This window comes from Olea europaea, chromosome 20 (genome assembly GCF_002742605.1).
Source record: "Olea europaea var. sylvestris chromosome 20, O_europaea_v1, whole genome shotgun sequence".
Lineage (NCBI taxonomy): Eukaryota > Viridiplantae > Streptophyta > Magnoliopsida > Lamiales > Oleaceae > Olea > Olea europaea.
Window position 1 is genome coordinate 18,813,481 of NC_036256.1, and position 56,001 is coordinate 18,869,481.

At 36.7% G+C, this 56,001-nt stretch overlaps 2 protein-coding genes across 3 annotated transcripts in view; both read left to right on the top strand.

Moving 5' to 3' along the window:
• Window positions 1-2,945, top strand: part of LOC111369904 (zinc finger CCCH domain-containing protein 14-like) — a 4,272-nt gene extending 1,327 nt beyond the window's left edge. The window contains exon 3 of the mRNA XM_022991615.1: window positions 1,878-2,945. Within this exon, the coding sequence (XP_022847383.1) occupies window positions 1,878-2,628 (751 nt within the window). The 3' untranslated portion in view covers window positions 2,629-2,945. The remainder of the gene's footprint in view (window positions 1-1,877) is intronic.
• Window positions 2,946-23,631: 20,686 nt separating this feature from the next.
• LOC111369905 (callose synthase 3-like) lies at window positions 23,632-53,700 on the top strand. Of its 2 annotated transcripts, none has more exons than XM_022991616.1 (43): window positions 23,632-23,663; window positions 24,227-24,458; window positions 25,925-26,025; window positions 26,554-26,678; window positions 26,805-26,898; window positions 27,035-27,145; window positions 27,239-27,355; window positions 27,516-27,608; window positions 28,588-28,679; window positions 29,060-29,186; window positions 30,932-31,069; window positions 31,179-31,255; window positions 31,331-31,424; window positions 33,098-33,217; window positions 33,318-33,435; window positions 35,644-35,981; window positions 36,073-36,125; window positions 36,200-36,260; window positions 36,703-36,784; window positions 36,902-36,951; window positions 37,082-37,168; window positions 37,923-38,060; window positions 38,189-38,283; window positions 38,367-38,451; window positions 38,987-39,147; window positions 39,242-39,365; window positions 39,490-39,590; window positions 39,678-39,789; window positions 39,873-40,024; window positions 40,817-40,926; window positions 41,001-41,126; window positions 42,124-42,192; window positions 42,313-42,499; window positions 42,571-42,724; window positions 43,047-43,166; window positions 43,240-43,358; window positions 43,434-43,517; window positions 50,391-50,503; window positions 50,591-50,820; window positions 50,901-51,698; window positions 51,805-51,855; window positions 52,517-52,702; window positions 53,132-53,700. In XM_022991616.1, the coding sequence occupies exons 2-43, from the start codon at window positions 24,266-24,268 to the stop codon at window positions 53,378-53,380; spliced, it is 5,835 nt and encodes a 1,944-aa protein (XP_022847384.1). In that variant the 5' UTR covers window positions 23,632-23,663; window positions 24,227-24,265; the 3' UTR covers window positions 53,381-53,700. The 2 variants fall into 2 exon arrangements, with proteins under 2 accessions (XP_022847384.1, XP_022847385.1); XM_022991617.1 differs by lacking the exon at window positions 23,632-23,663 and adding an exon at window positions 23,736-23,863 and having other exon boundaries at window positions 53,132-53,563.
• The last annotated feature ends 2,301 nt before the right edge of the window (window positions 53,701-56,001 follow it).

The window sequence follows — 56,001 nt, forward strand, 5'->3', positions numbered from 1 at the left end:
TGGTGAATGACTTGTTAGATTAATTAATGGATTGTATTGAATTAAGTAATGCCTGTTTCTGGGTAGTATATTCCAGTCTGAACAGTGGTATGGAGTATGGGCTTCAGAGGTTTCAAACTTTCTCAATGATTTAGTCAGGGATCTTTCTTGTGTGGTAAATCTTAGTACTAATAATGTGAAAAAAAAGGAGCTTATGCATTGCTTGTGATTAGCCTCTTCAGGTTACCAAAAGTTTGTGCTTGCTAACACTGTAGGTTTCTTACATGCTTGAATTGGTTATTGCACTTTTTCTATTGTATAAATTCTCGTTTGCATTTGTTTATTTTTATTATTTTTCATGCTCGATCTTTGTACTCAATTCATTCTTGAAAAAAATTTATTACTTCGAACTTGCATATAGCTTAACTGCATCCTACGGCTCCATAATGTTCATACTATTAGTGAATATCTTTGTCCTGAGTTCATAGTATTGATGAAGATAACATCTCAAATATTTCAAGCGAGCAAATGGGACTTCCCTTTGCACTTCTGCATGGTTGGTCGCTTATTCTCCCTTGGTTATCCTAATTGATTTAAAAAAAAAAATTCAATGAATTTTAATTTTCAATATGTTGCTGCACATTTCACATGTCAGGGAGGCGTGGTTAGTTGTACGTTTTAACAGGTTATTGTTTACTGAGGTCCAAGCCGAAGAATATCGTGCTTCTTTTGCACATTTAAATTCTTTGAAACCATAAAACAGATTTCTAGGACCCCCTATGGACTTCTCAGAATGGCTTCCTAAGCTCTTATTAACCTGCTAAAGCCTGTAATTCCTCATAACAATCACTTTTTACCTTCTAATTTCATTAAAACTGCTTATGAGTTTCTGTTTCTCTTTCTTCTGGTGTAAATGATTTTTAAATGGCAGTTCGTGGAAGAGTGAATGCTATTGGTACACCTCAGGGCCATTGAGGGCATTGGGATGTAATGAATGTGTAAGATAGTCAGAGGTTCCGTGAACATAAATCAGAGGTTCCATGAGCATTAATTCTGAAACTTCTTTTTCTTTCCTGGGAGCTTTTGAAAATTTGTTTAACATTGGAGTTATTAGTTTTCAGTGGTTGGGTTATGGATGGACAGGTTATTATTTTGTTTATGAACTGTATGAAGTGCATGTAATGGTAATATCGTTTGGCTTTATGCTTGTTGATAGTGTTGCATGTAAGAATCATTGAGAGTCTATTATAATTGGGTTGAGAATCTGTTGAATAAGAAATAGATGGGATGTCCTGTGAGTGGGTTCTGTGTGTTGAGCAGTTTCTGTTAGCCATTCTCTATTTTACTTCAGCAATTCTTGGTTTGATAGGCATTAGTTCCTGGAATTGTATTAAATTATTCTAGTTGAGTTTGATAGAGGATCGGTCAACTTTTTTTTTAGTTTTTAAAATCGTTCTTAGAAATTTCTTGTGGAACTTTAAAGGGTAACTTTTTTCAATTGTATTATAATTTCTAATTAAGGAACAGTTGGAAGAGAGCTCTTCGTAAAAGAGGATAATGAGTGTTGGAGTCTGGGTTGGTTTGTAAACTGCAGAGAGTTAATTTTCTGATTTCGGTGGTCAAAATAGCACTATTCTCAAATTAGAATTGAAGATGCTTCAGGATGAATCTGTACTGCTTTGGCAGTTTACCAAAATTGCACCAATAGGTGCAACCCTCGGCATTTGGCATTTGGTGTAAAAAACAGATGAACTTATCACATTGTTGAGTTGGATCATCTGAGCTATGTTATCCTTCGTGTTGTCATTTCGAAATTTGCTGTTATGCAAGATAATTCTGTATTTGTTTGCAAGTACTATTTTGCGTTCCTCCTATTTACCTGATTTATCTGTAAACAGTCCCTCTGGCTGTCCATTTGGGGAGGGATGTCACTTCTTGCATTATGTCCCTGGAGGCATTAAAGCTGTCACTCAGATGCTCGGCAGCAATCCAGCCCTTCCAGCAGCTGCCAGAAGCCCGGCAGTCCCATCATCTTTTCCCGATGGATCATCCCCTCTGGCTGTGAAAACTCGTTTATGCAACAGATACAACTCAGCCGAAGGATGCAAGTTTGGTGACAAATGTCATTTTGCACATGGTGAGTGGGAGCTTGGGAAGCCATCCATTGCATCATATGAGGATCCTCGAGCTATGTCAGGGAGATATGCTGGTGACCGTTTGGAGCCAACTCCATCAAACCTTGGAGCTGCTGCCAGCTTTGGAGCCTCTGCCACAGCTAAAATCAGTGTTGATGCTTCCCTTGCAGGAGCCATCATAGGAAAAGGTGGGGTGAACTCAAAGCAGATCTGCCGGTTGACAGGTGCTAAACTTGCTGTAAGAGATCATGAGTCTGATGCTAATTTGAGGAACATTGAACTTGAGGGTACATTTGATCAGATCAAAGAGGCTAGTCAAATGGTACGTGAACTTATAGTTAGTGTTAGTTCGAATTTGGGACCACCCAAAAGGAATCCTGTGATGCAAGGTCAAGCTCCTGCCAGCAACTTCAAGACAAAACTTTGTGAAAACTTTGCCAAAGGATCCTGTACTTTTGGAGAACGGTGCCACTTTGCACATGGAGAAGAAGAATTGCGCAAGTCAGGGATATGAACTTTTCTGTGATCTTTCTTATCGTTCTCTCGTTCTTTGATCTTGCGATGTCGTCTGTGCTGTCCATCTTCTTGACATCAGTGAAATAGATAGATTAAAATCGTAATTTAAGATTTTGGGTTTTAAATATGTCAACACATTTGATTTTTGTTGTTGGAATTCACTTGTTTTTGTGATTTGGTTTACTTGTTTTATTGCTCTCGTGTAAGTTTCTGGAGGCTGCTTCGTTTTGACCCCCCATGGTTCAATCCAGAGGCACTAACTCAAAATCTGTATTCGGTGTACTCTCTCTAGTAATAATTTGGAGCTTTACTGAATTTGTGGTGTCTAGAAGCTGTTGTCTTACACTTTTCACATCTTGAGACAGGATTATTTGCTATACACAACATTTTTAAAGATCATAAATTAACTTGGTACGATTGAAAAAATTGATTTATGTACATTAAGTGATTTGCAAATGGTAAATATGAGAACAACGATCAACGAATGAACCAAGATTGTTTGCCTAACTTTCATTATTATATGATTGTGATCTCATATTTCGAACTCAGTTTCTACAATATTTTTGAGTATGTGTATTGGTCAATTTAACATTTGCTAGACTTTTAAAAAATACTGACACGAGTATGATTATTCTGTGGCCACAGTCCCCCTGCACTAATTGTGGGGCTGTGTCATGTGAGGGTGAGGGGCTGTAAGGTTTTACAGCCCTGAACCATCATTTTTCGAAATTGATATGGTCATTACATTTGTACTTTTCACATCCTTGACAGTTTCTTTTGTATAAATAAATTTTTCAACAATCATATTATAATTTTGCAGGATGAAGATTTGACGTATGTACATCTAGTGGTTTAATTATGGTAACTAACATGATGAATCAAGACCTTTAGTCTATCTTTTACTATTCTAGGAGTTTGAGCTCAATTTTATGAACTCCTCTTTATAATATTTTTTATGTATGTGCATTAATCAAATAAGCTCCTCTTTATAATATTTTTTAATGTATGTGCATTAATCAAATAAGCCTTTATAAAGCGTTTTTGAGTCGTAAGGACATAATGATCAATATTCTAGTACTGAGACAATAATGAAATCATTACGATAATTACATACAAAATCTGCACTTTTCATGTATTGGACAACATTATTTGCTATATATAATATTTTTAGCGATCAGTCGTTAATTTGGTATGATAAAAAAATTGATATACTATAGTAAAAAACCCGGAATCAACAACCCATGAAAACATTGAACAACTTTGCATGGGTTTATGAAATTGGTTGTGACTCGCAGGACTTACCTTTCCAATGGTATTAGCATTTATGATCTTATAATTTCTAATATTCTATGAAGTTCAATTTTTCAGTTCAAATTTCTGAAGTCTTATTTTCGACGACTTTTTGAAAATTAACATAAGTTCACGTAGAAAGTAGCTCTATTTTACATTTTTTTTTTTAATTAAAAGTAGGCTCGTAAGGATGTCCAATTATATAAAGATTAATAATCTGGAAATTTTCTGGCCAACTTTGTGGCTTCTGCCAGAGTTAAAATCAGCCATTATCAGAAAGGTGAACTGAACTCAAAGCAAATCTGTTCGTTGGCATGAGCTAAACTCGCTGTAAGAGATCACGGGTTTGATGCTAATTGAAGGAACATTGAACTCGAGTGTATATTGATCAAATCAAATAGGTGAGTCAATTTGTTGTACTTCGAGACCACCAAAAAGGAATCCTATAATGGCGAGTCAAGCTCCCACTGACAAAATTTTCACCTATGGATTGTGTGCATTCGGAGAAAGATGTCACTGTGTACGAGGAAAAGAAGCATTGCTTAAGCCTCGGGTATGAAATATTTCTATTTTCTCTCATTGTTTTTAGTGATGGTAACGGGGAGGTCGGGATGGGGAGAACAATTCCCATTGCCCGTTAGGTATGTTTGTTTCTGTTGACACGCTAAAAGTGCAGCCCATTTCAAATAGTCCAAAGAATGAAACCCAACTGGGCAATTTAGGATGAAGGCCCAAATAGGATTATTAATAAATGCAGTGGAAGCCCACGAACGCGGTAACACCATCGCCCAAACTTACAAGACGCCCAAGATCTGAGCGAATGAAGTGCCGTCGCCCAGAGTTATAACCCCGTTCTCGCCCAAACCTTCGAATCGCCCAAGATCTTAGCAAACATAAGGTATTATGGTTATCCAAAAGTACAGTTATTGGGTAATTTTATCACGTTCCACGATTCAAGAAGTTCAGTTGAAGACGGTTGAACGACAAAGAGTAGTGGCAGCATTTAGAGACGGCATTTCCACGATAAGATTGGCCACCATGAAGAAAGTGGGCAGTTATAAAGCAATTGAGCAGTTTCTAAGCGGTTGCTCACAAAGAGAGCATCAAGGGAATATAAAAGGGAGAAAAGACATAGAGTAAAGGACCCCTAATCAAACACTCTCAAACAGAGAATATGTAATTTCAATTCCTTAGTTTAGACTTAAAACATTTCTTTTCAATACTCGTGTGCTTGCGCCCCTTGGAGGCATTTTGTTTAAAGTTCCAATTATAAAGTCATCGCCAGTAAAACACCCCTTTTTGAGACTTTGTCTCAAGAGGTTTGTTCCTTACACAATCGTTTAATCCCTTTTTAATTGTTAGCGACTATCCACGCGAAACAATTTGGCACGCCCAGTGGAACATTGGTGTTTGGTGTTGAAGATACAAAAGGTAAAACAATATGCCTCAGAAATTCGATAAGGAAACAGCAAGCCAGGGAGGAGTCCAGTCTGTAATCGAACGATATGAGGAGCAGCATAACTCTTCACGAACAGATGGACAAGATCAGAGCAATCACAGTCATTACGAACCAATGACAGAGTTGAGTCCTCGAACCATGCATGCATTACTCGGAGAACTCACACAAGATGTCGTTGAACGGTTAAATCTACGAAGTATTCATAATATGGAAAGATTTACTCAGAATTGGAATGCACATTATGACAACATGGCCAAACAACTGAATGCTTTAAACGAAATAATGAATAAGTTGGTAGGCCAAATTTGTCAGCCAGTTGTGCCTCTTACAAACACTTTCAAACTAGGACAATTGTGGGACATAAGCCCCCAGTCCTAAGTTTAAATCAAGGGGTAGAACCACCTTTGATCCCTCTACTTCAAACCAGGGGGTGGTGCAATACCAAACAGAATAGTGTCATTGGAACATCTAACTTGGGGGGTAATCCAAATATAAGAGATAATGTCCTAAATAATGGGCAGAATACCCCACGTGTTAATCAGGGAATAAATGTTCAGGCTAATGATAACAATGACCCAAATCATGGTAACTTTGTTGCCAATCAAAGACCAAACATCAGGCCTCAAGCAAATCAACCGGTCAACCAACCTGTAGGAATTTCATATGACCCCAACGTCATATTGAGGAATCAGATTATGGAAATCGTACAGGATCAGATAGCTTTTGGAGTACGTCCTGTTATTAAGCCGACTTACACAAAGCCATATCCTGATTGGGTAGGCCAAGCATATCTGTGGCCTAGAGGGTATAAAGTGCCAGAATTCTCACTGTTTACCGGTTTAGGAGAGGTGTCTACTCTAGAACACATAGGGCGATTCACACTGCAAAGTGGTGACGTAACTGATTACCATAAAATGAGGTTGTTCCCTAGTTCATTAACAGGAGTAGCCTTCTCCTGTTACATCAATTTGCCAGCAAACTCTGTTCAAATATGGCAACAATTGGAGCAATTGTTCCACGCTCAGTTTTATAAGACTGAGTCTGAAGTTACTTTGGCCGATTTGGCAAATCTACGTCAAATGCCAAACGAATGGGCAGAAGGTTTCATTCAAAGGTTCAAAACAGCAAGAAGTAAATGTTTTGTACCTTTGCCCGAGAAGGAGTTTGTCAAAATCGCTCAAAGTTGTCTAAGCTTTAATCTGAAGAAGAAATTCCAAAACAAGGAATTTCTTGATTTTTTTCAATTGAGCGCGAACGTGATTAGGTATGAACGATTAATAAGAGAGGAAGAACAAATGAAAAATTCCAGCAAAGGGACTTATTATAGAGACCCAAATTTTGATGTTCATATCATTAACGACGAGTATTACGATCAAACCGAAATGTGTTTGGCCGAATTAGTTAAAGGAGACACATATACTTGTCCTATAATGGCTAAGCCTAGACCGTCAGGCAAAGATGAGCCTATAAAAGATGAAAACATAAAGGCTAGAACGTTCTCGTTCGATGTAACCAAAGATGACCTTATATTTGATAAATTATATGAGGATAAGCAGATAAAGTTGAGCGATAAGTATAAATTGCCAAGCCCTGAACAAATTAAGGGTAAAAAATATTGTAAATGGCATAATGCATAGTCACATTTGACTAACAACTGTTTGGTTTTTCGCCATGTGTTACAGGATGCCATTGAAAAAGGATGAATTACGTTCGAGGATAAGAGGAAGATGGCAGTGGATGAAAATCCTTTTCCACAGCCATTTGGAGTGAACATGGTGACGTCTGGTTTCAAAAGCAAGTTGCCAAAATCAAGTTGGTTATAGATGATGGAGAAGAAGAAGTTGGACCACATCCCAGTGTTTTTGAACGTATCAAAGGGAATGAGCCCAAAAAGGACGAAGAAGTCCTATGTGCAAGATGCAAAAAAGAAGTGAGTGCAAATGCAGAGAAACCAGGGATATGGCAGTGTTCGCAAAATTATTTCTTCTCGATTTTAAAACACACCGCAAGTGTACGGTTCGTTAACAAGTAGTAAAATGGACTATGAGTCCAAGTATCATTCTCACGAGGATTGAATTAGCTCTAATTAAACTAATGTGACCTTAACCGAATCTAATTGAATGAAAATTTGGTTTAAATGTGAAAACCCTAATTTTGAGAGAAATCCCCAATTTGAAACCCTAATTTCAAAATTGGAAACCCTAATTTCGAAATTTCACTAATCTAATGAAATAAACACGCAACTGAAATGTAAATATGAAATTTTAGAACTATTGTATTGAAATGAATTGAAATGAAATCATTAAGAACTTGAATCCCCAATTGACTATTAAAAACCCTAATTTCACAAATTCAACGAATCGATGGAACAAAATGCCAATTCAATGTTCCTAAATTATCCAATACACTCTCTCGATATATATTGAATCTACTCTTACACACCACCAGCCTATATTTCTATGGATGATGCAATGTACAAGAATGCATGACTTTTTATGAACATATTCATGAATTGCATAAAGCATAGAGGTAAGTTTCCATCCCCTATCGGACTCTATGTCAATTTATATTCTATCGAATTTATTCCCCTTCTTTCGAATGCAAAGAACAAATCATCTATAATCACATAATAATTGGCCAAATAATTATGGAAGCATTCAAATCATATAAATCAAACATTTGTCCAATCGAAACTATTGTTGAATTAATGAAATAACGGAAATTTAAATCATCAAAAGGTTCATCAAATTCCTAATGAACAAAAACCCTAGCCTATAATCATCATTACAAAATCAAGAAATTGAAAAACGAAATTAAAAGATAATAAGAATACACCCGTATGGAATTTCTTCAATCCGTGTGTATAATCTTCAATCCCGTCTCGAGCCCGTGTGAAATTGAATCCAAAATCAAGTTTCTTGCCTCCAATTTTGGTCTCTCCCTTCTCCCTGGTCGTTCCTCCTCTTCATATGATCAATTTGGGTATTTATATCGCGTCCAAATTAAGTAGGAAAGGAGTTTCAACCAAAACGAAAAACTACGCCCGAAATTTCAAAAACATACTATGCGACCGCATAGATTATTTTTTTTCTCTCATTTAATTCCCTGAAACCTTCTATGCGACCGCATAGAAGGTTACATTATGCGGTCGCATAGAAGTAGCCATCTATGTGGTTTGTGCAATTTGGTCCCTGAACTTCTTTGTTGCTTCTCTTGACTTCTTTCTTCGATTTCTTCATCTTTTCAACAATTCTTATCTTCCAATTGATGATTGACACTTTCAAATATTATGCCACTCATTCGGCACATCTTTTGAGTATTTGCACTTTAGTCCTCCAACTTTCAATTATCTTCATTTTAGTCCATCTTCCATTCTTTCTTCCTCCACTTGTTTTGCTTTGTCATTGAGCTCATACTTGGCATGTTTTTATTCTCGTTTTGCATTTAGCTCAACTTCTCAATATTTGCACCTTTGGTCCTCGAACTATCAAATTGTTGCGTTTTGGTCCTTCTTCGGCTCTTTTCTCCTGAATTCCACAATTTCCATTGAATTACCTACAATGCATGAATTTAACTGGATTAAGTCACAATTCAACCATTTTATCCGTGTTTAAGTCATGTTTATTAACCAAATAAGTGTGTAAAAACACACTTATCAGGCGGCATCACCATCGCCCTAGTTTTTTCCCAAACGCTAAAGGCAGGGTACGTAGTTCTATAAGGGACTGCCTTTTGAGAGGCAGTTCATGCTAGTAAATAATGGAAGAACATTCAGACCGTAACCTCGCCAACCAAATGTATGGCATTCATTCCAGTATAAGGCTGGAAGGGTGATACCTTTCAACGAGATGACTAGAACCCAACAAAGGCGTTTTCAACGGAACTATGGGCGAATGATGAGGCAACAACAGGGAATGCTGCGTCCTAAGGCACCTAGACTACTCGAGGCGGCCAATCAAAATATTCTCAAAGACAGTGAAGAGACCGGTACATGCGAACCTGTGGAAGAATTGCCTAAGACTTCTTCTGGGAGGTCGAAGTTTGAGCGAGACAGAAGGGATGGAAAAGACCCAGATCAGCCCCTTACTATTCAGTTTGGTACGTTGCATCCTGTTGTGGCTACTAATAATTATTTACTAGCCAACGAGTTCAAGAATAAAGAGAAGGGAGAAGAAGAAAAGGAGGATAACGAAGAGGAAGCATGCATGCTGGAATATGAAGAAGGCCAAACTTCTAGAGAGATCTAGAATGGTGAAGAAGATGATGGTATGACAGACATTGAAGAGAAAATCGATTTGGAGGCAGAAAGAAGAAGAAAAGGAGTATCGTACAATACTCTGTTGAAGTAATTACATCGAGAGGGAGTTCGTGAACTAGATTTATTGGGAGAACCATCTGGGCGTTCTTTCGATTTTTACGTGCTGTACAGGACACCCAAAAGAAAGAAGAGAGTGCCTCGCTCTGAAAAGTATGGATCACCTCCAAGAATAATGCCTCCTTCCACAAGTTGGGTAACTGAAGAAGAAGCATTAGAAAAACAGTAAAAAGGAAAGTCAGGAGACAGAGGTTCAGTGCGATATGCTGTACGTTGACTTATCACAAAAGGGTAACTCGACAGAGGACAAGCAGGAAGTGGAAATAGAGGCTGCCAAAAAGGTTACTTTTAAGCAACCAGCCATGAAATGACCAAACACTTGAGGCCATTGTACATTAAAGCTCTAGTTAACGGCGTACCTGTGGCAAAAGTGCTTGTCGATAATGGAGCAGCTATAAACACCATTCCATCTAGGATGATGAGGAAATTCGCAAAGACAGAAGGTGATATGATTCCAACGGAAGTCATCCTGACAAGTTTAAATGGAGGAGCAACTTCAGCTAAAGGGGTTATACCATTGGACATAACTATAAGAACAACTACTAGGACCACAGTTTTCTTTGTAATAGATGGTCCCACTAGTTACAATGTATTATTAGGAAGAGATTGAATACACGGAAGTCGCTGTATACCTTCATCGCTTCATCAGTGCCTAGTTTTTTGGAATGACAAGAGCGAAGCAGAGGTGGTGCAGGCTGATCATAGGCCTTTTGTCACAGAAGCAAACTCAGTGGAAAGGTTCATGTACGAAGGAAATCATGGGCCTGTCAGAGTAGCCCAAGATAGAGAAGAAACTCAGATTGTCGCGCAGAGTGAAGAGCCATTTTCGGTGGATGCACTCACTGAAATGTCTAGTCAGATGAGGCCAAACATAATGGCCCTGGAGGAGCCAATAATTGGCAAAAGAATAATCAAGGAGTTTTAAATGAGTTGTAAACAACAAAAACAAATGGCCGATATTCAGGCCTTCAAAGCCAAATTAATGGCTTTCAATAAAGAACGAGGACAAAACGAAAGAAGCAGCCGCCTTGAAAGCATTGAGAGACAAATTGGCAGTGTTCGACTTGGAATAAAGTATTGGCCGAGAAGTCAACAAGGTGGATTGTTTAGAAGAAGAAGTGCCTACAAGGGAACTGGACGACGAAGTGATAAGGATCGCCAAGCCTAGATACGCACAAGCACAAGACCCCCTAATTAAAGTGAATATTGGCAATGAAAGAGAAGATCGCCCCAACGTTCATTAGTCAAATGCTCAATCAAGAGGTTAGTGATAGATTAATCGCTTTATTAAAGGAGTACAAAGATTGTTTTGCTTGGAAATATGAACATATGCCTGGTTTAGATAGAGATTTGGTAGAACATATATTACCAACCAAGCCTAATTTTAAACCCCTTAGGCAACCTCCTAGACGTTTCGCTCCTAATGTACTCTCTGAAATTAAGGAAGAGATAGAGCGATTATTAAAAGCAGGCTTTATAAGAACGGCCAGATATGTTGAATGGTTATCCAATATCGTGCTGATATTAAAAAAGAATGGTAAACTAAGGGTGTGCATAGATTTTAGGAATCTAAACATAGCCACACCTAAAGATGAGTATCCAATGCCCACGGTAGATTCTTTAGTAGACTCGACTGCCGGACATGTAATGTATTCCTTCATGGATGGGTATTCAGGATACAATCAAATTTATATAGTTGAAGAAGATATACACAACACTGCCTTTAGATGTCTGGGTCTCTAGGATGTTTTGAATAGGTAGTTATGCCTTTCGGCCTGAAAAATACAGGAGCAACTTATTAAATGGCAATGAATTTGATTTTTCATGATATCATAGGCAAGTTTGTTGAGGTATATGTAGATGATATAGTGGTCAAATCCCTTAAAGAAGATAACCATTTTGAACAATTAAAATGTTTATTTGAGCGAATGAAGCAATATAAACTAAAGTTGGATCCCTTGAAATGTGCATTTGGTGTTAATGCAGGGAATTTTCTTGGTTTCTTAGTACACAAAAGGGGGATTGAACTTGATAAAAATAAAGCATAGACCATTTTAGATGTCAAACCATCTAGCAATAAAAAAGAATTGCAAAGGTTTCTAGGTCAAGTAAACTTCTTAAGACGCTTTATTTCTAACTGTACAGGGTGAACTAAAGCTTTTTCGCCGCTTTTAAAGTTGAAAAATCAGGACGAATTCGTCTGGAAAGAAGAGCATCAAAAGGCTTTTGAAAGCCTAAAGACATATTTATCAAGTCCACCAGTGTTGGTGTCACCAATCCAAGGATGGCCAATGAAAGTGTATGTATCGACTGAAGAATAATCAATAGCTGGAATGGTCGCGCAGGAAGACCAATTTGGTGAAGAAAGGGCGATTTACTACTTGAGTAAACGATTAACAAAATGTGAATGTAATTATTTTGCCATTGAAAAATTATGTCTTGCATTGTATTTCACATGTACAAAATTAAGGGCTTATTTACGGCCCGTAACCGTTTATTTAATTTCTAAAGTAACTTTGGTTAAGTATATGTTCTCTCGCTCTATTTTGCACCAAAGGGTAGGCCTTTGGACATTAGCCTTATTAGAATTCGAAGTACAATACATACCCCAAAAGGCAGTCAAAAATCAGGCTTTGACTAATTTTCTGGCCGATCATCCATGCCTTGATATGCCTGAAGAAATTGAGTTAGAAATCAATTCATTCGAATTAAAACCTTGGGTTTTATATTTCGATGGATCGAAAACCTCTAAAAGTGCAGGAGTAAGGGTAATATTGATAAATCCTTTAGGGATTTGTTACAAGTTCGTATTTACTTTGGACGGAATGTGCACGAACAATCAGGCCGAATACGAAGCCTTAATTGTGGGCCTAGAATTAATAATAGATATGGGGATAAAGAATGTGATCGTCAGAGGCGATTCTCAATTGGTAATTCACCAATTGATTGGTGATTTTAAATGTCAAAGTGATTCCATTATAAATCAATATGAAATCGCCCAAGAGTTGTTGGAAGAATTCGACCAAATAGAGTTTCAATGTGTTAATAGGATATATAATGGCGTAGCAAACGAATTGCCCCAAATGGCCTCAGGGTACTCAAAGGTTTTAAATTGGAAGTCTACTTGTGAGTATGGAACAATATTGCCCGTGATCCAAAGAAGGGCGAAAACGATTCAAATTCATTGTATACAAGATGGAGATGCTATAAATTGGAGGACAGAGATTAAAGAATTCCTTAAAGAACCTAATAAAGGAGATAGTAGAAAAATAAAGTTGCGTTTGCTAAACTATGCACTGATAGATGAAGAGTTGTTTAAGAAGCGCTCTGATGGTATATTGCTAAAATGTGTAAGTTTGCAAGAAGCCAGGACGATCATGGCTGAAGTGCACGAAGGAATATGTGGAGCTCATCAAGCTGGACAAATGATTAATTATTAGGAATGGATATTCTGGCCAAAGATGGGAGAATCATGCATTCAGTATGCAAAGAGTTGTCTAGCATGCTAAAAGCATGGTCCAATATAAAGGGCGCCAGCACGAGAGATGGCCCCTATTATCAAACCTTGGCCGTTTAAGGGTTGGGCGATAGACCTGATAGGGAAGATTTATCCCCCATCGTCCAAGCAACATATCTTTGTTATAGTTGCAACTAATTATTTCACTAAGTGGGTAGAAGCGATATCTTTAAAGGAGATGACCCAAAAGAATGTCATAGAATTTATCCGTGACCACATCATTTATAAATTTGGAATTCCACAAACTTTGATGGTAGATCACGGAACATCTTTAAATGTGGATCAAGTGAATAAATTCTTGGGCAAGTTTGGAATTAAATTAGTGAACTCCACACCATATTACGCTCAATCCAACGGACAAGAAAAATCTTCTAATAAGATTCTAAAAAATATCATAAGAAAAATGATAGATGAAAATGTCAGAAATTGGCACGAATGTCTAAACAAGGCCTTATGGGCTTATAGGACGTCGCCTCGGTCAAGTACAAAAATTACTCCTTTCCAACTTACTTATGGACAAGAGGTCGTTTTGCCTATGAAAATCGACGTGCAATCAATCAAAGTGTGTTTGCAACATAAGTTAAGTGGTGATGAGTATACCGAATCACTAGTTCAAAACTTATTAGAGTTGGACGAATTAAAGTTGGACGTCCTAGATAGATTGCAAGTTCAAAAATGAAGAATGGCTAAATTTTATAATAAAAAAGTTATAGCCAAGTCGTTCAGCCTGGGCGAATTGGTTTGGTAAACAGTACTCCCTTTGGATAGTAAAAATCCAAAATATGGCAAGTGGTCGCCCAGTTGGGAAGGACCATATAAAGTAAATAATGTGTTGCCTAATGGAGCCTATCATTTGGAAGATTTAGACGGCACCAAGCACATGAGGTTCATTAATGGCAATATTTAAAAAAATATGTTCCTTCCTTATGGAAAAATGAACAAATAAAAGCGTAATCAAATCGCATTGAACTATCGTAGAGTAAAAAGGGTCAGAGTGAAATACGTTCAAATAAATTCCTTTATTATCAAACGTTCATTACAAAGTTGCAAAATACAAATGCTAAATGCTCTATAAACTACAATTAAGAGCAAACTAATCTCTCGGTCGATCACCGAGTAAGAGGGTGTACTGGCCTTGATTGCCATCCTGATCTCACTGCTGTAAAGGCAAGCAGAGAGGTCGAGAAGTACTCTCAGCAAGTAGAAAGGAAGAAGAAGCGCCCTCACATCGCCTTTCTAAATGCATCGCTGCAATGATGGGCAAGGAGGTTGAGAAGCACTCTCAGCAAGCAAGGTGGCTTGCAGGCGTCCTTAAAAATTATCTTCCATCATCGAACTCCTTGTAAGGAATATGGAGACGATGGGAAGAACTTCGCTGGCCAAAGAATATTTCATATATCTCCCATACCGAATGTGACATCAAGAAAGATGGCAAAATGGACGGATCAAATGATCCATTTCCATGGAAGACGAAGGTTTTGGATCGATTGTCAAAATGCCAAACAATGGCAGCAAATTGGTTTTGAAGAAGAAAATGGAAGTGAAAATGACAAGTGTGGAATATAAATGCATTTATAGAGGCGTGAAGGTGAAGAGATAGAATATAAACAGCCACATTCGTGCCTAGTAACTAAAATCAAATGGCCCGAAATCTTGGGAAAAGAGACAGAAATACCAAGAAAAAATGTGCGTGAATCTTAATATAAAGTAGTTAAATGTTTGGGGGGTTGACGATTAAAGACAACATCAATAAATACACAAGAAGACAAGTTAATCGTTCATTAATGATAATGGTTGCTGGTATGTTTAGAATTCAGTACGAGGTTACAGGGGGAAATTATAAAAAAAAAAAGTTAAGGTATTAGATGTCTTAATTACAAATCGCCCCAGACTGAACGAATCATTTCCCTAAGTCTCCCCTAATTCTCGCTCTGCTCAGAAGAAGTGACATTCAATTCAGCCACAAAATCATCATCAACCTCTAGCTTCTTGTACTGCTCGACCAAAGACTTGGTTCGCTCAATTCCTTGGAAGGCATTGCGTTTTTTGGCAGCCATACTTGCCTTGCAGTCGTCCATCTTTGCTTGAAGCTCCTTCATCTGTGCAGCCAAACTGGTCATCAAAGAGTCTTCAATCATGACTTCAGAAGAGATTTCTTTCAATTCGTCCTCGGCTTTGTTGATCTCCAGAAGCAAAGATTCTCTTTCAAATACAGCACAAAGATATTGAGTACTTTTGGCCTTCAGTTCAACATTTTAGGCCAGCAAGGAGAGAACCTCGGAATGGACAGCTTTCAACGTCGCTTTAGAATCAGCAGAAAGATTGAGCGATGGAAGTGTTAGTGCTTGCTCCAACTTCGCACTCTAATGCTCAAGCTTATCCTTATGTTTGGTAGCACTAGCCTGATCGATGTTCATATCCATAAAGGACACATACTCAAGTATCGACTGTTTGAGGAACTTCATATCCTCCTCTGAAGAAACAGAAGGACGACTGGTTGAAGCAGGGCGAGACGTCTTGACTTGCCCCCAGGAAGTGAACAAACACTGGATGGAACGCACAATCTTATCAGCATCCTACAAAGAAAGTTGCCAACATTGAAGGTTTTCACTACAATGAACAAAGTGGAAGTAAAAGTGAAGCAGAGATTACCTCATCAACAATCTTGAGAGGTGGCATATCCCCAACCAAATCTACTACCTGTGGTTCCACCACTTGTGAGGACTTTCCCTTGTCTGAGCGAGAAGACTTTGCCACAACAGGCAAATCCATGGGAGTATCTGCAGAACTCAAAAAGCAACAAATCAAAAATCAATAGCACAAGCAAAGGTAAAACATCAAAAAAATGTATTACCTTCTGATTCGACGTTTGGGGGGCTGACGCCCTGGAAAGAAGATGACTCATCCATTGGTTGTGATGAGGATTCCGGAACTGAAAATTTCTCTTTAAGTGTAGTCCCTTTATCAGCTGGTTTGGATGAAGCAGCCTCAGCAGAGGATGATGGAGCAGGAGCTGCCAACACCAAAGCCTTCAAAGGAGAGGCTGAGCTTTTCTGAGAAATCCGAATAAACCATCAGCACATAAAAAAGTTTCAAGTATAGAAAGGTATGCTTGTGAGTAAACTAATTTAATTACCTTTCTCCTGACAATGAGAAGAGTGTCATCATCATCATCATCCTCCAAAATGGGAGATGCTGAGGTTGGCCGTTTGCAGCTTGGGGCACTCTTAGCTGCAGTAGGCTTGGCAGGAAGAGAAGTAGATGGACGAACAGACTGTTTAACATGAGCGAAAGAGGAGGGACTCCTAATGGACACAGGGATGACTAAAACAGGAGAAGTGGAAGAAATGTCCGGCTGATCCAGTGAATGGAAAGCGCGATTGGCATCAGTTGCAAACAATCTGCGCTGCACTGACGGCCAGAATTGTTCAAAAAGGGAACGGATGACATGGCAAGGATTGAAGGGGGCTAATGAAAAGTTACTCGTCAAAAGAATATTGCGAGCATCTATAACTTCTGCCTCTGCCTTATTAATGGTATGGAAGTGATCTATCAAATTTCTAGAATAACAAGGGAGAACAGGCAAGTTTGGCCAAAACTAAGTTGACGAGCAAAAAATTGGGGAGCATGTATTTCAACCCCAGCTTTAGCATTGGTTTCAATCAAAATATCATGGAACAACTCCCTCCCGGTCAAAAACTGAACCCAAACGAGCAGAGAGGTGCTCGCGCTGTCCAAAGTGGATGGGGGTTGCACATAATCTGGAGTTAAAAAGGGAGGAAAAGGAAAGAAAGAAGGAATTGGATTCAAATTATAAAAGAATGAAAAAATGTCCCTTCTGGACATATTTACAGGGCTCAGTGGGCCAATAGCTAGCCCATAGCAGCTAGCGGAAGGAAGGAAAAATGATAGAGCACCAAGTGAGGGAAAATAGGCTCTCAACCACATTTGAGTGAACCAAAGAGGCCACTGCCAGCGGGAGATGATCCATTCTTCAATTGGAATTGGAGAGAAACCATGTCTCTATAGAGGGCAGCGAAAAAGAAAGAACACAAATTCAGAGGTCTGTCACGCGCCAATTCGTGCGCTATAGGTAAATAGCTCATAGAAGGCTTCATACTTGGCACACACAGAACATATTTACAAAGCCAAATCTGAATAAATGCCACATGCTCGAGTGATTATAACAGCTTTGCAGGCTTGAATAGGACTCGGCAAGTTTTCTATTAAATTTTGGGACGACACCAGAAATAAAAATACCAGGGAAAATGGTATTGCCCAAAGGTGGCAAATTTACTAAGGCCCCAACATCCCTTAAAGTAATGGACATGGGACCAAGAGGGAAAACAAAAGTATTATATTCAGAGGACCAAAAACTTAATGCAATAGGGAAAAGCGCTGAATCAAAAATAGGGGGTTGAAGAGAGATTTCTAACAAATCAGAAATCTAACACTATCAAAAATTGCCTTGGTAGGACCATGGTCTACAAGGCGAGCATGCCATTTACGGAAAACGACATCAGATTTAGGCCAAGTGCAAATACCTCTTTCGCGAAGCGGTCTCAGCTGCAAAGAGTTTAGAAAAGGAGGGCCTTGAGTACAAGGGAACAGTTGGCCCACCGCCACTTATTCGATGGCCTCGGCGTTGTTGAATGAAGGACCTAAATAGAACTATTTGAGTTCGGCATTGGCTGGTGCGAGGAAGTTCGGAGTTATATATGGCCGAGTGAGGATCTTCTGGAAGTCTTCAAAACTGAAAGAGTCGCCAGATTGGGATTGTGAAGCAGCCATTAGGAACGAAATAAAGTTTTGTTGAGGTTTGCTTGAGAAACATAGAAGAGAAACAAAAAGATGAACAGTAATATTGCGAGAGAGAAGTGCAAAACAATGAGGCGTGATTTAGTAGTGCGATAAAATGGTGTGTATTTGGGGGTTATAAGGGTTTGCAATGTCGCACCTTTTCAGGCTATGGAAGAAAATAATGATTGAAATTCTTGAGAATTTCAAATGTTGTTGGGAAACACAAAGTGAATATGGCAAAAATTAATAATTGGTACTAATTCTGCCATATTGGGGGGTAAATTGTTGACACGCTAAAAGTGCTTCCCAATTCGAATAGCTCAAAGAATGAAGCCCAACTGGGCAATTCAGGATGAAGGCCCAAATAGGATTATTAATGAATGCAGTGGAAGTCCACGAACGCGGTAACACCATCGCCCAAACTTACAAGATGCCCAAGATCTGAGCGAATGAAGTGTCTTGCAGTCGCCCAGAGTTATAAGCCCATTCTCGCCCAAACTTTCGAATCGCCCAGGATCTTAGCAAACATGAGGTATTATGGTTATCCAAAAGTACAGTTATTGAAGCAGTTATTGGGTAATCTTATCACGTTCCACGATTCAAGAAGTTTAGTTGAAAACGGTTGAACGACAAAGAGTAGTGGCAGCATTTAGAGACAGCAGTTCCACGATAAGATTGGCCACCATGAAGAAAGTGGGCAGTTATAAAGTAATTGAGCAGTTTCTAAACGGTTGATCACAAAGAGAGCATCAAGAGAGTATAAAAGGGAGAAAAGACATAAAGCAAGAGACCTCGAATCAAACACTCTCAAATAGAGAATATGTAATTTCAATTCCTTAGTTTAGACTTAAAACATTTCTTTTCAGTACTCGTGTGCTTGCGCCCGTTGGAGGCATTTTGTTTAAAGTTCCAATTGTAAAGTCATCGCCAATAAAATACCCCTTTTTAGGATTTTGTCTCAAGAGGTTTGTTCATTACACAATCGTCTGATCCCTTTTTAATTGTTAGCGACTATCCGCGCGAAACAGTTTCCTTGTTCTGTCCCCATACCTAGTTAAGGCGAGGGCTACCCCATTTATTTATTTTATTAATATTTCTAGTTGTTGAAAATCATTGTTCTTTTTCAAATTGAAGAAAAACTCATGTTCCCCTAGGAATGATGATAATTTGTTTCTTTTTGTGTGATAAAAATAATGTAGTTTGAAATTAACTTAAAATGGGATAAGGATCCTGTTTCCCGTACATGTCCAACCTCTGTCTCAAGGCGAAGGACTCCGCCTCGCCCTTGTCCGTGTACCCAATTAGGCGGAAATTCTCATCCCTTTTGGGGGCAAAGCCCCACGAGTATCGAGTATAATGAATTTTTTTGATATCCCTCCTTGTACTTTGGTCTTGTAATGTCCTTAGTCTTGCCCATCTTCCCGCCATCGGAAAAATAGATAGATACATGTCAGTTGCACAATTCATACATATAAAATTACTATATGATACAATGTATAAATTTTAAACTCCTGTTTGAGACCCATTTTTGAGTTAAAATGTATTTTGAATAATGATTTTTTTATAAGGTGTGGATAAAAAAAAAATTAAAAAAAAACTTGTACATTCTTATTGACATCATTCCTATACATTAAAAATCTAGCCACTAACCTGAAAATGGTTGTAAAAATCAATGATTGTGATGAATTTTACGCTAAAGAATGTCAAAGTTAATGAAAAAGTTAACATACATATATCATGATTGATGAATTTATGACACTAAGTGTAAAATTGTATGATTGTACGTTGTCATATGTTCAAGCTATGGTGGTCGCTTCTATTATCGTAAAGAGAGAATCAATAGTTCACAAAATCCTTATTTTAACTTAGGGATGACAAAAATACCCATCAAACTCAATATTCGCGACCCCGCCCTAAACATGACAAGATTATCCACTTAATCGGATAATCAGATTGGGTAACAGGGCCCACCCTGCCCCAACCCTCTCCATTTTTTTTTTAAATTCAATACTTTAAATAGAAAAACTTAACTAAATTTCATTTTTTCTAATAGAAGACAGAGACGGATTGAAGGGAGGGCACTACTGGGCTGTAGCCCAGTAATTCTCAAGCCTATGTTCAGTAAAAGTCCCCAAAAAAATGTTGAAATATTTTAATTTTAGTCTATTAGCCCACCAACATTAACCAACCCACCACAATTTGTAAAATCAATTTCTTATTTTATACTTGGCCCAAAGATTTGTTTTAGTATTTAACAGCCCATTACCCAATTACACAACAAATATCATCTTCATTCCTTCCACCATTCCCGTCACTCAGTTGCAAAAGTAGAAAAACAAAAATTTTCAAATCTTTGAATAACCCTAATGCCTAATCTGTCTATTATTTTTCCTAGTTACCATCTCATCGGAGAGCCGTTGACCACAGAAAAGGAAGTACCTATGAAGAAGAGTTTCAATTTGGCCAGCAACTACTTACTCCGAACCACATTTTCAGTTAGCAACTAGTTTTCTTCGATTATTGGTTAGTAATTGTGTCCTTTTTTAATACTTATATCAAAATAACTTTTTCTTTTGTTTTCATTCATTGAGTTTAAAAACTTTGAGTGTTAAATTATAAATTTATAACATATTCTGATATTCTAATTTTTTGCTGTGTAATGTGTTTGATGATTTTTTAATTACGTTATGTTTATGGTTTTATACATTATATTTATGATTTTTGATTGTTGCGATATTTTAATTTTTAATGAATTTTCTATTCAAATTTGTTTACATGTATATGATTAATTTTGTTTTTAAAGTATCGAAATAAGCTTAACAAATCATCTAATTACCCGTTCATGTTGTCGGCAACAAACTATGTAAGCACTAAGTAGGTATTTTATACATTAAATTTCTAAATTTTTGCCCCCCTGTAACTTAAGTTCCTGATTTCGTCCCTGATAGAAGATGACAACTATGATTATTTAAGAAATATGATAAATAATAAAAACTTTTAGTTTACTAAATATATTCAAATAATTTAACTTTTGAAAATAAATAAATAAATTTAGAAAATTTAATAACTATATTTTTGTCTCAATTGAATGAATAGAGACAATAAAATGAATTGTAAAAGATTATATAAAAAAAATTAAAGAGGTACGATTACCCGCCTAGCCTTAAACAGGTAATATTGTAATAGGATGGGCACGAGAAAATGCTCGGTGGGACCGGTTCCCCTCTCCATCCCGAACCTGCTTCGTTGCAATTTTATTTTAACCTGAAATTGATTAGAGTGTTCAACAACGAATTGACCATATTCTTATTTGATATTGACCTCATCTCATGAACTACGATATTTTTTGAAAGAAAAATCATTGTACGCAAGGAGAAAAACAAAAAGAAAGTGATGCGTAGATTGGACGCAGATTCATATGAATCTGCCCTCCCATTTTTATTCCCTTATCCAAATAAAAGAAAAGAATTTAAGAATATATATAAATAAAAGGAAAAAAAAAGGAACAAAAATGAGCTGTGACTTGCTTGGAAGGGTTTTTCAAATTGGTCCAAAAGTGGGCCCCTTTTACAAAAAAAAAATAGAACCGACCGAATATCCCAAACTTGGATTTACTGTACCATGTACCAAACAGGCCCATAATGTCTAAAGTAATTAATACACTAAGGCCCCGTTTGGTACCCTTTTTTTCAAAATGTATTTTTCTCTCTCTTCTTTTCGACCACACATTCTCATTAAAATAATATTACACGTAAATCAAAAAAAATTTCTTATTTTTCAACACATTTTCATCAATTTACTATTTTAAAATACATTTTTACATAAAAATGACTCCCAAACACCCTCTAATTATTATTATTATTATTATAATAACTTTTTTTTTTTTTTTAAATTAGAAAGTGAAAATTTATTAGTACTGCCCATGTGCCAAAAAGGAGCGTTGCATTGATATTCGTGCTTCTCATTATTGACCCTGGTATTGAAATTTATGCTTTGAGAGTGACATTTAAAGAACTGTAAATAAGGAAGTTTAGAGGGTAAAATGGTCCAAATATCAATTAAAACGGCTACTGCTTTTTCTCTTTTTAACTTTTCTTGTTGATTGGAGGAATCCAACCTTTTGAATTTTGAATTGGAGAAATAGAAACGTCCAAGTCCTTGCCAGATTTTACAAGAGTACCCCTTATTGTGAACTTTTTGAGAATAAATTAAGAATTTTTTAAAAAAAATATACGGTTAAAAAATAAGAAAAATTGCCACGTCTATAATTATTTATTGAAATAATGCTAGATTGGAAATTAGTTTAGAAAAACAGTCTTGAATAATTCTATCAAACATGCTCTTAGTTTAAACATAAAAATTTCGATGTCCATTTCACTTGAAATATTAACAAAAAAATCAATATTTTAGACTAGGTTCGAAACTCATTTAACTAACAATTTATGGTTCAAATAAATCAAATTATATATCTTGGTCGTTTTGCAAGAAAATTTGATAAAAGATTGATTATAAATATTGTCGAGTAAAACTTGATCAACTTGTAAGATTTAAATATATTTGTTGATTGTAAATCACTATGCTATTTTACACTTAAAATTTACGATAGCGGTACACAATATCTCTTATCTAATCTTCACGGACTGCATGAAATATTAGATATGGCTAAACCGTTGTTTATTACATTCTTGTGCCATGATATTCTCTACCTAAAATATCAAAGGATACAAACATTAATAAATTATATATTTTAAATAAGTTTTTATTTCAACATATTTAGAAATTTCTTTATCAAATATTACAAAAAACTTGATTTTTAATTACATTTTTTTTACTATGTCTTGTTTGGCGTAGTTAAAAATAGGATTTTTTAGTAAATTTTGATAAAAATTAATAAAATATATTGTAAAAAAGTTAATGAAAATTGTGGAATATCATGAAATATGTGATTAAAATTAATTGTTATTTTTTGAATTAAATTTGTAATCATACCAAACAGGGTTATATATCTTATTAGCAATCGAGTCATATTCTAATTTTTATTTTGACATAATTAGGAATTTCTTATCAAATATTACAAAAACATGATTTTTATAAGAGGGTGTTTGTTAAGAATTTTTATGTGAAAATATATTTTTGAATAGTAAATTGATGGGAAATGTGTGGTTGAAAAATAAGAAAATATTTTTGATTTACGTGTAATATTATTTTAATAAAGAATGTGTGGTTGAAAAGAAGAAAGAGAAAAATGTATTTTGATAAAAATGGGTGCGGCCTAAATATCTTTTTTTGGCAGTTTTACTTCTATCATTTTCCATCTACACTAGCGTCAGTGGCATAGTCGTAGTATCCAACAAAATAATGGGCCTTTATGAATCATAGGAACTGGGCAGCGTGATGCCTACTCACGACGCTGCAGTTTCTTCTGCCTCCATAGCGTCCTCTCTCTCCATTCATATTCTCTCTCTACATTCCTTCACCAATTAGATTACAGCCCACCCTACCACCACCAGCCATTATCTTTCTCTCTCTCTCTTAGGGTTCATACATTGGACTGAAAGACCCTACTACTTCACTTTATGCGAACCTTTATATGTAAGTGCAAAGGAATCCAACATTTTTAGTGATGTGATTATTCTTCATTTTTTTTTAGTTATCTTTTTTTTTTGGGGGTCATTTGCTTCAGATTTTTCGATATACTCAGTTTGCTTTTCCAGCTCATGTATTTTGATGAGCTTTGCCTTAGAGAAATAGTGGTTTTTTGAACTCTACCAAGTTCTCCCGTCCCATCGGTGGTAACTATATCTAACACACGTCCACACTTTGTTGAAGATGCATCTGCTATTTTAATGGAGTAAAAGATGTGAATTTTTGGGGATCTGGGTATCTGTTAAATTTTCTATGTACGAAAGATTTTTATGTATTGATTATTATTTTTTACTAAAATTATTGCATTATTATTATTTGGCTTTTAACTGTAAATGGGTTTGTTAGAAACAGATTTTTCTGGGCTTTTTTTGTTTAAATTTGGGATGCTGATAAAGTAAATAAGATGCGATATCATACAGAAACACACACAGTGTGAAGATGTATCAATGTGCATGCAAGTTACTTATATTGCTGGACTGAAGCTGTGATATTTTAATTTCTTCTGCAAGGATATATTTGTTTACAATCTGCAAGGACGGAAATTTAACATGTTATCCAGAGGGGGATCTTCCCATCAGAATCCACAGCTGCAGCGGCGGATTACACGCACCCAGACTGTAGGGAATCTCGGGGAATCGATTTTCGATAGTGAAGTAGTACCGTCATCCCTGGTAGAAATTGCCCCTATCCTCCGTGTTGCCAATGAAGTTGAGCCTAGCAACCCCCGTGTTGCCTACCTCTGTAAGTCTTGAAATATTTTGCCTTTATGTTCGTGTATGAAGTAGAAGTTGCATCTTGACTGTGTGTTGTAGTTATCGGATCATAGATAAAATATTTAAGAAACTGGTTGTTAATGATGGATAGTGTATATGACACTTCTGAATATTGGATTGGATAATATATTCATTTTACTATGTCCATGTAAACAACATTAACTTCATTTGTTTCTGTGAACGTGGTTTCATGTGAATATTTCTTAGAATGATGTACTAACAAGTGGTGACAGGTCTCTAAGCATTATAATCCATTTAGATGAAAACCTTAAATGAACTGAGTCAGCTGTAAGATGTGAGGAATGAGCATTTGATTTCTTGTATGCTGTGGGTTCATGCTAATAATTTGGTGGCAACCTGTCAATAACTGGCGACTGGAATGGTATGATGATCACTAAGGGAAAAAGTGGGACATTCATACATTAATATATTATTGATAAATATTTTAACCTTTTCTTTTAATTAATTCTTTTGATAATCATGAGAATTTAGTGGGTCTCTTAAAAGTTCGCCCCCTTTTGGCCCCTGTCTTTTGAAATGAAAATAGGCGGAATAGTATTTTTTTGAAAAATGAGCGGTTGAAAAAGAAGAAAAAGTTTTCGGTTTACGCATAATATTATTTTATAGAAGATTGTATGATTGGAAATAGGAGAGAGAAAAATGAAATGAAATTTAATTGGGGCCAAACGGGGGCTTTTTTTGTTTTTTTTTGCAATAAAGCAAAGTAATTCATGCAATCTGCAACTGAATCAGCAGTTGTCTTGATGGCAGTTGCCTTACAAGCTGAAAAACCTTAGAACAGTAGCTTACTACCATGTAAATAAATACCCTTCAGAATCAAGTTCGTTTATTGTATAATTTGGAATCTTCATGGTATGCTCAATGGTTTTACTTTTTCATTTTTTAAGTTACTATTTTGAAGTTCTTACATCTCTCTTACCAGAGATAGAAATGATGTATAATCTTTTCTTATGTTTTACTCAACTTGTGAGTACATGATCCTGGCTGGTGGAAGAAAATTATTCTGGGTTAACATTGGGATGGATAAAACACCAACTACACGTAGGTGAAAAGGATGATAGCGTATTAAACTCAATTTTTTCACTTATTGCTTTTCCTCATTGGCCTCATTTTGATTGCCAAAGCTGTAAACTTTGTGAAGTTTTGTTCACAAGTGCTCTGAAGTATTTTTCAGCGTTGCTGTTTTTAGCTCCTAAAATTGCTATATAGAAAGTTATCTGGAGAATTTAACCTTATCTACTGTTGTAAATAAATAGATAGGGGAAAGGCATTTTAGCATTCTAAGCTCAGTTTTATCCTTCTCCTGATTTTCCTCTCCATTGCGATTGCAAAATTTATACTTCGACAATTTGTAAAGTTCTATTTATTAGTACTTTGGAGTAATTTTGACATGCCACTGGTCATTTTTTGCAGGTCGGTTTTATGCTTTTGAGAAAGCTCATAGGCTGGACCCAACATCTAGTGGACGTGGTGTGCGTCAGTTTAAAACGGCTCTACTGCAACGTCTTGAAAGGGTGAGTGTCTCTAACATGTTTCTCTTTATTCTTACTTGAACCAATTGCTTTATGCGTCCAACGTTTGAGCGCACTTGATCCAGTGTATGCCAATTTATTTTGACGCTGTAAGAATTATGAGTATTCTATTCTGCAGAGTAACGTGCATTCTTTTGTCATGCACATTCATATAGGCATTTTAAAAGTTTATTTTGAGTTCAACATTTCCACTTAGATTTCATTTTTTCTTTCTTCTATGAAGACATCGACTTCCCAAGACATAGTTGCTGAGATAGTGCTGTATTTCAGATCCACTGTTATGCTCAAATATATCTTGTAGTTTCAATTAGCTTAAATAGCCCTTTTAGGATCATTTGGTTTTAGAAGATTGCATAAGATAGCTTTGATTAAATTGATCTTAGTTTGATGGTTTTTATGCACCTTTCATAGTTTTGTTCAGTTGAAAGCTCTTTTAAAAACTTATTATTATTATTATTTTGTTTTCCATTAATTCTTAGGAGAGTGATTGATCTTGTTTGTTGTTCCCAGGAAAATGATCCTACCTTGATGGGAAGAGTGAAAAAAAGTGATGCACGCGAAATGCAGAGCTTTTATCAGCATTACTATAAAAAATATATACAAGCCTTGCAAAATGCTGCTGATAAGGCTGATCGGTAAGTTTTCTTTAGTTTTTGAGAACAATACTATCCTTCTTTAAATGTGCAAATGGTTTTAATGGCTTCTTTTTGCTGATGCTGCAATTGGTTCATTTTAAGCACTAAGATGTTTATAATGTTCAGTGCACAGTTGACAAAAGCATACCAAACGGCCAATGTTCTCTTTGAGGTTTTGAAAGCGGTTAATCAGACTCAAGCAGTGGAAGTTGACCGTGAGGTAAACATGAATTATGTGTTTCATATGATTGACATACTTTCGTATGTTCTTGGAGAGCCATAAGCTAAAATAGCTATTATGCATAATCTGTTTTTTGGGTGCAAATTGAATGTTATAGTGACTGTCTGTGGCACAGATATTGGAAGCTCATGATAAAGTTGCAGAGAAAAAGGACATATATGCTCCTTATAATATTCTCCCTCTTGATCCTGACAGTGCAAATCAAGCAATTATGAAATATCCAGAGGTCTGATTCGTGAACAACTAACTCCCAGTATATGCATATCTTTCCTTTAACGCTTGATTTTGATGATTTTGCTTGGGTGATCTCTTGCTACAGATTCAAGCTGCTGTTCATGCTCTCAGAAATATCAGGGGTCTTCCTTGGCCTCAGGATCATAAGAAGAAAAAGGATGAAGATATTCTCGACTGGCTTCAAGCGATGTTTGGTTTTCAGGTGAATTAGCTATACATCTTCCTCCATTCCAATTTTACATCATCTACACGTGCTGCTTTCTGTGACTTGTCAGAAGACAAATTTGGGAATTCAGCGTACATTTACTAAGTATAATATTCCAGTGTAACTCTACAATTGTTTGTTGTAAATTTGCTTGCAGAAAGACAATGTGGCAAATCAAAGGGAGCATTTGATTTTGCTACTGGCAAATGTGCACATACGGCAGTTTCCAAAGCCAGACCAACAACCTAAGGTCTCTCTCTCTCCCTCCCTCTCTCTCTCACACACATACACACACATTATGACACGTAGCTTCCTTAGAATGGGCTCAAGAATTGCTTTATTGTCATTCTCGAAACAATAGTAGCGCAACATCTCCCACCCCTTTAGTACTAATTTCATTCCAAATGTTAAGTATTGAAGATTGATTTGCACTTGTTCTTTTCTACAAGTAAAAAGATCTTAAAATCCAGAATAAATAACCAATTTTCTTATCTTAGTTGGTTCACTAATATTTTGATTTTATAGAGGCATTGTAACAGCTTGAGCCTATGCCCAAGCCGTTAACTTATACATAGTGTCCGCCTGGCATAGTCTATGCCCATCTTATCTCTTATGGATTTCTTTCACGTTTTCTACGATTCAAACCAAAGACATCTGCCTTATGAGAAAAATAAGTTGGATCCTAGTAATTTAAATTTCTCGTAAGGTAGATGTTTTGAGTTTGAGTCTTGGGGGACAACAAAATCCATAAAGGATAAGATGCACGTCTGTTTGTAAAATCTTTTGTTTTGAGAGAGCATATGCCGATCTTACCTTTCACCGATTTCTTTGTGTCCCCTAGGATTCGAATTCAAGATCTCTGCCTTGAGACCGTTAGTTGAATTTTGGTAATATATAGATGTCTTGGATGCGAAAGAAATTCGTGAGAGTAAGATGAATACAGATTCTCCAAAGCGGACAATACGAATGAATTAACGACTTGGGTACATGCTTGTTACAGACATGATCATGCATGTAGGCAGATAAAGTGTTGCTGTCCACTCTTGGTTCTTTTTCAATACACTTTGAGTAGTTAAAATATTATTCAAAAATAAAAAGAACTTGGAACCCTTGATTTCCCTATTATGCTTATTATTAATAATTTCCCTACTCTACTTTCTCCTCCCTATCAATTTATTTCATTGTCTTGGGCCCAAGTAACCTTTTACTTCATTTCATCTTTTCTTTAGTTGGATGAGCGTGCTCTCAATGAAGTGATGAAGAAACTTTTCAAGAACTACAAGAAATGGTGCAAGTATTTGGATCGGAAAAGTAGTCTTTGGTAAGACTTCTAATAATACGAAGGTTTTGTCTGCATGATGATTTTTTCTCCTAATCCAAATCTTATGCTTCTGGGCTCAAGGTGGTCTGATTCTTCTTGATATTAATGTCATTGAGATCATGTTATGATAGTTTGACTTAATACTGAAATTCAGTGAGCCGTAATAGTTGGAGTTGTTGAGAATCCACATTCATCATTGAATTTTTGGAATTCTAAAATCTAAACTGTTTCTTGATTTACTCGTGATGATACATTCATTTTAACGCACAGCCTAAAATTAACTTCTCTTTCTTGCTCAAACCTAGGTTTCCCTGATGCATTGCTCTATATATTTTCCATTTTTATGGTCAATGATTATTGCCACTCCTGTTGATTTGTAGGTTACCCACCATACAACAGGAAGTGCAACAGCGCAAATTGTTATATATGGGGCTATATCTTCTTATATGGGGCGAAGCTGCCAATTTAAGATTCATGCCAGAATGCCTTTGCTACATCTATCATCATGTATATTTCAGATGCTTACTACTTCAAGTATCCTGTTATGTTTTGTCGAGAGAAGGAATATAATACACACACATTCCTTTTCGCCCCTTGTTTTCTAAGAAGAATTTTATAGCTTTCAAATAATCAGTGCCCATTAGAGCATCTTCAATAAGCTCTTTTAACATAAGATGATCTTTATTTTAAAAAGTCAACCCTTAAAATTATGCTCCAATAGACCATTTAATTAAAATTCTTTATAATTAAACGTATTTAAAGTGTTTCAATTTTTAATAAAAAAAAATAATATATAATTTAGAGGGAAGCTATTGAAAATGAAGGAAAGGGGGACAAATTTGAAGTAGTTAATTTAAGTATTAAGCCCCTATTTGTTTCTCATTATTTGGCCATTAAAATGAAAAATATGATCGTTATCTATCACATCACGCTAGTATATTTGAATTCTTATATCTTGATTGGAGCCCCTAACGACTATATTTTTCATTCTCATGGGAAACGAACGGGGCTTAAGGCTTTATTTGTCTACCATTTTCTACATTATTTTTTCTATAGTACTTATTTTCAACCACACATTCTTCATTAAAATAATCTTACACGTAAATAAAAAACTTTTCATTCTTTTTTAACCATACATTTCAATATCAGTCACTATTCCATAATACATTACTCACAAATAATGGGGCACAAACAAAATATAGAGAGCCTATTGGAGTATTTAAAATTTATATTCTCTAAATTTATAGATGCTATTTAAATTGTAGAACATGCTCTTTAAAAATAATAGAAAATCTCTTGGAGATGCTCTTGGAATCCTAATATGACTTGTCATAGAATAGATGAATAGATATGCTAATGGGATAAGGCAGATCGCAGATTTATAAATTATTTTCAGTGTTAATAACAATTAATGCGGACTAGATTTAACAGCCTCATAAAATTGTGGGATTATAGTATAGCAGTATTTATAAAAACATGCTGCCACATGGAGAGTTAGTATGCTTTTCTATCAAATATTGTCACTTGGATTTCTGGTGGGCGGCTCAATGTATTTGGATGTGTGATTTTTCCAATGTTTGATTCTGGAATGAACCTGGCTTATCAACTTGTGTGAATCTGAGAGGCATCTCTTAAAGTTCCATGATTTTCTGTTTTGCAACTCTAGTTATCTCTGTGCTGGCAATTTGGTCTTTGCTTTTTGTGTTTAGAGTTTCACTGATGAAATAGAAATTCCTGTGAAAAAAAAAAAAAGGAAACCTCATTTCAAAAGACATCAGGCATGTTCCGGGTCAGCTGATTGGCATAATATCTGAAGGTTAAACAAAATGAAATTGAAATAAGAAGGAAATTACAGGATCCGAATTCGTAGTCTTGCTAAGGAATTTTTACTTCATTTATTTGCTTGAATCAGCAATACTGCAATAATCTAATGCTTATCTATCCTCAAGTGTTGTTTTTCTTCAAAAATCAAAGTGATTTTGAAAGTTGTTGTGTATGTTATAAACACATGAGGCTCTTCTTTTTATGTATGCAGTTGGCTCCATTTGGTATACAGGGTCTTTATTTATCTTTCGACCTCCAATTTTATTGATAATGCTTCTATAAGAAGTGTTATTAGGCTTTACTTTCCTTGATAATGGACTTGTTTTTCTATAATGTCTGATTTTGGACATTGTCCTCAATTAAGGCCCAGTAAAACAAATTTTATCCCAACTGATCATTGCAATTTTTTTGGTATCTGTTTCTTTTAGATGGCTTTTGAGCTTTATGGTATGCTGGCTGGAAATGTTAGTCCCACGACGGGCGAAAATGTGAAGCCAGCCTATGGAGGAGAAGAAGAAGCATTTTTACAGAAAGTCGTGACCCCAATTTATGAAGTGATTGCTCAGGTATAGGCTGCATGCAATTCGTTCTCTTTTCTTCATTATTGTATTGTCTCCAGAAATGTAATTTACCTCTGCTCTTCCTTCAAGTTAAAGTTAATTTCTTGTTCTTCAGGAAGCAGCAAGGAGCAGAAAGGGAAAATCTAAGCATTCTGAGTGGAGAAATTACGATGATTTAAATGAATACTTTTGGTAGGGTTGTATCTTTTAGCTTCAATACTTCTTGTTTTTGTTTATATTTTTACTGATTTTTTTTATAAATCACAGGTCAATGGATTGTTTCCGGTTAGGTTGGCCTATGCGTGCTGATGCTGATTTTTTCTGTAAGCCTGTAGATCAGCTGCTGAGTGAGAAAAATGGGGTAAGCACACTTTTATGGGCTTTCATGTTTTTCTCAACGTCCATGTTGGAACTTCATGTCGGTGAAGCATAATATTCTTGACATTGAAGATGGCGCTGATTTGGACTGATAAAAATGACTGACCAAATTTATTATAACCTCTTCATGTTGTTGGTGCCTAAGAAGGAATTTTTAGGATTTTCGTCATGTTTCATTTTTGGCCTATGAAGTTTCATGAAATATTTAGAGGTGGAAGGAATGAGCTGGGAACTCGTTCATGTATTGTTGTAATGTTGTCTGATGTTGATATGGATGGGTCTACCATGCATGCATAAGTGAATGATGCTAACAGTGCTGATAGATGCATATAGTTTGACCCAATTTTAATCATCCTTGCTTCTTTATTTTGAGTATATTCATAACTCAAGCTCGTGAATTATTGTCGTCGTAATTTTAGTTACATTTTCCCGTTCTTAGATGATATATTCTCAATCGGTGTTGATCCTTGCGTTGTCTTAGTTTTGCACCTTAAATTTTATGTTTATATTTTAAATAATTTTTAGTACAGTTTTGTTATTAACCAAAGTAATAATACATAGCAAAAATTTGCATGTACTTATTTTTGATTAATAACATTTCTGGATAATTGATAACACAAATCAGAATAAGGCTAATCTGGGTTTCGCTTGTGCTTATCAGATAGGTTTTACCCTCTACTCCAAGTTTCCAACTACAATATTATCAACTGACTACCTCAAGAAAATGATTATGGAACAGGTCTCTTATTAAATGTAACTGCCAGTTTGGGATTACCTAGAGTTCCATTTTCTGGATATATATAAACTACCTTAGAAAAAATAGCTAGCTTTTTAGGCCCTCAGAAGAAATACCATCAAACCAATCCTGAAAGTTCATGATGCCAAGGTCAAATACTTCTACTTTTTTTGAAATTCTGTATGATTGTGTAGTGGAGTAAAAAGGAAAGAAAAAGTGTGATCGGATTTAATTCATTCTCAATAGCCATGAAAAGATCATCCTTTTGTCAATGGATGCTCCTATTACACTTGTAGTCTTTGTATGGAGATGCCATAAAACAATCTACAACTTGCACTGCTTATCCAACCTTGTATTGGTTCCATAATTTTATATGGTGTAGGAATTACCCAGGAAAAAATAATTGGAATCAGACAAGTTCGGCCGCAAAGGTCATACAACGATTGGTTCAAAAGTTCCAAGAAGCCAGTCCCGTTTTGTCAGTTATATCTGTGGGGAAATGAAGGGTATTATTGATGAGGGGGATGTAAAGAAATTGTTGGGAATATATGCATCTTATGAATAGCATGTAGTACATCTTAATAAGCATTCCCTTCCCCTTATCTGATACGATAGAGTTTTGGAAATTTCCTTCTCAAAGCAGACAGAGCTCCTTGGGGCACTTTGAAGTCCATTGTAAGTGTGCATCCATTAGGTTTTATCTAATGTTGTTGCTAGCTTTAGAAAACTGGTTGGAATAGCCTCATCTGTTATCCTTAGTGAGGCATTGATTGTTCCACATTTCAGTGAACTGTCAAAGCCACTTACATTGTTCACTGTCAAGTCATGCTTCCTAAGTAGTAGTAGCATATTTAAGCTTTCTTAATGAAGTTATGCTTTATAATACAACTGATTTTGGTGAATTTTTTTATGAAACTTAGGATATCAAGCCTACAAGAGATCGATGGATGGGGAAAGTTAATTTTGTTGAGGTTCGGTCATATTGGCATATTTATAGAAGCTTCGATAGAATGTGGAGTTTTTTTATACTGTGCTTACAGGTATGCTTCTTTAGTGTTCATAGTATCTAGTAGCCTTTATCCTTGATATTATATATATTTTGTTCTAACTCAACTTTCATAACTGTTGGCATATGTAAAGGCTATGATCATTGTTGCTTGGAATGGTTCTGGGCAGCTAAGTTCAATTTTCAGTTCTGATGTTTTCAAGAAAGTATTGAGCATCTTTATAACTGCTGCAATATTGAAGCTTGGGGGAGGTACATTAAACATGTTTATTTTTAACACGATAACATTTATAACCTATTTCTGCTTTAGATGGCTTATAAAAAAATGATTCCTAACTTAGAAATCCTTGATCTTAAAAACTTGATTTCTACTAGCTAATTGCTTGTAAAGTCTGTGTCAATAACCATGTCTTCAGAATCGACCTGGCCAGTCAGAAAGTCGAGCAGGGGATTGTAAAAAATAAATAACTAAATAAATACACACACATACACTAGAAAAATAAGTTAATTTTTCAATTAGACAATGAATATGGATAAAAGATTCAATAAATCGTGAAATAAATTAAATATGGAGTAACTAAAATTAAAATATAAATCAGATTAAATATATTAATAATTTTTATGGGCTTTTGTTTGTCATAATCAATTTTGGTGGTTCTTCCTTTGCATAACAATAAATCTGGAAACTTTAAACATGAAATGTGTAAAGAATGGGGATCCTACATCTACATATGGAAGCAAAAGCACATTTGAACTAGCCTATAAAATGAGTGCTTGGCCAACATGATGTAGTATAATAGATTTTAAAGTGAATGGGCCAGCAAGAACATTGTAGGCCTTTCACTGTTTTAGCCCGATAATAAATAAAACTTGTCTATGAAGAATAGTCGACAACAGCTATCAGGTCAACCTTTTTGCTGTTGAATCGGGTTTTTAGCCCCGTATTTCCCTGTTAGCAAATAAAGCGGTTTTAGACAACAACCAAATCTATTCCTGTTTTTTCTGGTTGAACCTTCTGGTCTGGTTTTAAGAACACAGGTCAATACAGCTGTACATGTCATAATCCCCACTATATTGAGTATCATAAATACTCATTTTCACTTCCTTCCGCCCTCAATTAACTGAATGGTGCTGAAAATAAATACTTGGGCTTTATATTATAATACCAGGAGGCAGCTTAATGAGCGATAACAAACGCATTGCCTGAATTTTTCACTTGCCTTATTGACGTGGCTGATAATAATTGATTGCTTGTTCGGTACAATTTGTGTTTGCTAAAAAGCTGGTCAAACTTCATTAACCACACATTTCATTGAACTCACAACTCTTATCGACTTTTTCACCATACATTTCATGGCCTCACATTTATTAACTTTTAGCAATATCACACAGCCCCTGAACATGAAACCAAACAAATCTGTTTTGAAGGAGTTTAGCTATATGTAAGTGGCATATATTTGAAAGTTATATTATGGATTTAAGTCAACCTATGCATATAATCATTGCTTTAAAAGCACTTATACTTTATGGTGTAGAATTGTAAAGGGTTTCTTGGGCTATAGTAAACACAATTAAACATAAAAACTAGGGAAAAGGGAATTGGAGAAGATAGGAAGAGGGCAAGAAGCAAGCTTGTCCCAACCTCCTACATCTGAAGTGTGATGAACTCCTCTCCCAAGTGAAGTTGCTACTTTCAGCAGTAGATGGCGAGTGACAAGACATTAACTTCATTCATTTCTTACTTTTTTTTTCTTGTTCTCCATGTGTTTTTGTTTTAGGATAAGAGGAAGGCACAATTATAAGTGGAGGATGAAGTAAATATTGTGAGGAAAAGGATGGTGACTAAGAGAATGATAGGGGAATCAGATTGGTTGAGATTTCTCTTTAAGATCCTATTAGCTGTGATAATACGGAAGACTTTTGGCTTTGTTCTAGTAATAATTACTAATATGACAAATTATTATTTACTATTTTATTTATATATTATGTCTATTTTCAAGTTAGACTTTTGATTTGTTAATCTTGTTTTTTGGATTTTCAAGATGCTGTGGGGTTTATTTTGAGTTTATCTTTTGTAATTTATATTTTATAAATTATTTTATTGGTTTGTGTTGAGGCTTATACCTTGCCTCACAGAGGCAATACACCTTGGTATCCATATGAGCCTTTTTAAACAACGTTACAAGTAATATATGTATTTAGCTTTCTAGACTGAAGCAATATATTGCTTTGATATGATTGCATTTTGCAACATTTCAATGATATTGTTTGCCTAATGGGGAAAATAAACTGCAACATGATTGTGTGATTGAATTCTTCCTGCAATTTTTTCTTCCTGTTGGATGGAGCAAGATAATCTGTGCTTATGCCATCGGTTTTCTTTTCACTTTTGCCAGATTTGATGATAGAGAAGCCTTGTATTTCCTTTTCTTTTATGTGATATCCATCTGTTTACTGCAGCCATCCTTGATGTAATTTTTAGTTGGAAAGCACGAAAGAGCATGTCCTTCTATGTCAAGTTACGATACGTTTTGAAGGTTCTATCAGCTGCTGCATGGGTGGTTATTTTGCCAGTAACTTATGCTTATACATGGAAGAAGAATCCTCCTGGATTTGCTCAAACTATTAAAAGTTGGTTTGGCAATAACTCAAGTTCTCCTTCATTGTTTATCATGGCTGTCGTCCTCTACTTGGCTCCAAATATACTTGCTGCGTTGCTGTTTGTGTTTCCCTTCATCCGCAGATACCTTGAGAGATCAAATTACAAAATTGTGATGTTCACGATGTGGTGGTCACAGGTATATACAATATCAGTTTTCGCAGATACATGTCAAATGACAAAGAAACATTTGAGAAAGCTAATGCTATTTTTACTTAAATGTCATGCAGCCTCGGCTCTATGTTGGAAGAGGAATGCATGAAAGTGCATTTTCTTTATTTAAGTAAGGAATCAGAAGCATTAGGTTGTATAAAATCATATAACTCATTACCTAATTACTTTAATTTAAATTCACAGGTATACATTGTTTTGGGTGCTTCTCATCATAACCAAGTTGGCTTTCAGTTATTATATAGAGGTGCTTACTGTACTCGTTTATTGATTTCTATTTTATTCTCTTATGCTAATCTATTTATCACATTAGGATCTATTACTTTTGAGAGAAAGAATCCTTAGTGCGGCGTTGCATTTACAATGATACCCAGATTATGTTGCATTAATGTTATGTTTTAAGAACGCTTCAATTACCAAAGATGAGACATCCTGTGTCGTGAGGTCAAGTAAAAACATACTAAGTTCATTAAACTGCTTATTTTGCGGACAATCTGATCTGGTTTGTTAATTTAAGCCCGACCAAACCACTTTTTATCCACTCATTTTGTATGATCTACAAGTACTACTCATCACTCATTTCTATTTATATATAATTTAAATCGATTATAAATGACTCCAAAACAACTTCTAAACGTATAGTGACATAGAACAGTTGATGTTTAACGGACCAAAGATTTGAATTGCAGATAAAGCCTTTGGTGGGTCCAACAAAAGAAATCATGAGTGTTCATATATCAACATACCAATGGCACGAGTTTTTCCCCCGAGGTAATAATCGACTGTTCAAGTCTGTACTACTCAAATGTTACACACACACGCACACGAAAATTATTGTATTGATATTGGTTATCATCTATTGGTTTCCACTTCATCATGTGATTACAGCTAAAAGCAATATTGGTGTCGTGATTGCACTCTGGGCGCCACTTATTCTTGTATGGATTATGCATTACTTATAATGAAATTTCTTTTCTGTATTTTCCTGTCAGATAGAAGCTTTTATTGATGAACTTTGTTGGTTAGGTATATTGCCTCATGTTGCTTAAATCTGCTGTCCCTTTACAGGTCTATTTCATGGATACCCAGATATGGTATGCTATATTCTCAACTTTATTTGGAGGTATATATGGTGCGTTTCGTCGTCTGGGAGAGGTCAGTGGTTCCTTTTTTATTTTTAATCTCGGTGATTTCAACGATATACTGTTTCCGCTAGTGATATTATTCAGCATGATTGTGAAATCTTTTGCTTTTGTTTGAGCTGCACAAGTTTGCTGACACTCAATAAATATCATCTTTGAAAACATTCTATTTCCTTCATTCACTTTCTTTATTTCTGTCACTAGCTTCTAACTGGCATCAATTTCAGCTTTCAGATTCCTTTGTTGCTTTGTTTCAATTTCACAATAACCTTTGACACTAATGCTTTGCAAATCAGACCTCATAACTTATCGGCTCTTACCACTTTTGCAGTAGTTGGATAGGATGCTGGTATTTGAAGTGTTAATTGGCTTTGAGGACTAGTCGAATGAGATGAAATTAAAAATTTAAATTAGGAAACATGCCTGGAGCAACATTATTTTTGTATGTACTAGCTTCAAAGAGGATGAGCTGTGGACATTAATGAGAAACCCCTCTCAGTCACCAAGAAGAAGGTTTTATTGTTTATTAGCATAGCAAGATTATTCTTGAAATGTTCTTAGAACTCTTGAACTTCCATGAGCTTAAGCATCTTGGATCAGTTTTTCAGTTTTATCTTGCAAACTAATGTGTCCAGCAGTCGTTGGATAACAAGTTTTTCTTGTGACTGTAGATACATACAGGAAAGAGTTATCAGATACCTTCTTTTATTTTATGACCGAAGAGTATTGATTTATATCTGTGGCTTTAACTTTGTGTTAACTTTCAGATTCGAACTTTAGGAATGCTTAGATCCCGATTTGAATCAATTCCTGGTGCTTTTAATGCCTGTTTAATCCCTGATGAGAAAAGTGATTCAACAAAAAAGAAAGGACTGAAGGCCACCTTTTCACGCAAGTTTGAAGTGGTAGTTTATTTATTAAACTTTCTATTTTATTATTTGGACATATGTTACTATGAGAATATATAAAAATAGGATGAAATGCATGTTAATAATGAAACTTAAGTTTTTTCTTGTGAATATTATTGGTGAAGATCCCATCCAGTAAGGAGAAAGAAGCTGCAAGATTTGCTCAGTTGTGGAACAAAATAATTACAAGTTTCCGAGAGGAAGATCTTATTAGCGATAGGTAATTGTCAATTTGAATATTTTGAAATCAGTTATGTGGATTCTTTTTTCTCTTTCACTTATTTCTCTTACATTGATGTTTAGGGAAATGGATCTGTTGCTTGTTCCGTATTGGGCTGATCGTGACTTGGAGCTAATTCAGTGGCCTCCATTTTTGCTTGCTAGCAAGGTTTCTGTTTTACATTTTATGTCAAAATTCTCCCGTGTTTCGGTGATTTGATTAATTTCATCTATCTGTTGCCCATGCTGCAAGTCCTCCTCCATATTGTTATTATGCTTTATATTTGGAAAAATATTTTGCAAAAAAACATTATTATTTCCCTTCGTGGCCAAGACTGCTAGGGAAGAAATGTCAAAATTTTATGATGTGAAGGGGCATTGTTAAGAACTATATAAAAGTTAATATAACTCAGTGAACTTGCTTGTTATTTAACACATATCCATTTCCTTCTCATTGCAAAGCTATAGAGCTAGCCAGCAAGCGTTCTCAAGACTACTTTGCTAAAATGAAAATCAAATCAATCTCCTCTGAATAATTTTTGTAAAGTAAACTGAAAATTATTTTAGAAAAGAGAGATGGAATTTTATTGTGCCATTTTTTTTTAACTACTGAATGATTGGAACTCACTTACTTCAATTGGAACATAGTCAACTTTTCAGTCAACGAGTGCAACGTATACTGAATGTGATCTTCCAACACACAGATCCCAATTGCAGTGGATATGGCTAAAGATAGTAATGGTAAGGACAGTGAACTGAAAAAGCGGATCAAGTCTGGTGATTACATGTATTCTGCTGTATGCGAGTGCTATGCTTCATTTAGGAACATCATTAAATTTTTAGTTCGTGGCAACCGAGAGATCCAGTAAGTTTTGGTTGCTTCTTGCTAATGAGCACTTCCCTTGTTTGATGGTGACACGTTCACGTATCTCTTTCTTTAATCATACTGTGTGTGTCAGGGTTATTGAATACATTTTCTCCGAGGTTGACAAGCATATAGAGGCAGATGATCTATTGAAGGAATACAAATTGAGCGCTCTTCCTAATCTTTATGAAAAATTTGTTAAGCTTATAAACTACTTGGTAGGTCTTTTTTCTGCAGCAAAGAAATTGCAGTTGAAATTTCTCCTCCTTTTTCAACCAAAACATATTGCTGTTGTTGAGTTGTTGATATAGAGATTCCATGTTGAATTGCCTGTTCTTGCAGATGGAAAATAAGCAGGAGGACAGGGATCAAGTTGTCATTCTCTTCCAGGACATGCTGGAAGTTGTGACACAGGATATAATGATGGAGGATCATGTATCTAAGTAATATGTTCTTCATCACCCCTACTTTGAGTCAACTTTTGAGGTCTGAATGGTTCTACTCATTTCAACTTAATTTTATATGAATAGCTTGTTAGATTCAAATGAAGGGATGATCCCTCTGGATCAACAATATCAGTTATTTGCATCCGCTGGAGCCATCATATTTCCAACTCCTGAATCGGAAGCTTGGAAAGAGAAGGTAAATAAGGAAATTCAAAGTGTTTCTTTGACTAAATATTTCAACCTTATATTAATAAAAGTTTACAATTGTTTCCTTCACAGATAAAAAGGTTGTACTTTTTGCTGACGGTAAAGGAATCTGCCATGGATGTGCCATCCAACTTAGAAGCTAGAAGGCGCATCTCATTCTTCTCCAATTCCTTGTTTATGGACATGCCTTCAGCTCCTAAAGTCCGCAATATGCTTTCATTCTCGTAAGTTCTTTTGAGCTATTTAGCCAAGACCTAGCATTTCTGGTATTTTGTATATGGAAAGAGTAGTTGTGTCAGAAGCAAACTTAATATTTTTTAAACAACTTAGTAGTAAATTCAAGCAAGATCATTCGAATGAGTTCATTTCTTATCAATGATCAATATATTGGGAAGCTACTCGATTCTGCTCATAATTATGACAATTGTGAGAAGTTTCGAAAATGGAGAAGTGTTAAAATTGTCGAAGACATAAATTAACTATACAAGTTTGTCACCACTCTATTAGCTTAAGCTCTTAGATGAGCCGGTTTAACAAAAATATTCAACTTAAACCCTATTGACAATGAACTCCGAGGAAACCCACGGTGCATACTGGTTTTGGAGGCACTGTAATGTCTTATATGGGACAAGCTCCAGTTGCAATAAAGTTCCTGGAAAGATAGTAAAAGTAACAACTAAAGAATTGATGATATTGAAATGATAATAATTGTACATAAAAACCTGGCTAAAAAGAAAGACGTTTTGAGCCTTGACCCACAGGGAGTAATATCATAATAGCCATAGTTATTTTACTTTAAAACTGAGCCATATTATTGTAATCTTCTCTGATTTCTTCCCTTATTATTATTATTTTTAATGGATTTTGGATCACAAGTTCTACATTTTTTTCATTTCATTAAATGACGTGGTAGTACAATTTTACAAGACTAATCGTAGTTTACTAAAACATTGTAGCTGATCTGCTCACGTGCTCCCATTAATGCATTATGGCCTGAAAGAATTCCTTCTTTGCAGTGTTTTGACTCCATACTACACAGAGGAGGTCCTCTTCTCATTGCCTGAGCTGGAAGTGCCAAATGAAGATGGTGTCTCCATCCTCTTTTACTTGCAGAAAATTTTCCCAGGTTTGTTCTTCTGATGTTGTCATGTATTACATCATATTTCTGAATTTCTGCCAGGCTTACTGATGAAAATACAGATGAATGGAACAATTTTCTTGAGCGTGTCAAGTGTGACAATGAAGAACAGCTTAGGGGGTCTGACGATTTAGAAGAACAACTATGCCTTTGGGCTTCATATAGGGGTCAGACATTGACCAGAACTGGTATGGAACAATACTTTTTCTCCGTCTCATAGGCCGTTACTTGTAATGTGATTCAAAATATATGTTTCCTTCTTTTTTTTTTTTTTCCTATTTTCTTTCTTTTTATATTCACTGCCAATTTACCTCGATAGACCTTCTTCCTAACCTTCTTTCATATATATAGGGGTTTACAATTATATACAAGGAAACCCTAGCTGTACAAAGTAAATTTATCTAAACAAGGAAACTAATTATACAAAGAAACCTTTCAATTTATTGTAAATCACACGCCTCTAATATTCACGGGATTGTTGGAGGTTCTGTAAGGGGATTGCAATGCCTGAGAATGAAGTAGGTGTGGCAATTTGGATTCACTTATTTTCTTATCATGCCAGCCAGAGGAGCTCAACACAAAATTGGTTGGCAATTCTTGGCACAAACATTATCCGTTATTATATGCGTAACATGGCACAATCAGATAACCTTTGTTGCTCGAACTCATCATTTTAGAGGAAGTACCTGTGTTGGACACACATGATAAGGCTAGATAAGGCTATGGGATCCTTCTGGGATCCTTTATATCATTTTTGTTATTTTGGTAATGTATGTTTCACATCTAGGCTTGATAAAATACAAAGGGAGACTTTTTAGCCTTGTCCCCAAATTGTGAATTTTAGGAAAAAAGGGATTTGATTCCTAGATATGTACCTATACCAGATACCCACGCCTAAGTCCAAGCAACATAGCTGATAACATTAATACAAACTTGTCCACATCTAGTGGGTAACTTAGGATACAAGGCGACAGTCTGCAATTTTTGTGCTATAAAAGGTTTCACCTATTTTAACATGGAACCATAGATGCCAAACCAAATCTTTTGACAGCTTATGCTGCCTCTGTTGAGTTAATAAGTCATTTTGGAAAGTGCCTCCTGCATTGAAGTGTGTTTTATTTTAAGGAGATTGTTAATTTCCCAATGTTTAAATTTTATGGAGTGATATTATCTGATTTATGACAGTAAGGGGCATGATGTATTATCGCAAAGCTCTTGAACTTCAAGCCTTCCTTGATATGGCCAAGGATGATGGTAACTCCCTCTTGCATGCTGGCATCTTTGAAGAAGTGCAGATTTTTTGCAATGCTAGCACTTCAGTGATGTAGTAAAGAACTCTGTGATATTGACCGTTATAGTTTGTCTTTCGAACAGATTTAATGGAAGGCTATAAGGCCATTGAGTTGAATGAGGATCAGATGAAGGGAGAGAGGTCACTTTGGGCACAATGTCAAGCAGTGGCTGATATGAAGTTCACATATGTAGTATCGTGCCAGTTATATGGGATTCAGAAAAGATCTGGCGATCCTCGTGCACAAGATATATTACGACTTATGACAACGTAAGTGCCTGATATTGATCATGTTGTTGTCTTATTGTTGTTATGACCTATTTATGGATTTCCTTTAACAGGTATCCATCTCTTCGAGTAGCCTACATTGATGAAGTTGAAGAACCAAGCAAAGACAGGTCCAAAAAAGTTAATGATAAGGTGTACTATTCCACTCTTGTGAAGGCTGCTTTGCCGAAGTCAAAATCTTCAGAGTCGGGACAGAGTCTAGATGAGGTAAAAGAGAAATGAAATAGAAGTCAATTCTTGAAGGTGAAATAGTAAGTTACTCATAACATAAGAAGTCATAATCTCTACACTATAGTAAGGGCACAGCAGTACAGACAATGAATTGAAGAAAAGATGGCGAATCATCAAGGAGATATGAATACACTTCTTTTGCTTTGTTATTTCCTCGTTGTAGCTCTTACACTATTGGATCTTTCTTATAGACACTAGCACGCAAAGAAATTTTATATATTTCACACACACATATATGTTGATTTACCATAAGTTATGCTGCAGATTTTTAACTGATTTTATGGATTTCCTTTTGTAGGTTATTTATCATATAAAACTTCCTGGACCTGCCATCTTGGGTGAGGGCAAGCCTGAAAACCAGAATCATGCCATTATCTTCACCCGTGGTGAAGGTTTGCAAACAATAGATATGAATCAGGTGTAGTGTTGTCAAAATGTTTTCACTTTGAATTCTCTCTTTCTGGGTGCTGACATGAAATATCCATCCGTAGGATAACTACATGGAAGAAGCTTTAAAAATGAGAAACTTACTTGAAGAATTTCTTAAAAAGCATGATGACGTGACATACCCATCAATACTTGGACTGAGGGAACATATATTTACTGGAAGGTATGCACTTAGTGATATATAGCATATCCTGGCTCAAATTGTATACACCACTTCACACCTTACTATGTGATGCAGTGTTTCATCTCTTGCTTGGTTTATGTCAAATCAAGAGACAAGTTTTGTCACCATTGGTCAGAGACTATTGGCCAATCCTCTGAAGTAAGACTTCTTTTTCCACCAACTCCCCTTCTCTCGAATTTTCCGGTGCATCATGTGTATCTCAATGCAGATGCTAGAAATATATTTTCCATTATGCCTATGTCTGTACTGCCACTTTCTGTTAGTTTTGGTTGAGAACTATGACATTATGTGATGCACAAATTATTATAGTTATAGCATCAAGAATTCTAATTGGATTTAAAACTAAACTAGGCTGTCTTGATTTAAATCTGAATTGTGGATGAGGACTTCTTTATGCTTATGGAGGACAGTTCCAAACCTTGTTTTTTGACATTTCCTTAATTTATTATAAAATGGTGCTATCTCCACTTGTTGACATGTATCCTTTGTTTGACTTTGTCTATTCTACGATATAAATTTTGTTCAATGATTTTCAAGATGTCATATTTCTTCAAGCTTTCATCTACTTGGACATTCTCATCGTACTGTAATATAAATTTATTTCTCAGAAAGAATTATAATATCCAAAAGTTTATTTTTCTGCCAGTATTGTGCCAAAAATTGCTTTCATGGTAAAATTGTGTTTGAATATTTTGCGTTATTTTCCTTGATTTTTTTTTTTATAGGCAATCAAATATGTTATTATCAAAATATAATACGCAGAATGTGTATTATCAATTTAAACAAGAAAGAAACAACACGAAATTGGATATTCTGTTTTTATGACTTGTAGCCGCAGCATTAAATCAAGTATAAATTGTCAAATAAAATAATTCTCTACACTCCTCTGCTGTCTGATCATCAAAACACCGACCGTCTCTCCACACACCATATGATGCAACCCGAAATGAGGTTCCAAACAATCTTGCCATCCTTATCGAAAAGCTTTCTCCTCCATGCCTTTAACACATCTTCTATTCGCCTCGGCATCATCCAATCTATGTGTTGCATGGCCAGAATCTCGTTCCACAACAAACAAGCAACATCACAATGGAGGAGTAAGTGTTCAATTGTCTTCCCATTCCTCCTACACGTATAGCACTACTCTATAACATACAGACTCCTTATTCGGAGATTGTCTATTGTTAACACCTATCTCCTGACAATCGTCCATAATAAGAATGCCACTTGTGGAGGCACTTTACATTGCCATACCATCCTTCAAGGGAATGAACTCTCCGCGAATCTCAATAAGGATTTAAAATAAGTGACATCCGAAAATATGCCATTTCGTGTCAGCCCCCCATCTGCTACGATCACCCTCTCCTACCCTAATGTGTACCTCATACAAAGAAGTCGAGCGGCGCATAATCATCAACTTCCCAATCCTGTAAACCTCTTCCAAAAATAATGTTCTAGCTAAGACCCCCATTGTGTATATCTAAGATCTTATTCAACCTAGTAAACAGCTCCACAACAATACAATGCAAGGAAATCCCACCCCTTAACAGTTGATCTCCACACTAACAATCATTCCCAAAATTGATAATATTACCATCCTCCACAAAAGTCGCTCTCTCCCAAAAGTCACTCCACCCTCGTTGTATATACCGCCATAAGCTCACTCCATAAGAACCACGACCTTTGATTGAGCACCATCCTCCCTCCATAACACCGTATTTCGCCCCTAGAATTTCTCTCCAAAAACTAGCCCTTTCCACTTCGAATCGCCACAACCACTTACCTAACAAGGCCATATTAAATAATATAATGCTTCTTAATCCGAGATCCCCCCAAGCTTTTGGGAGAGCAAACTTCTCCCCATTGACCAAGTGAAATTTCCTTTACTTCCCTAATCCTCCCCAAAGAAATTCCTTTTGAATCCTTTCTAATCTTTTTGCCACCGCAACAGGAATCGGGAACAATGACAAGAAATAAGTAGGGAGATTTGATAGAGTGGACTTAATGAGTAAGACGGCCTTCCTTGGAAAGGTACATGCTCTTCCAACCCGCTAACCTCCTCTGCACACTTTCCACAATAAGTTCCATATATGTATACTTTTAAACCGTGCTCCTAAAGGGAGCCTAAGATAAGTTATAGGCAGTTGAGCAACCTTACAACCCAATACATCAGCCAATTCTCCTACTTTATCGAATTCTCCTATTGAGATAGGCTTGGATTTCCCCAGATTTATTTTCAATCCAGAAACAGCTTAAAAACACAGAAGCAAATAGCGCAAGTTCCTGAATTGCTCGAAGTTTGCATCATAGAAGATCAGTGTATCGTCGGCAAATAACTAGTGAGATACCCGTAGTTGATGAATCATGAAGCCTTTTAACAAACTCTCCCCCATAGCCTTTTCCAGCATCAAACTGAAAGCCTCCATTATGATATCAAACAACAATAGCGACAAAGGATCTCCTTGTCTCAAACCTCTGCTACTCTAAAAATTACCCTTGGGAGTGCCATTCTCCAGAACTGAGAAAGAAACCCTAGAGATACAAAACTAAATCCACTTGTACCACTATCCCCTTGCGCCTGAGCATATACAATAGAAACCCAGTTCATGTCGTTATAGGCCGTTTGAATATCAAGCTTACATAGCATCTCTAGAACCCCTAGACGCAGTCTTGAGTCAATGCATTCATTTATCAAGTACTGAATCCAATATCTGACGCCCTTTGACAAAAGCATCTTGAAACTTAGACACCACTTAGTCTAATATCTAAAATCTTCGATATAATTTTGTACACCTTGCTTACTAAACTTATAGGACAGAAGTCTTTGATATTCGTCACTCTTGGTTTCTTCGGTATCGGCATTGTAAATGTAGCATTAGAACTTCTCAAGAACCTGCCACACTCAAAAGGGATAGGCAAGGACATCTATAATATCCGGTCGCACCACTTCTCAGCAAGTCTTATAGAATGAGAAAGAGAATCCATTTGGTCCTCAGACCTTATCGTCATTCATGTTGAACACCATCTCCCTAATCTCATCCTCCCTAATCTCTCTAACCAATTGGCATCCTTCGCAATAACAGTGGAAAGATCTAGCTCCAACTGCGGCCTCCAATCACATTGTTCTCGATAAAGATTTTTTATAGAAATTCACCATATGGGTCCCAATATCCGGTGGATCCTCATAAGTAAATTCATCGACCCCTAACATAGTGATGGAATTGTTATGCCTGTTGAAATTAGCAACCCTATGGAAAAACTGGGTGCATTTGTCCCTTTCTTTCAACCACTTGACCTTAGATTTCTGGTATGAAGCAATCTCCTCTATCTTCACCAACCTCTCCAACTCTCCCCTTAGCTTTCCCCGTCTCTCTTTCTCATCCCCTACCAATCTTCAACTCTCCTCTCTCCTATCCAACTCTTCATTATCTGACAAACATTGATTTTTACAGCAGTTAACATCTCCTACCACCTCCTCATTCTAACTCTTTAGATCTCTTTTCAACGCCTTCAATTTCTGATTCAACACATAACTGGGAGACCCCCTAAAATCATATGATGCCGACCATGTCCGAACTTGTTCCTAGAAGCATTCCACTTTCAACCACATTTTCTCAAACCTAAAAGGCCTTTGTCCCCTCCATCTCACATTCCTAGATAACAAAATAGGGAAATGAACTGAATACAACCCCCCAAGTCTCCTCAAAGTGACCTCTGGGTACCTAGCCTCCCACTCCACACTAACCAAAAATCGATTTATTCTAAGATAGAGCAAGTTCCCGATTAGATGACCATGTGAACTCTCCTCCAATCAAAGCCAAGTCCACCAACCTATTCTCCCTGATAAAATCTGAGAAGTCCTTCATAGCCCCTGTTAATCTACCACCACTAGACCTTTCTGTAGGAAATCGACTCACATTAAAATCTCCCCCAATACACGTTAGGAGGTTCCACCAAGCCAGTGGAAAGATCTAGCTCCAACTGCGGCCTCCAATCACATTGTTCTCGATAAAGATTTTTTATAGAAATTCACCATATGGGTCCTAATATCCGATGGATCCTCATAAGTAAATTCATCGACCCCTAACATAGTGATGGAATTGTTATGCCTGTTGAAATTAGCAACCCTATGGAAAAACTGGGTATCATCATGGCAGCTAACTTATCACACAATCCACCTCTACTTTCATCATCATTCGACCCATAAATTCCTATAAACATCCAGTGGAAACTATTCCCAATATTTCTAAACAATAGCGATAGAGAAAATAGCTCTTTACTAACCTCTTCCATGTCAAAGACTCTAATATCCCACATGACTAGCACACCTCCTGAAGCCTCTGAAGACCCTACAAACTGATACCCAACATGTTGCCCCCCATAAGCAACTCACGATAGCCCTCGAAACGACTTTGTTTCCTATAAGCATACAAGGTCAGTCCTCCATCCTTTAACAAATTTTGAACACCTAACCTTTTCCCAGCTTCATTTAGGCTCCTTACGTTCCAACTAATTTATTTGGAATCAACTTGACACTTCAATATCCCCCCTCCCTCGATCCTCTTCTTGGCTCTCCATCCTTGACGTCATAATTAACTGAGCATTCAAGCCACTTAAGCTCATCATTTCCCTTTCTTCTTGTCTTACCTTCTAGTGTACCCATTACTCGTCCCCTACTAACCTCAAATTCCTCAAATAATTGCAAGAGCCTATTTTCATACCCATCAAGACACACCTACCATCTTATTGAAATCCAAATTTTTTTGAAGAACCCAATTTGATGGCAGTTTAACTTCAAGTGCCATAACTTTCACTATGTCTTCAGCATAGAGAGGGTCATAGTGGTGTCCCTCGTCTACCTCCATCTGCACCACTCCACTGTCTATATTCTCCTTCTCGGGTCATCAACTCACACCACCAAAGCTTTATCATTCCCTGAGTCATCCTCGTTTAGAGACTTTGAATATCTCCTGCAGTAGGTGTTCCCTACCATAGTTGGTGAACCTGTCATTCCATCCTGTTTCTCAATTGTCGACGCTGATTTGTCTGCTAATACAACTTTGGTCTCTAACTCCGTTGCCGTCACTAATCCTTCCACTGAATTTTTATCCAACGCACCCAATATTGACCAATTATCGTTAGTTACATCTAATATCCCCGACTCCAAATTCAACATACTTGGCTCCCTTTCTTTGGCCAAAGGTGCAACCTCCACCACTATAGTCTACGCTTGAGACTCGCCGCTTTGCTCAATTTTCCATTGGTTGTATACTCATCTAAGCCCTACCCACACGTATGACAAACTCTTCCTAAGGCCGACTACATACCCACTATCCGGTAACCTTGTTAATTCATCCAATTCTCCATTCAATGACTTGATGTGATTCCTTATTCCATCACTATTGAAAATACTATCACATATACCTTTTGTATTCATTTTCTTAGACTTGTGCGCCATTAGATGACCTTCCTTGTAAGATCCTGAGATCTTCTCGCGTGAATCACTCCCCTCGTTAATCGCTCGTTCGTCACGCATCATTACTCCTTGATCGGTGTACTGTGAAGCTTGTAAGTTTGCCGTAACTCCGGCAAAATATATCCCTTTTCATCTCTTTTTGTCATATGTTCTACATTTTCCCTTATCGCTGGCAACAAAGGAGTCGATAACTGCTTGGAACACTCGCGAAATCGATGCCCATCCCTCTCCATTTGCACCTTTTGGCACCATCACAACTTCCTTTCGGCTGCTTTTGGCACATCGTTGTGTCAAAAAGCTCAAGGAGGCTTATTAAACTTGGCGACAATCTCCAACTTGCCTGTTACCCTCAGCTTTTCCACCTTATTAACCATCCAAACAACTTCAAATCTCCCCATGCAAATTGTGTTCGATATCTTCGATCCCTAGTCCGACAACTTAACAATGCCTGAATCATTAACAGACACTACGAACTCCTTTGCCTCTACTCTAAATCGAGAACTGCAAACTATCAACCTTGTGGCATAGGGCTGTTTCATCTGATATTGTGAAATCGACGAGGTTGATGAAAAAATAGCCGTGCTAGTTGGTCTGGACGCTGCGTGGTGGTTCTGCGCATTTTCCAGCATCAGCACATGGGTATCACGCGCCAGCGAACTCGCTGTCGAAATGGCGCATCCACTCGATGACGGCCTGGTCATGGTCGGAATGATCTACACAGCTGACCAGTAAGGTGCGTGGGTCCTGATATTGGTCGGATTGGAAGTGAATGGAGTGTGACCTTTTGGTTCGCCTCTCATCGGATCCGTGAATTTTCTTTTGACTCAGTAGATGGGGTCACCTGGAGCCTCTATATCCCCATCACCGATCGCGTCGACACCAAATCTACGAGCAGCGTCGCTAGGATTGACTGCCGCCTGTGGGTAGGAGGGGTTGTATCTTTGTAGTGCGAGGCCGGTGGATTTGGTGGGTCCAATCACTGCTTTGAGGATGCCCAAACCGGTGGAAGTGTCTGGTTGTTTGGTTTTGGATGTTGGGGGAGAAGTCGCCATCCTAGAGAGGAGACAGCGAGATAGAATTTACCAATGTCTGTAGTTGCCATCCTTGATATTCTCTACAAGTGATAAAATCATATATGATGCTTTCCTTGTAGATCTTAAAGTTCTGCCAAATAAATTTTGCACAAGTACTTAATTTTCGTCATGGTATATACTTAATTTTCCTCATGGTATATAGATCAAGTTTAATGGTGCTATGGTTGATTATAACATAATCATATGTACTCTGCATGGATCTAAATGATCACGATCACAATCACAATCACAATCACAATCACATTGTAGCAACTGAACTTTAAGATAGAACATTTCACATTTATGGTCTGATGAATTTCTGCTTCATTCTGAAGTTATCCTTGTTTTTTAGCATGGGCATATGCTAAAGCTGCACTCTTTTTGGCCTGGGGAACCTATATGCTGCCTTCTTTTCTCAATGCTGTAAATTTCCTTTACTTCACATTCCCTTTGCTCATGTAGGGTTCGGTTTCACTATGGTCATCCGGATGTTTTCGATAGAATATTTCACCTTACAAGAGGTGGGGTTAGTAAAGCCTCGAAGGTTATCAATCTCAGCGAAGACATATTTGCTGGTATGCTCATTCTGTGGGTTATTCTTTAGCTTTTAAAATTTTGTTGTGTGACTTAGGTTGAATGCTACTCTGTAACTTCAAATGCAGGCTTTAATTCTACACTTCGTGAAGGCAATGTAACCCATCATGAATATATACAAGTTGGGAAAGGGAGGGATGTTGGTCTTAATCAGATTTCTCTATTTGAGGCAAAAATAGCCAATGGCAATGGAGAACAAACATTGAGTCGTGATTTATATCGACTGGGGCATCGTTTTGATTTCTTTCGAATGTTGTCATGCTATTTCACTACCACTGGTTTCTACTTCAGTACCTTGGTATGTGATCCAGATTGCACTCTTGTAGTTGAATACTGAATTGCGTATGGTATTTTCACCTAGTGTGTTTCTTGTGGCAGATTACTGTGCTCACCGTGTATGTATTTCTTTACGGGCGTCTTTATCTTGTCCTTAGTGGTCTTGAAGAAGGGTTAAGTAACCAACCGGCAATTCGAGACAATAAGCCTCTCCAAGTTGCTCTGGCTTCTCAGTCTTTTGTACAAATTGGAGTTTTAATGGCCCTTCCTATGATGATGGAAATAGGCTTGGAAAAGGGTTTTCGGACAGCATTGAGTGAATTCATACTGATGCAGTTACAATTGGCACCGGTGTTTTTCACTTTCTCTCTTGGAACAAAGACCCATTATTATGGTAGGACATTACTTCATGGAGGTGCAAAATATAGGCCGACAGGCCGTGGATTTGTGGTGTTTCATGCCAAATTTGCTGATAACTATCGCCTCTACTCTCGTAGTCATTTTGTCAAGGGCCTTGAATTAATGATACTTCTTCTTGTTTATCAAATTTTTGGTCAATCCTATAGAGGTGCTGTTGCATATATCTTAATCACTGTATCGATGTGGTTTATGGTCGGCACCTGGCTTTTTGCACCCTTTCTGTTCAACCCTTCTGGTTTTGAGTGGCAAAAGATAGTTGACGATTGGACTGATTGGAACAAGTGGATAGGCAACAGAGGAGGTATTGGTGTCCCTTCAGAAAAAAGTTGGGAATCATGGTGGGAAGAGGAACAAGACCATCTTCGTCATTGTGGGGCACGTGGTATTATCACTGAGATTATATTATCGCTTCGGTTTTTCATTTATCAGTATGGGCTTGTTTATCACCTAAACATCACCAAGAAAACCAAAAGCTTTCTGGTAGGCTGTGGCTTGTAGTTCCTTCATGTTCTTGAATTTATACTCTTTTGAGTATAATTGTTAGATTCATCTGTAACCTTTTGTTAAATATCTGCTTGGTTTACAGGTATACGGAATATCGTGGCTGGTGATCTTGCTAATTCTTTTTGTCATGAAGGTGATGATGATTCTTTACTACTCATTAATCATTATTGGAGAATCATAAATACAAATGTGTAGTTTGAACAATAGCACTTCATTTACTCTAATATAAGTAGATTAATAAGGTAATTATTTGTGTTGGAAATTGCCAACTTTTCAGCGATCGATCTTATGCCCCTGTTTGGTGGGGGATTAAAATCAGATTTTTAGTAAATTTTGATAAAAGTTGATGAAATGTGTGGTTGAAAAGTTGAGAGCCCTAATGTGTGGTTAAAATTAATTGTTGATTTTTGGCTTAGATTAAAATCTGGACTTTAATTTCTATGGAACAGGGGCTATGCATCACTCTAAATTGTTAATAAATTTTTGAGGAAAATTTCAAATGACTTCCTTTCCTATTTTCTCAGAATGTCTGTATCTGCAGGTTATTTGAGAAATTTTTTTGAGCATTTCTCCTTGGCCTACTTTTTATATTTGAAGAATTTGGGGATTGTATGAAAAATGTTCTAGACTGTAAATAAATTCCAGGGGATTCAGTTTGGTAGAGCAATATTGGTAGCTCCAGATAAAACTCAGTTTTTTCCTCCTAATATTTGGCTACCTTCAGCTTTTCTTGGCTTTTTATCTAACACGTAGTGCGCAGATTATGATTTTATAATTTTTAATTTCTACCCCAGACAATTTCGGTTGGACGAAGAAAATTCAGTGCAAATTTTCAACTTGTGTTCCGGCTTATCAAGGGTTTGATCTTTGTCACCTTTGTCTCTATCCTGGCTATTTTGATTGCACTCCCTCACATGACACCGCTGGACATTGTTGTTTGCATACTTGCCTTCATGCCAACTGGTTGGGGTTTACTTCTGGTGAGTGATGTTTTTATCCTGCTCTTGCACTTTTTCATGGTATATATTTGATAGTTACTTGAACAAATTCTTCCCAATTCAACATTATATTCTTAACAACCTGTGACAATTTACACCACTAGTTGCAAGATGTCTTCATTGCTCCATAAAAAATCGATTTCTTAGTGCTTACTGAATTATGAGATAACTGAACTTATTCCCGACTGTTAAATTGCATTCATTCAGAAACATATGGGAGGAAAATTGCATTTTAGTGCGTGTGTTTATTCATTGAGTGTTTATGCTAATAGTTTCTTTCATGTAAGCTGAGGCAACTCTCTCTTATGTCTTTTCCTTCCATTGTCAATGGGATTAATTGTTTCTTCCGTGTAATCTTTTGTAAAACTGGAAGGCTAGGATTCTTTATTGTCTGCTTCTGATTTCTTCCAGATTGCCCAAGCATGTAAGCCTATTGTTCAAAGAGCTGGATTCTGGGGATCTGTACGAACACTAGCTCGTGGATATGAAATTTTGATGGGTTTGCTTCTATTCACGCCAGTTGCTTTTCTTGCATGGTTTCCATTCGTTTCAGAATTCCAAACTCGAATGTTGTTCAACCAAGCCTTCAGTAGAGGTCTTCAGATTTCTCGTATTCTTGGTGGACACAGGAAAGACAGATCCTCCCGAAACAAGGAGTAGGGCGTTGGAGGCTGAAACGCCTATTCTATTACAAATTCTTCATTGCAAAACACAAGTTATGGAGATCATATTTATTGATCTTGTAAGATGCTTTTGTATGTATATGCGGCAGCATTTTAAGCCGTGATGTAGATTTAATTTCATCCAACTCCAAAAGATCTATTAAAATTGCCTTCCGTCCAATTGTCTTCTTATGTGCTATCTCTGTTCATATTGGCAGCTATGTTGTGGGCTTTGTTAGCCTAAAACTCGATAGTTGTGATGAGCTTACGTTGTTTAAGAGCTTCAGATGTTAGAAGAGATGTGTTTATTTATTTAAATTTAATGTTCACCACGTCATAGATGTTAGAAGAGATGTGTTTATTTATTTAAATTTAATGGCTGAGGAAGGCAAGCAAGTATTTCCAGATCCATCAAGTAGAGGATGAAATGAAGTTGGGCATAGCTGAGATATATCTCAAAGGAAAGGCAGACATATGGTTCTATGGCTTTATGTCCAGCCATCCTAATGCTGATTGGGGCATGTTTTCCAGGGAGATTTGCAAAAAAACAGGGCTGAAGAAGTAATAGAAACCTTTAGCAAACTGAGGCAAGGAGGAACCATTACAGAATATCAGGAACAATTTGTAGAATTGAAATCCCAAGTGATGATTTCCCTACCTCACTTACCAGAATCCTACTATATTTCTATATTCATCAATGGTTTGAAGGATGAGATCAAATCCATGGTTAAAATTATGCAACCCCAACCTTAGCCAAAGCTTTCGAGATTGCTTTACTTCAAGAAAATACCATCATAGCCCTTAATAGAGGTCCAAAAACCTTTAAAGCATATCCCCAAACAAAATGGTCTCACCCCAATCCTAAACCAAATGAACCTCGAACTAAACCTACACCTTACACCGAACCAAACCCAAAGAACTCCACCAATCCACTGAAATTTAAAGCTATCACCCCCTCTGACTTCCCAAAAAAAGGGAGTTAGGATTATGTTATAAATGTGATGAGAAGTATACTAGGGGTCATGTGTGCAAAAATAAGATGCTCAATTTCATATTGGTGGATGAAGAGGTAGAAGGGGAGTTAGATGAACCTCCAAGGGAGAAAATGGATCAGATGGAGAAAGGGGAAAAAGAGGAGATAATGGAAATCTCCATCTATGCATTGAAGGGCAGCAACAGAGCAAAAACCATGAGGCTACCAGGGATGATCAAAAAGAGAAAAGTGTCTATATTAATTGATAGTGGGAGTACCCACAGTTTCATTAATGAAATCTTGGCAAAAAATATCAACTACTGGATGCAGCCAGCAACACCTACTTCAGTTACCGTGGCAGGAGATGAAAAACTCATCAGTAAGGCAGTTTGTAATCTACTGATATGGAAGATGCAAGATTTGGAGTTTCAATGCCAGCTGAGAGAATTGAAATTAGGAGGCGGTGATATGGTTTTGGGGGTCCATTGGCTGAGTCAGTTCAACCCTGTGTTATTTGATTTTCTGAGGGGCAGCATTACCTTTACTTGAAAAGGTATAGAGATGGAACTCCAGAGTGAAGTCATTAAGGAATAATTCCACATGATGATTGATACTAGGAAGGGATGTTGGTTCAAGAACCAAGCGTATGAAGTGGTAGCACAAATCACAGCCATCACTGAGAAAGAGACAGAGGTCATCCCTGCTAAACTTAAAGCTATTGTAGATCATTTTCCTATGGTTTTCTTAGAAGCTAAAGGGTTACCACCTTCTAGGTTCAATGACCATCATATTCCATTGAAAGAAGAGGCTCAGCCCTTTAAAATCAGGCCTTACAGGTGCCCATACATTCAGAGAGCAAAGATTGATTTCCTATGGTTTTCTTAGAAGCTAAAGGGTTACCACCTTCTAGGTTCAATGACCATCATATTCCATTGAAAGAAGGGGCTCGGCCCTTTAAAATCAGGCCTTACAGGTGCCCATACATTCAGAGAGCAAAGATTGATTTCCTATGGTTTTCTTAGAAGCTAAAGGGTTACCACCTTCTAGGTTCAATGACCATCATATTCCATTGAAAGAAGGGGCTCGGCCCTTTAAAATCAGGCCTTACAGGTGCCCATACATTTAGAGAGCAAAGATTGAAAGTATGGCTAGGGAGATGAGAGAAAGTGGGATAATACAACCAAGCAACAGCCCTTATGCCTCACCTGTGTCATTGGTCAAGAAGAAAGATGGGACATGGAGATTTTGTGTTGATTATAGGGAGTTGAACATCCTCACAGTTGAACATCCTCACAGTCAAGAAAAAGTACCCTATGCCCTTAATTGATGAATTGCTGGATGAACTTAAAAGGGCAAAGTGGTTTACAAAAATCAACCTAAGAGCAGGATACAATCAAATCAGGGTGGCTGAAGAAGATGTCCACAAGACAGCTTTTAAAACCCGTGAGGGTCTTTATGAATTCAGGGTCATGCCATTTGGGTTTACAAATGCCCTTGCCTCTTTTCAATGTCAAATGAACGTAGCATTCAAGTAGCATCTTAGGCAAGTCATCTTGGTATCTTTTGATAATATACTGGTATACAGCCCAAACTTGAAGACTCATTGTAAGCATGTTGTTGTCTTGGAACTTTTAAAGCAACACCAA

Coding starts and splice junctions, on each gene's coding strand:
- LOC111369905 (XM_022991616.1), top strand. CDS start 24,266: ATGTTATCCAGAGGGGGATCTTCCCATCAGAATCCACAGCTGCAGCGG. Junction 24,459..25,924: donor CCCCCGTGTTGCCTACCTCT/GTAAGTCTTGAA, acceptor CATTTTTTGCAG/GTCGGTTTTATGCTTTTGAG. Junction 39,591..39,677: donor ATGGAGGATCATGTATCTAA/GTAATATGTTCT, acceptor TTATATGAATAG/CTTGTTAGATTCAAATGAAG.